The 58,542-nt window shown below is 44.2% G+C and overlaps 5 protein-coding genes across 5 annotated transcripts in view; 4 read left to right on the forward strand and 1 right to left on the reverse strand.

Annotated features, from left to right (window-relative positions):
- LOC124675410 (cysteine protease ATG4B-like) overlaps nucleotides 1-3,112 on the forward strand; it is a 3,527-nt gene extending 415 nt beyond the window's left edge. The window contains exons 1-8 of the mRNA XM_047211486.1: nucleotides 1-85; nucleotides 184-275; nucleotides 370-420; nucleotides 554-939; nucleotides 1,328-1,466; nucleotides 2,228-2,283; nucleotides 2,382-2,452; nucleotides 2,534-3,112. The exon at nucleotides 1-85 is cut by the window's left edge and continues 415 nt beyond it. Coding sequence (XP_047067442.1) covers nucleotides 1-85; nucleotides 184-275; nucleotides 370-420; nucleotides 554-939; nucleotides 1,328-1,466; nucleotides 2,228-2,283; nucleotides 2,382-2,452; nucleotides 2,534-2,751 — 1,098 coding nt within the window. The 3' untranslated portion in view covers nucleotides 2,752-3,112. The remainder of the gene's footprint in view (nucleotides 86-183; nucleotides 276-369; nucleotides 421-553; nucleotides 940-1,327; nucleotides 1,467-2,227; nucleotides 2,284-2,381; nucleotides 2,453-2,533) is intronic.
- A 25,993-nt stretch (nucleotides 3,113-29,105) lies between these two features.
- LOC124674645 (acyl-CoA-binding domain-containing protein 4-like) lies at nucleotides 29,106-31,920 on the forward strand. Its single transcript, XM_047210687.1, has 6 exons — nucleotides 29,106-29,632; nucleotides 30,303-30,408; nucleotides 30,511-30,614; nucleotides 30,915-31,006; nucleotides 31,084-31,181; nucleotides 31,591-31,920. The coding sequence occupies exons 1-6, from the start codon at nucleotides 29,199-29,201 to the stop codon at nucleotides 31,756-31,758; spliced, it is 1,002 nt and encodes a 333-aa protein (XP_047066643.1). The 5' UTR covers nucleotides 29,106-29,198; the 3' UTR covers nucleotides 31,759-31,920.
- Nucleotides 31,921-32,698: 778 nt separating this feature from the next.
- On the reverse strand, nucleotides 32,699-36,698 carry LOC124674412 (actin-related protein 6). The gene is made up of 7 exons (XM_047210461.1): nucleotides 35,876-36,698; nucleotides 34,121-34,319; nucleotides 33,987-34,050; nucleotides 33,312-33,396; nucleotides 33,172-33,222; nucleotides 33,027-33,089; nucleotides 32,699-32,933 (listed from the first exon to the last, which is right to left on the reverse strand). The coding sequence occupies exons 1-7, from the start codon at nucleotides 36,580-36,582 to the stop codon at nucleotides 32,804-32,806; spliced, it is 1,299 nt and encodes a 432-aa protein (XP_047066417.1). The 5' UTR covers nucleotides 36,583-36,698; the 3' UTR covers nucleotides 32,699-32,803.
- Nucleotides 36,699-42,278: 5,580 nt separating this feature from the next.
- Nucleotides 42,279-47,126, forward strand: LOC124675890 (choline transporter protein 1-like). Its single transcript, XM_047211961.1, has 10 exons — nucleotides 42,279-42,514; nucleotides 43,888-44,246; nucleotides 44,345-44,490; nucleotides 44,786-44,969; nucleotides 45,044-45,117; nucleotides 45,192-45,305; nucleotides 45,399-45,755; nucleotides 45,845-46,105; nucleotides 46,311-46,538; nucleotides 46,640-47,126. The coding sequence occupies exons 1-10, from the start codon at nucleotides 42,279-42,281 to the stop codon at nucleotides 46,829-46,831; spliced, it is 2,151 nt and encodes a 716-aa protein (XP_047067917.1). The 3' UTR covers nucleotides 46,832-47,126.
- Nucleotides 47,127-55,452: 8,326 nt separating this feature from the next.
- On the forward strand, nucleotides 55,453-57,041 carry LOC124670448 (E3 ubiquitin-protein ligase PUB23-like). The gene has a single exon (XM_047206944.1). It carries the CDS (start codon nucleotides 55,552-55,554, stop codon nucleotides 56,806-56,808), a length of 1,257 nt encoding a protein of 418 aa, XP_047062900.1. The 5' UTR covers nucleotides 55,453-55,551; the 3' UTR covers nucleotides 56,809-57,041.
- The last annotated feature ends 1,501 nt before the right edge of the window (nucleotides 57,042-58,542 follow it).

A 58,542-nucleotide genomic window follows, 5' to 3' on the forward strand; every position in this document is an offset into this window, starting at 1 on the left:
GAGGAGCCGTCGGGTGACTCCGACTCCGAGCACGCCATGTTCCTGGAGGACTTCTCGTCGAGGATATGGATCACCTACCGGAAAGGTCGGTTCATCGTTTGCGGAACAATGTGTACGCTAAAACTGATACTGTGGTGTGGTCTGTGGCGAGCGAGCTGCTGACATGGCAATTTTCTGTCGCAGGTTTTGATGCCATATCCGATCCCAAGTCCAAGCTCACGACCGATGTCAACTGGGGCTGCATGGTCAGAAGCAGCCAGATGCTGGTTGCGCAGGTTCACTCTTAACTGTAGCTATCTGATGAAGCCTGCCTTAATTGACCACTGCTGCTGTTACTAAATCAGGCTTTGGACGATTTGTTTTTGGCAGGCACTGATTTTTCACCATCTTGGGAGGTCCTGGAGAAAGCCTTCACAGAATGTAAGATACAATCACTTTCCTACTCTGACCTTCTAGACCTTGTTCCCTGTGCGAAGAAGAAAAAAGTATCTCTGTCCAGCAGTTATAGTAGGTGATGGAGGTCTTTTAATTCCTGATGTATGTTCATATGCAGCCATGTAACCCAGAATATATAAGGATCCTGCACCTGTTCGGCGACTCTGAGGCTTGTGCTTTCTCCATTCACAATTTACTTGAAGCTGGTAAAAGTTACGGTCTGGCTGCTGGATCGTGGGTGGGCCCATATGCTATGTGCCGGGCATGGCAAACCCTTGTCCGCACAAGCAGAGAGCGGCCTGAAGCTGTAGATAGGAATGAAAATTTCCCTATGGCGCTCTATGTGGTTTCGGGCGATGAAGACGGTGAAAGAGGTGGAGCTCCAGTTGTTTGCATTGATGCTGCGGCTCAGCTTTGCTACGATTTCAACAAAGATCAATCAACGTGGTCACCTATTCTTTTGTTGGTTCCTCTGGTTCTTGGCCTTGACAAGATTAATCCAAGGTAATCAGCAAATTCTACTTTTTTTTGCGATTTTGGGGGGTTCCTGTATCTATGTTTGGCTATCTGATATGGAGTCATTCTTAGGTAGTTTCATTAAACCTCTGTGCAATAAAACTAGTAAATAAGAACGGTGAAGTGCCTTATCTGATAGTATGTTCCATTACTCAATGAAATTTCTGTCATTTTTTAAGTACAACATAACTGTGTTTGGTGGCTAGTTTTCCTGATCTTAATTAGAGAGAGAAAAATCAGTCTTTCAACCCTTGGCACCTATCACTTAGACTAGGTTATCAATATAGGTGCCCCTCAATAGTACATCTTTCATTGATGGCTTGGTACGAAATTATTCTAAGTTTTAACATTTTCCTGCAATGGGACATACTATCAGGTACATCCCGCTACTAAAGGAGACATTCACATTTCCTCAAAGCTTGGGCATCTTAGGTGGAAAACCTGGAGCATCAACTTACATTGCTGGGGTACAGGATGACAGGGCACTCTACCTAGATCCCCATGAAACTCAGCTGGTAAAATACGACTTTCAGTTCTTTAGGACATACATATATCCATCCCATAAATGTTGCAGACTTGTAGTTTTGTACCTTGAGTGAGTTGAGCAAACTAATTTATCTTATATAGTTATATATGGAAGTACTCTCGATCCTGCCATCCAAAGAAATAGAAGTAGTGTTTTTTATGCCTGCTGCCACCACTACTAGCAACCAACTCAGTTTGTGTACTGATTGTTTTTGAGCCTGTTTTGTGCATGCCCTGCTGGTAAAGCCATTTGTCACTTTTATTGGCTTGGCTAATCCACTCTATGTAGTTCGGAATCACTTGTGTTAGATTTCAAATTTACGAAGCGACATCAATAGCTGGTCTATATTCAACTTATCCCTAAAATTCTGGAGCCCTAATCAGCGATTGTTTTCAGTGCATTAAAAGTTTGACTTCATCTCTAACAAAACGGTACGACATGTCTCTGGAAAAAGAAAACAAAAGAGTAAGATAGGCCGTTCAAGGGCCATTTCACTGTGTTGCAAACATGTTGAGTTCTTATTTTTGTATCTTTAGGATCTGGTTTGTGCTCTGTTCCTGAAGCATCCCAGTTTTGTCAGACTTGAATGGTCTATCTATTTCTGGTGGATATCTATTCCTGGCCTACCTTGTTTGCTTAGAATGCCATTTTTTATCAATAGTCCTATCAAGTTGTTATGAGTAGCATCTGATAACTTGGTGGCATATTCTGAGCTATGTCGTTAATACCGGGTTGCTCTGTAAATGTCAGGCAGTTAACATAGCATCTGATAACCTGGAGGCAGACACCTCCTCATACCACTGCAGGTATGTGACCATTGTGATTAGAGTCTGTTCACAATTGCTCCTTTTCCTTTCCATGTTCAGATGGCTAAACCCTTATCCCTGTATCTGCACTTTGACAGTACCATCCGAGATATGGCTCTAGACCTGCTAGATCCATCCCTGGCTATTGGCTTTTACTGCCACGACAAAGGTGAACCTTTGTCACTCAGACTCATGTGAGGTTAAGTCCAGTCCAGCCTTATTTATTACTTTTTCAATTACTGGTATGCAGATGACTTCGACGATTTCTGTTCTCGAGCTTCTGAGCTGGCGGAAAAGGCGAATGGGGCGCCGCTCTTCACCGTCGTGCAGTCAGTTCAACCTTTAAAACAAATGTATGACCAACATGACGGATCAGGCTGTTCAGGGGGAGCCATGGCTGACAACATCGACGTGGAGGACCTCGATGGCTCTGGCGAAACAGGAGAAGACGAGTGGCAGATTCTCTAGATGAAAGGGAAATTTAACCTCATGTTCAGTTAAACCTTCACATCTCGCACCACACATCGGGTTGATTTCCCTTTGTGTGAAGACTTCGAAAACCTCTTGTGAATCTCTAGGGTTTGCAATTCTGTGGAACACGTTGGTGCATGGTGCCCTGCAACTTGTCCCATAGAGCTGGGGAACCAGAAAGGTAGGAGCTGTTACACTGATCAGTACATGTTCATCCTGTGGGAAATCCCTCTGTATCATACAAGCTATTGTTGGTGACTATAAAATGTATATTGATTTATGCTATAGCAAACTGGCAGATTAGCTTGGTACCCATCCTGAAAACACATGCAATTTGGAAATATACCATCTTGTGCTTGTGTGTTGTTTTCCTTACAAATGGGAGGCATGGGACTACATGCAAGTGACACTGTCGTCTGATGGTATTGTTTGTGCAACTCGAGTAATATTTGGATGAAATGTGCGGATTAATTTGTCACAGCTCACGTGATAACATGCTTACTCCATTGTCACATGTAAGATTGGGCATTACTAGTAGTTTCATGAAGATGAGGACACACCTTACCATGCACTGCAATGTAGAACAAAAAGGCAAGAAAAAAAATTCAATCCCATGCACAATATGGCACAGGTTGGCCTGACTTCGGCATGGTTTTGCTGGAGGCCGCGCCGGTCAGACTGCCGGGAACTCCTTTGGCCGTAACTTTGGCCGCGGAGAGGCAGGTGGTGCGGCTGGTTTCGCCGGCGGTCAAGGTTTTCATGATGAAAGTTGGGGTGCTGGCCCTAGCAACTATCAGAGGGGACCTAGGTTCGGCTACGGTGCAAACCAGCGTTGGAGCAACAATTTCAATGGTGGTCGTGGGGGATACCAGAACCGATTCGGCGCTACCTCGCATGGAGGAGTGGCACGAGGAGGTTTTGATGCTGAATTGCTCAAACAGACGGTGCATGAGGTGGTCGCCGCAGTAACAGCGGCGCAGAAGAAGCCAGTGGTTGATGAGGGGGCACAGGTTAACTCTACTGTTTCATCTGAGGCTGTGGCGGCGGTCCGAGATGCGGTGGTGTCGGTTGCGATACCTACTGCAGGGCAGCAGCAAGGTGTGGTTGATCAGCAAATGGGGACTGACCCTAAGATCACAACATCAAAGGGGAAGGAGGATGAGGGGCCGGGCCCTTCAAAAAAGAAGAAAGAAGAGAAGAATGGATGTTTCAGGTGTAAGCAACCAGGTCACCACATTGATGATTGCCCTACACCTTTTTGTGATTTATGTGAGTCGGTTAACCATACATCTTCTGCTTGTCATCTATTACATGCCCCTAAGCCCACTGCGATACTTCATGGTTATGCTAATGAAGGCCTTATGTTTTTTGAGTTGTCTTGTGGGGTTTTTAAAGCCAAAATGGAAAATCCTAGATTAGCTAAGGTTACTGTTGATGGTGATGCCATGACTATTCCAGAGATTATTGAACAGTTGAAGAAAATTGTTCCTCATGAGAAGTTTAATTGGGAGGTTTTTCATTTCAAAGACAATATTTATAGAGTCAAGTTACCTAGCAAGTTGGAAGTTCAGAGGTTGAAGAACTTTGGTACCTACATTTGCACAGACAGAGAATCTTGTCTATCTTTTGATGTTTGGTAAGCTTTAGAGGATCCCCTTTATATGTTGCCAGAGGTCTGGGTTAGAGTTTCAGGGTTGCCTTCTGATGTGATTGCGGATTACTTGACTTTATGGGGGGTTGGTACTTTGTTTGGGAAAACCTTGGATGTGGATATGGCATACACTCGCAAAAACAAATTATTGAGAATCAAAATTGGATGCTTGGATAGTAGGCTTATTCCTGCTGATACTGATATGTTCATTAGGAGGGGTTTTTTCAAGCTCAAATTTGAGGTCGAGGGTGCCCAGGGGTCTCAAGAGGAGACTATGGTAGAAGCTAGCAATGACAATGATGGTAATGATGATGCTAAAGATGGTAATGGAAAGAATGGTGATGATAATGCTATGGACATGGATCCTAAGAAAAATGCGGCGGGTGATTCATCAAGCGCCAAGGGGATTGGTGAGTCAAATGGGACTAATGATGGTGAACGGATGCAGGAACAAATTGAGCATTTTGATGCAATTCAAATTGGCTCAATGAGTGTGCAACTTTCTCCTAAAGTGTTGGTGCCTGGTGGATCTGTTTTGGGATTGACCCCAGACAGGCCTCGGGATCAGCGTGCAGAGGTTGCTCTGAGTGGCGGCAGCTCTGTGCCCGCCAGCCAGACGGTGCAGCGTCGTCAGGGCAGTGTTGGCCAGTCGGTGGGCGACACGTCGGGAGGAGTTGCTGGTCGAACCAGCAGCTGTACTGCGCAGCGGGATCTTTTCCCTGCTGACCAACCAGCTTCGGACGCGTGGGCGAATGATGTTGGGGAGAGAGCATCAAGTGGGCTGCCGCAGATGTCTCCCTGCGTTTTGGTCGGCCACGCCCGACTTGAGGCTGGATCTTCTGTGGCCGGCGGTGTCGTGCAGACTGGCCCCGGGCAGCTGCTCTCACCGCAGAGGATCCGACAGAACTTTTCGGAGGGACCCAGGCGAACTGCGCTGAGCCCAGGTACTCATGATCAAATGATTGCAACAGATTTGCAATCATTGGAGATTCCTGGGGGATTTTCTGTGGATGTTCCTGTTATAGCTGCTGGTATGGGCCGTTCTCCATACTTTTTAAAATCTGGTTATGATGATGTTTTGGAGTATGCTCAATCAAGTTCCGAGTGTTATGTATCTAATGATACAAATACGGAGTGATACGGAGTTTGCCGAAGAATATTAAAGAGGGTATGGTGAATAATTTGATGATGAGCGTATCAATGGATCATGGGGAAGGTCTTACGGGATCGATGGGGATTGCCTCATCTCCGAAGCCTAATGGTGAGTCTCTTTTAATTCCAAATCCCTCATGTTCGCTGACGTTAATAGAAAATGACACTTTGGCTCACTTTCCTTCGACAGAGGAAGTTATTGCTTTTGGGGGATTCCTAAGCCTTCGATCGAACTGAGGTCAAGCTCTAGGTTGGGTGGCCAACCTAATGCGGATATTCCTCTAATGGAAAAGGCTATGAAGAATGCGCAACTACAGAATGATCCTCTCAGGACAAGTAAGTGTACAATCCCCAAATACTCCATTGTTAATATTCCGGATGTTGATATTGCTAAGAGAGTCGATAGGTTAGGGGTGTCATTAGGATCTTCCCAAACAGAGATTAACCGAGTCCATTAGAGGGATTAAAATGGTGGAAGAGGAGAGAATTTTAACTATTTTGAAGAAAAATGAGAGTGAAATTGAGAACGGAGAGGAAGGGTCTGGAGACTCTTGTATTGTCAAAAGTCTCCACCTTGTGTGAGGATTTATGTGAGGATGATGACATTCCATGGGATTTTGATGATCAATTGGAACGTCTCAAACCGATGGTCAAGGCAAAGAAAACTAGACAAAGGAAAGTTTATGATTCAAGTAATATTCGTAAAAGTACTCGAAAAAGAATTAAAAAACAATTCTCATGATGCAGAATATAAAAGGAATTAATTGGAATCCAGGGGGTTTTGGTGATACTGCTAAGCATCTATTTGTGAAAGAAGCAATTAGAGAGCATAAATTAGACTTCATAGCCTTATTGGAGACTGGAAGATCTAATTTCTCTATTCCTTTTTTGAATCAATTAGCGGCGGGGTATAATTTCTCCTGGTTTTGCTTGCCACCACATGGTCGTTAGGGGGATTCTAGTGGGAATAAACTACGATACTCTACATGTTTTAAAAGTAAGCACGGGAGATTTACGTGTTAAGTTGCATATTAAATGTAAGAGAGATGGTTTTGAATGGGTTCGGTGCCGGTTTATGGGGCTGCCCAAGACATGCACAAAGCGAAATTTACGTCGGAATTGGTGCGAACGTGTGAATCTGAAACATTACCTATGTTGGTAGGGGGTGATTTCAATATTATACGCACTAGGGAGGAGAAAAATAATGCTAATTTCAAAGCGCGTTGGCCCTTTGTTTTTAATGCAATTATTGAGCATTTGAATCTAAGGGAAATTGCTCTAACAGGAAGACAATATACGTGGGCAAATAGACGCGAAGAGCCTACTTATGAGAAGCTAGATAGAGTACTAGCATCAATATCGTGGGAACAGAAATTTCCATTGGTAACAGTAAGAGCCTTAACTAGAGCTGATTCTGATCATACTCCAATACTTATTGATTCAGGGGTGAAAGCACACCTGGGGAATCAAGCAAAATTCTCCTTTGAGCTACATTGGTTGCGACAGGATGGTTTTTTTGATATGATAGTAAAGGAGTGGAATTCGGTTATAGGCCGGAGCTAGCCCGATGGAGATTTGGTTAAATAAATTAAGACACTTAAGAAGATTCCTCAAGGGGTGGGCAAAAAATCAGAGTGGCAAATATAAGAAAGAAAAAGAGAGACTTTTAAATATCATTGAGAGGCTTGACTTGAAAGCAGAAACAACTATGTTGAATACCAATGAAAGGGAGGAATTCAAAAAGGCTAATGATTTTTTGAATAAATTAAGAAGAGAAGAGGAGTCTAAATGGGCCCAAAGGGCGAAAGTTAAGCATATTCAAGAAGGGGGGAATAATACAAGATATTTCCATCTAATAGCAAATGGCAAACACCGAAAAAAGAAAATCTTTCAGTTAGAACAACAGGAGGGAACTATTGTGGGGGAAGATAATTTGAAGGTGTATATTACTGAATTCTACAAGAAATTGTTTGGTGCACCGGCATCAACCAATATTTCTCTTGTTGAAAATGATTTTCAGGATATTACACAGATCTCACCATTGGAGAATGAGATCTTGACAGCTCCTTTTACTGAAAAAGAGGTGTTCGAGGCGGTTTCTCAAATGGAGTTGAATAAAGCTCCTGGACCAGATGGTTTTCCAGCTGAGTTTTACCAAAAAATTTGGGATGTAATTAAAAAGGATTTGATGGCTTTGTTTTCCCAGTTTAGTAATGGGGATTTGCCCCTATACAAACTGAATTTTGGTGTTATTACTTTATTACCAAAAAAGGAGAATGTTGTCCAAATTCAACAATACAGGCCTATATGTTTACTCAATGTTTGTTTCAAAATTTTTACTAAAGTTGGCACTAATCGTATCTCGGGGATTGCCCCAAGAGTCATTAAACCAACCCAATCGGCTTTTATGCCGGGGAGAAACATTTTGGAAGGGGTAGTGATACTCCATGAAACGATTCATGAGTTACATACTAAAAAACTGGATGGAGTATTATTTAAAATTGATTTTGAAAAGGCCTATGATAAGGTTAAATGGCCTTTTTTGCAACAAACTCTGAGGATGAAGGGTTTTGATCCAGAATGGGGAAGGGCAGTGCAACAGTTTGTCCAGGGGGGTAGTGTTGGTGTCAACGTAAATGATGATATTGGTCATTATTTTCAGACAAAGAAAGGTCTAAGGCAAGGGGACCCTTTATCCCCAATGCTTTTTAATATTGTAGTGGATATGCTTGCCATCCTAATTGAAAGAGCAAAAGGAGATGGTCAAGTGGGGGGTTAATTCCACATTTAGTTGAGGGAGGACTCTCTATATTACAATACGCTGATGACACTATCCTTTTCCTGGAACATGATCTTGACAAAGCGGTTAATATGAAATTAATTTTATGTATTTTCGAAGAATTATCGGGACTTAAGATTAATTTTCACAAGAGTGAGATTTTTTGTTTTGGAAAGGCAAAGGAGGAAGAGGATCAGTATAGGCATATCTTTGGATGTGATGCTGGACAACTCCCCTTTAGATACTTAGGTATTCCAATCCATTACAAAAAACTCAAGAACTCGGATTGGTATCCGGTTGAAACACGGTTTGAGAGTAAATTAGGATGCTGGAAAGGGAAGTTACTATCCTATGGTGATAGGTTAGTTCTTATTAATTCAGTATTAACTAGCTTACCGATGTTTATGTTGTCTTTCCTACGAATACCTGTTGGGGTGAGGAAACGTTTGGACTTCTATAGATCCAGATTCTTTTGGCAGTCCGACGAAAACAAAAAAAAGTACCGCCTTACAAAATGGAATATTGTGTGCCGACCAAAAGACCAGGGGGCTTTAGGTATTGAGGTACTCGAAATCAAGAACAGATGCTTATTGAGCAAGTGGCTCTTTAAACTTCTTAACGAAGATGGAGTGTGGCAAGAATTGCTTCATAATAAATACCTAGCACATAAGACGTTATCTCAGGTAGAAGCCAAGCCTACTGATTCTCCTTTTTGGAAAGGATTGATGGAGGTAAAACATGAGTTTTTTTCAAGGGGATCTTTCAAAGTGGGTAATGGTATGGCCATCCGCTTTTGGGAAGATACCTGGTTGGGAACTACTCCTTTGGCTCAACAATATCCTACGTTATACAACATTGTTCATCATAAAAATGTTAATGTTGCACATGTGCTTGCCCAATCACCTTTGAATATTACATTTCGAAGAGTATTGAATGGTAGTAAATGGAATTCATGGTTACAATTATGTCGGAAACTCATGATGGTTACATTGAATGACGAGGATGATCGTTTTACTTGGAATTTGACTTCTAACAAAGTGTTTTCTGTCAAGTCCATGTACAAGGATCTCATGTGTGACCATACATCTTTTCTGAGAAAATATTTATGGAAAGTTAAAATACCACTTAAGATTAAGATTTTCATGTGGTTCATGAGTAATAAAGTTTTGTTAACTAAAGATAATTTAGCTAAACGTCATTGGAATGGGTGTACAAAATGTGTTTTCTACGTGGGGAACAGGAGACCATTCAACATCTTTTTATTGAATGTCCTTTGGCTAAACTCTTATGGCGCACAGTTAATTTCACTTATGATCTTCCACCTCCCACCAATATTACCAATATGTTTGGTAATTGGTTAAATGGAGTAGATAGACAATCTAAGTCTTTTATCCGGATTGGGGTTTCTGCTTTATGTTGGTCTATTTGGAGGGTTAGAAATGATATAATCTTTAACAAAAAAGCCTCTTTTCACTTTTTGCAGGTTATTCACATGGTCTCTCATTGGGTCCAGCTTTGGGCTCTACTGTCCCCGGAAGGATTGCGGGATACCATGGCTACTGGATGCACACGGCTCCTGATGGTCGCTCAGGATATCTTGTGCCAGGCTGGTTGGCGGCATACTAGAAGACTATGTTGAGTTGTAGTCGTAGTATGTCATTTTTTCGATGGTTGATTCTTGTATCAATTGTCGGTCATGCGTGAGTTGTAAACAATACTTTTTAGAACCTTTGATTAATAAATGGCCGTGTGCATCGTCATGATGCAGAAGCCGGGGTATACCCCCATTTCGAAAAAAAAAGTATTTAATTTAAATTTTTTTAGAACCCAAAAAATATAACTTTTAAAAATCAGAAACACTGATAATCATGTTCCAAATGCACTTTTCGCTTCTCAGGTCTCTTCTGATTATCTCAATGTTGTCAAAGAAATAAAGAACGGGTTCAGACGCGGCCCTCGTTGCATGGTTGTCCAGGAGGTGCTGGCAAGATGTGATTCCAGAGCGTGGAGTTCAGCCACGAGACAAGAGAAGGCAACGGCCAAGCGCATCGATTAGATCAGCAACTACTTCAGAAACTTTTTTAAAAAAACAGAATCTAATAATTAAGAAAAGTTTGTCTAGGTTTTAAGAGAAAGTCGAGCAAAAATCTAGGCCAAGCTCACACAAATAACACACCCACCCACAACCAAGAAACTCCAACATTCCAACACCACGACACTAACAAACACTGGGACACGACACTCCAACACCTAGCCGTAAGGACAAGCTACGATATTGGGGGTCAGTCAACTGCGGATCTAGGGTAGGCAATAGCCAAGGTGGCGAGAAAATCGTAAACTTCCCTAGCGACGATAGCTTTGGGCACCGTTAACAATATTCCAGACTTAGGAACCCCATCATCAATAGAAACCACCTGTCGCGGGAGAGAGAGAGAGAGATTGCAGTGTCAACAACCACTTCTCAAAGCCAATACACCGTGGAGAAGCCACATCCGAGGAGTCGTGTGAGCTGGGCCTCACTTTCTTGATGGAAGGAGGCGTAATCACACCACCACACAACTTCAGGAGCTCAGCCATGATCTACATGACCGAAGCCGTGATCACCGAGCTCGTCCTAGCACGAGGAGAGAAACAACCATATAGGCCGCTCCAGTCGCACCCATTTGCCAACAACGGGAAAAGGATCGGTAGGCGTCCGGGAGAGCCCACCCAAACTTGTAGACATATGTGGATTGTAAACCATCCTCCTTGAAAACTCTCTTTTGAATAATTAATAAAGATGCGTCCGTTCCACTCAAAAATAGACTTAACTCATGCACCACACGCACCCATTCTTTCAAACATTTCCTTGTTTCAATGGTGTCCCCTAGTTTACGTCTTTGCCTGTTGCTCAATTAAGTCGTTCTAAGAGCTTTCTTGTTCCTAAGTAATAGATGTTGGAAATTTTTTTTACAACTATATTTCTAGATGTGCCTTCTCACAACTGATGTTCGATAAGTCACTACCTAACCAAATCCATTCCAGGTTGGAGTCGAATATATGGTATAATGAGTAGACAAAATCACATACCAGAGTTGCCGCATTATCGTCGAGGTGACGAGGCTCTACAATGAGGGTCTCAGGACTCCCCACTTATTGATCTCCTTCAAGAGTGGTTCCTGTGTCGATGTTAACTTTCTCCCATTGCTTGTCTCCATCAAAGGTCACCATGGACGGATCTAGACTTCTACTATATCATCCTTCTTTCTTTGTTGCTCCTTCAATTCCCCCTCTCTTTCTCTCTTCTTGGCTCTCTCTTCTTCTCCCTTCTCTTTCTCGCTCTTTCAGCCACTCTATATTTCTTTCTCTCTCGGTTGTCATATTTTATCTTGTTGTTGATGTTTTGCAAATGAATGGAGTTGTTGATCAGAATATTAACTGGATAATCTGTGCCATTTATAGAACACATAAAATAATTAAGTGGATAGTGTGTCTATTGATTATGACATAATTATTTATAGGTAAATCAAATTCTAATGTGGTTATTATAGTTAAACACCAAGGAAAACAACCTCTCATATCATTACCAGAGTATCAACCATATACCCGCGCAACCACAATTTCAACCAGTTATTGGCCAAATACTTTCTTACAGCTACCTCACATCACATAACTCACAACTACATTTTTAGACGTGCCTTCTGTAATGTCCCAGGTTTAGAGACGATCGAGGGGTAGATTTTAGAAAGGGATGTGCATTGCATAGTAAAATCTGGGGAAATTTCGCGCTTTTAAACTAAAACTGCAATGAAGGGGGACAAGTTTCTCTCTCGACACCTTACGAGGTTAGGGTTTCGAGAGTGCGACAAACTTGCAACTCACCTAACTAAATTAGGGTTTTGAGAAGAGAGGAGAGTATTGCATTACAACTTAAGTTGCATGATTGAATTCTAAATTAAGTTGTATGATTGAATTCAAACTAAATTTGAATTTGAATTTCAAATTCAAACATCAAGTTAATATCTCATAATTCAAACTTGAGATAATTTAATAAACAATTTTAAACAATCAAAATATAAAGAGAACAATTAATATATAAAGCTCAATAGAGAAAAATTGGAGCTTTATTGATATTCACACAAAATACAATGTCAATTACAATATCCAGAAATTGAGATATAACTTTACAACACATTACAAGAATTGGAGAAATAGAATATTAAAAGAAAAAGAAAAGAAAATTACAAAGCAAATGATCTATCCTAAATTCTATGAGATAAGTTAAATCTTCATCTTGATCATTCCAAAGTCCACTGCACACAAACACAACAAAAAGAAGTTATGCCAAGTGGTAAAACCACTTGGCAGGTTAGAAGAAGAATGAAATGGAGTAGATATGGATCAGCTCTGCCGAGCTGATCATCTCACAACCAAGACACAAGCCGAGTACCAAGAATGTGCACACACACACGGCTAGGCTGCTCACACGAGCAGTGTGCATGCAGCACACCACACACACACAGCTGGTGAGTCACCAACAGTGCTGCCGGGCCTTGTTGTCGACCGAGAGGTGGAGAGGGAGATCATATAAAAACCTCTCCAACGGTGAAACCTAGTTCATTCATCGACCAAGCAGCGGGGTAAGTCACCGGGCCTCAAGAACAGCCAAGAACACCAAGAACGGATGAACGAGCTAGAGCTGTTGCATCTATTTCCACTCACCGAGAAAATAAATCAAGAGATCAAGCTTGCAAGGAGGAGCCAGGGCAAGCCAAGAACTCAACCATCAGCTGAATCCTCTACACCAACAAACAATCTAGGAGCTGGAGTGAGGTATAAATCAAATCAACCTGAGCAAAACCAAGTTTTGCTCATAAATAAGCATACAATGCATCACAGGAGCCCAGAAGGGTAGAAAACCCTGTTTGTGTCATCATCCGGCTACAAAGCCAATTGGTGCAAGCAAATATGGGTAAAGACTCTAGGAAATCAGCCTATGGGAACATCGGTCATGCAAAACGGTGCATAGCGAAGAAATCCAGACAAAAGATGAAGTCATAGTCTAGCCTAGCCCACACACTTAGCACCTACGGCTAATTAACCATCGGACTTAGACAGATTACTGTCTGTTTGATTTCAACATCAAGAGTCACTGGCAATCCAATAAATGGATCAACCAGAAAACATTTGGTAAGCAACAGCAAGCCAACAGATAGGGGAGCCACCCTAGGGCAGCACTTGTCTACTGCCAGGGTCACCTCAAACCCTAGATTAACCATACCAACAAGCCAAATACATATATCATCACCCTTAGTGGGTTCAAAGAGGGGCTAGGGTTCCCAACCACTGTGGGCATCCATCTAGCCCTGTCACATTTAATTGGATGATCACAACTGCAGAGCAGTTCACATCACTTATCCACTTCAGTAAGATTCAGTCAAATACAGATAAGTGAACTAAGCAAATAAATCAAGCAACAGCAGTGGCTTCAGCCAGCAATAGTACACACCAGGCTAAGCCTGTATGAAGCACAAACAGCACTGGTAAGCACCAGTGAAACACAGAGAGAAACACACACTTGCTCACAAGCAAACAATGATCAATGGATCATCAAAGCATCACTTGCTCTTGCTAAAGATCACTATAGCCAAGCATAGTATCATCACAAGGTCCAGACAGTTAAGCTAACCGGATAATTGAACAATTGCATCACGGATAAATGAATAGAGCATTTTAATTGTATCCGAAGCACTCCATCAAGGGATGGAGCTGCCAAATCGATAACAATGCTCAATTGAGCCTAGTCATGTAAGTATAGCACACTGAAGAGCACACAGAAATACTGGCACTTGTAAATCCACAAGAATTGCACATTGCAAACAAGCCAGAACCCCATAAATGAATACACTTGAGTAATTGGTGAGGATAACATCCAGAACAGAGACACTGGTACTTGCATACTACAAGGATCATGCATAATGATCAAGCCGGGGACAAGATTATGCACACCCGGGGTATTCTAGTGGCGAGTAAGCATCACGAGGAACCAACCAGGTAGTTCATGAGCAATCACAGAAGGGCCACGGTATGAGTATAGCATACAACAAAAGTGCACGAAGCGAGTAGAAGAGCAGCGGTAGCTAGCAATTCATAGCAACGACAAAGGGCACAGCAGCATGCGCACAGCAACAGCAAGCATAGCAACAGCAAGCATCGCAACAGCAAGCACAGCTAGCTAGGCGCAGCAGCAGCGCAGCAGCACGACAGGCATCTCCACGAGGTGGAGTACCGTGGCCAGAGCTAGAGGATGGAGAAGAAGGACGGTAGAGAGAGAGAGAGAGAGAGGGAGGCGCACATACCCGGGGTCGAGCAGATAGGCACGGCCATGGCGGCCACGGCGGCACACGTCAGAGCGCGGCGGTGCCAAGCCAAGCCAGGTCATGGCGGCACCACGGCACCACCCGCACCACGGCGGCGAAGCCAGGGCGGAGTCCAAGCACCAGGAGCGCCAGGAACGGCGGGATCGAGCGGATCCCGTAACCCTAGCACCGAGACGGGGACGAGATCGAGAGCGGCGGGTCGTCCGCGTCGGATCGACGCGGATAGGATTGACCGCCGTCGTGTGGCGCGTTGATTGCGCGCCATGGCGGGGGCCAAGTCCGGCGAATCTCGCCGGAATCGAGCGGCGACGGCGGAGGCGGCGCGGGTCGCCGAGCGGGGATAGGGTTAGGGTTCGATCGCGCGTGAGGAGAAGAGAGGAGTGGGGCTGGTCGAGCCGGACCGGGCCGGTCGGTTCGACCTAACCCTCCGGGTTGCACCGACGAGTGGGCCCGGGGGTGTTTTTGTCTTTTCACAAACAAATAAAAATGCTAAAACTTTGAATAATCATAGAAAATTATTAATAGCTCTAAAAAAATAATTAAAAATATGAAAATAGATCAGCATAAAATTCTCTATCTAAATAAAATAACAAAGAGAATTTTTGAAGACAATTAAGAATGAGTCTTAATTTGAGGATTTAAATAACCATTTAAATCACACATATAATTTTCAATAATAAAAATAAGTCCATTAATGCATTTGGACTTCAAAACACCTTGACAATATTTCAAGGTTGCATTTACCTTAAATCCAGTATCCCTAAGATGTTCTTAGTATTTAACCTCTCATAAAATAATAACGACATCGGAAGGGGGGAATAAACCCTAAAACTGGAATCATGCATTATTGTTTCTTTAACCATTGCCCTTACCGGACAATGATGCTATTTTTCAGAACCAGAGGACAAGGGTCAGTCCATACCATCCAACTGCAGAACTTTGCAGTGTTCAGGCAAGTTCATCGCTTGCTCATGTCATTTGAGTATTTCTATCAAATTACTTGCAAAGTATTATGGTTATCACTACTGCACAAAAATCAAAACCACTACTTTCATAACTATGAATATGACTATGTGGTGGGCAATGGAACCATGGATTGTGTTGATATGGTGGAGGTTCCATTGCAAGGGTTAATATCCATCTAGGATTAAACAACAAATGTCGCCGGTGATTCTTGTGCCGTAATACCCGTGTTAACCATAAGATCCGGAGTGGGACGGAGTAGTCAAAAGTGTTTCCACCTCTCGTACATCAACGGATGCGCTTACCGTAGACACTTGACCCGGGTTGGGCAAGCGGTGGGGTGGGGATCCCATTCTAATTCCCCACGGTAAGTGGTCTATGATGGGTTGCGGCTACCGGCGAAGGAGTTTGGTTAACGAGTCCCAAGCTGTTGTCGTGGTCGGGGTCCATCCTTAATTGGTGTAAGAGGACCGACGAGGACCCGGGGTCGGGGTATGCAACAAAGGGTGGGTGTGCGAGGCAGCGGAGGAACATGATTGGCTAGACCTTATACCGGGCCTCACACCGAAGGAAGTGTGGACGGGAAAGCTGCCGGTTGGCACCAAGGTTAAGATCTCTTATGGGTAAAGCAACACACCTCTGCAGAGTGTAAAGAACTGTGACCTGTCACTCCCTGTTCCGGGATTGAGGAACTGCGAACACGGCCGGAAAGGAGCTCCATGAAGTTCTAGTAAACCGGTGAAGGCTGACGGACATAGCTCTTTGAAATAAAAGCAATCTCTTGAAGAAATGTTTATCAAAACTTGCATTGATATTAGACTTTCTGGTCTAATATCATAGCTAGTGCATTAAACACCTCTTATCTATAATGAACTTGTTGAGTACGCTCGTACTCATGCCATCTTAAATCCCATGCTTAGATTGTCTGAATCGTCTGGAGGAGGACTACGACAACAATGAAGGGGCCGAGATCATCGGCTATGAAGAACCTGACCTCTCAGGAGGTGTTGAAGGCGTAGACTATATCATAGTCTACGGAAACGGGGAGGCTTCCGGAGGAGATCAAGCCTAGAGACATCCCGTAGTAGTAGTAACCGAGCAGCCCGAACTCTTAGTATTTAGCTGCTCGATGCAATAAATGTATAGTTTACTGAGACTCCTATATTGTAAGTTAAGTTGGGTTCACCTCGAACCCAGGAGTATTCCTCTTAGGACCCAAGAGGAGCTCCAAGACAATATATGTTTGATGCTTGTAATAATAAGTGAATGAGTTATGGACCACTGCTATGTTACGTTGTACTACTCGAGGGATGTAATATTTGCGGAATGGTACTTCGTAAATGTTATATCAACGACCGGCATACTACAACATGCGGTGGTATGCGAGGTCACCACGGTTGGTATCGAGCAAAAGCTTTGACCTTAGGTTGGAACCTAGTAAATGGGACTAAAATGTTAGGAGTCAAATAGGATTAGTAAAGAGTTCTCTAAAAATATGGTGTATATTCAATTGAGAATACAACAACCATATCTTTTAGTGCGATAATTCTTTATTATCTCTATTATGATGCATTATTACTAATCTCATAATCTTTCTATTTCTACAGCCAACATGGCAAGTTCACGACCAGGAAGAAACGTGAAAGTTATGGATTCCACACCGAATGAGTACCAAGGAGGGCAGCGGATATCCTACGAGCCATGTTACTAGAATTTGGGTGCGATTCCCGGATTCCGAGTAAAGAAGTACATGTTCTATGATGGACCGGTGTTGGCCAAGTGCGAGTAGGATTGCGACTTCCCGAATCTTTGGGAATGAGCGTAGTCATGCCAGTCTGGGGAAGCGAGGACAACCAATACAGCCTACCATATAGCTGTTATGAGAGCCATAACCGACATTCGGGAGCATAAGACGAAAGCGCTTATGGGTTCCGAATTCACACACATTCCTCATATGGAGGAGGACAATGATCCCATGCTGAACCATTTCAAATATGCCAAAAGTAAACCAGCCGAAGCAGCCAAATATATGGACAATAGTCGTAACTTCATATCATTACTCTTTCAGTTGAATCATCATCTGATAGGAGCAATTGATACGATGCTTGAGGAATTCATCGAACCCAAGGAGGAGAATAGGGGGAAAGAACCTATGGAGAATGTGGTACACACACCGGTTTATTCAGTGGTGACTACATCGATTTTGATCCACTTGCACGTGAACCTACACTGTTACACCGGGAACTATCCGGGTAGTTCCTATGGGGGATACGAAGGCGGAGAGGAATCCGGAAACAATCGGCGTTCCGAGACTCCTATCGAGAATTCTAGGGGTTGGCGTTGGGGATCGGATATCGGAACTCATAGTACCACAGGCGTATTATGATGGGGAGATGAATGAAGATGTCACGTCCCGAGCACCGAGTTATCCGTGGAATGAGGAGGAAGTTGGAGGGTATCCGACACAGGTTGAGTCGGATCCGAATGTAGGAAATACCTATGGTATAGGTACGGGGAGTATACCCGTTGGGTGGATTACGATGCACTTGAATGATCGGTTTGTGAACAACGATTTCGCCCTAGGATCATCATCGGATTCCGATTATCGGCCAACGGGGAGACCTTATGTTCCGGATTTTGTCGGGAGAACGACACGTTCGGCTGGATGGAAGCTTGGAATGTATCGGGAGTGAAGATCGACTAGAAGTCTACCAAGAGAAGCCAAGCTACAATACACAAGTACCACGTGTATTGTAGAGTGTAATATTTTGTAGAATTTGTATATATACTTTAATAAGTGAGTTTTCATACTCACATCGACTTGAGTTATGTAATAAGACCACTTATGTATGTAAATATATGGTATATGTTTTGTATGATTTGGATTTGCTTCTTGATTTCCATTGCGTGACTAGTTCTGTGCACAATGTTGAGCTCAGAAAACTTGCGCATGGAGTAATTATGAGTATCATCTTGTGTTGCAGAACTAGGGGGTTATGTCGGGGATGTTAGGAGAGGAGACCGAAGCACAGCGCATGGAGCGCGAAGCCAAGCAAAAGGAGGAGGCTGAGGGTGCAGCCAGAGATCAGTTTCCACCACCACCACCACCCATGACGCAACGAGAATTTCATTCGGTACATGCGAGATGGTGGAAGAGAGACAACGTGTTACGTTGGAGCAGCGAGAACAAATTCTTCCAGGATTTGTTGCGGCAAAACGGGATGGAGAGACACGAGAACCGGGGAGTCACACTATCGGACTTCCGAACACCAAGCCCATATCCTTTGCATACGCGCCCGAGCCAATGGACGCGGAAGAGCGGCTCATGGACAGCGAGCGAAAGCTCAACACCGTTGGATGCAATGACCGGGAGAAGGTCCGCTATGCTACACACTTGTTGTGCGGACCCGCCGCATCATGGTGGGACAATATTGTAGCCGTTTACCCGGCTGGAAAAGTATTTACACGGGAGGAATTCACGAGGAAGTTTAGGGAATCCCATGTCCACGAAAGTATTGTGGAGCTAAAGCGTCGAGAATTTGAAAGTCTCGAAGCGAAAGACAAGGCAATCTGACCTATGTCGGGGAGTTCTCTAAATTGTCCCGGTATCTTTGTTGAAGAAGTCAACACCGAGGACAAGAAGAAGAAGAGATTTACGAGGGGTTAAGTCCCCGAGTTCAAGGTACGGCTCCGTATGATGAGAGCAACGGAGTTTCAAGAGTTGGTGGATGCAGCCATCACTCTAGAAGATGATTTCAAACAGTTACAAGAGGAGAAGAGGAAGAAGGCCAAGTTTGAGCCTAAGAGGTTTGTTAGTAACAAGCCCAATACCAGCTTGAGTTTCAAGCCACGGTACAACAACAACAACAACAACAACAACAACGACCAGAGGAGGAACCAAGGGTATCAGTCTGCAAATCAGATTGTATGCCATTCCTGTGGATTCAAAGGACATGTCGCGAAGGATTGTAAGAAGCCAAAGATAATATGCTTTGGTTGTCGCCGGGAAGGGCACATCTTTGAAGGACTGCCCCAAGAGAAACACGGGAGGAGGTCAATCTGGAGGAGGAGGAAGTCGAGGAAACACCGGAGGAGAGCTGGAAGAATAAGAAGCCCTTCGGCAAGCTGAATTGTACCGGTCTGGAGGAGGTGGTCAACTCGACCGGGCGGTGATAGGTACGCTCCGGATACTCACTCATCCTGGCAAAGTACTTTTTGATCTCGGTGCAACTACATCATTCATTTCTCAACAATTCATCATCAAACATGGGATTAGTTGCACTAAGTTAGATACACCCATAACCATACTTTCTGCGGGGGAACGATAATAGTAACCCATGCCAAACAAAAACAAGTCATTATGATCAATAAGTGCGCGTTTGACGCGGACCTGTTCATTTTACCAATGAAGGACATTGATGTCATTCTTGGTATGAAGCCGGTTGGAAGCTAATGGAGCATTGATCGGCTGTGTGAACAAGACGGTATCGTTGAAAAGCCCCGATGGAAGTAGAATGATCTACCAAGGCGACAAACATACACAGATTGAAGTTGAGCTACAAGCTGAATAGCATGAAGGAAGTGAAGTTAGAGGATATACACTGTAGTAAATGAATTCCGGGATGTGTTTCCTGCGAATTACACAGTATGCCACCGAGATAGGGAGATAGAATTCACTATCGACCTGATTCCAGGAAACAGCACCGATTGCCAAAGCACCATATAAGATGGGGCCTAAAGAGTTGAAAGAACTTAAGGAGCAATTGGACGACTTGGAACAAAAGGGATTCATTCAAGAGAGTGTTTCACCATGGGGATCACCTGTGATCTTCGTAGATAAAAGAGATGGAGGAAGAAGGATGTGCGGAGACTACAGGAATCTGAACAAAGTCACCATCAAGAACAAGTATCCACTTCCAAGAATACAAGATCTATTTGATCAAGTTAGAGGCGCGGGAGTCTTTTCCAAGATTGATCTAAGATCCGGTTATCACCAGATAAAGATCAAGAAGGAAGACGTTACGAAAACAGCCTTTGTCTCGAGGTACGGACATCATGAATATCTTGTAGTACCATTTGGATTAACCAATGCCCCAGACAATATTCATGAATCTCATGAATAAGATCTTCATGCCATATCTAGACAAGTTTGTCATCGTATTTATCGATGATATTCTGATATATTCCAAGAACAAAGCCGAACATGCTGAACATTTGAGGTTAGTGTTGCAAACACTAAGGGAACATCAACTTTATGCCAAACTTAGTAAGTGTGAATTTTGGCTGGATCAAGTGGAATTTCTTGGTCATGTTATTAGCAAAGATGGAATCGCTGTCAACCCGAGTAAGGTAGCAGCAGTTCTAGAATGGGAAGCACCCAAGACTGTCAAGGAAATCCGAGGATTCCTCGGAATGGTAGGATATTATCGGAGATTCATTGAAGGATTCTCCAAGATAGCAGGACCAATGACAAAGCTGTTAAGAAAGAACACACCATTTGTGTGGTCAGAGGAGTGTGAGAAGAGTTTTCAAACTCTGAAAGAGAAACTCACCACAGCACCGGTGTTAGCAGTTCCGGAAGTTGGCAAGGATTACACCGTGTACTGTGACGCATCCAAACATGGATTGGGTTGTGTACTCATGCAAGATCGGAAAGTGATATCTTATGGATCGAGGCAACTCAGACCTCATGAAGTAAACTATCCAACACATGACTTGGAATTAGCGACGAGTCGTATTTGCACTCAAAACTTGGAGACATTTTCTCTATGGAGCTAAGTGTGAGCTCTATACAGATCATAAAAGTCTCAAATATTTCTTCACTCAGAAGGAACTCAATATGAGACAGAAAAGATGGCTAGAATTGATCAAAGATTATGATCTGACAATCAATTACACCCCAGGGAAGGCTAATGTTGTAGCAGATGCCCTGAGTAGGAAGAGTACCGGAGGAATCGAACAAGAAATATCACCGGAGTTGAGGAAGGAAATAAGCCAAGCCCAAATACAACTTTGGGAGAAGGAAGCCCATGAAGGATTATCGGCGTTGCAAGTAGCCGATGAGCTGAATGTCAACCTGAAGAATGAGATAATGATGGGTCAGTCTGGACGATCCATTCATAGTGGAGGAGATGAGAAGAATAGATGAGGGAAGACCATCAGAATTTCATCGTGGAGAATCTGGATCATTATGGTTCCAGAAAAGGATTTGCGTTCCGGATATTGCTGAAATTAAGGAAGTAATACTCCGGGAAGCTCATCAAACACCCTATTCCATACATCCGGGAAGTACAAAGATGTACATGGATTTAAAGGAACTATTTTGGTGGAATAACATGAAGAGGGAGATAGCACAATATGTGGCAGAATGCCATACCTGCCAGAGGGTGAAAGCAGAACACCAGAGTCCGGCAGGGAAGTTACAACCTTTACCTATTCCAGAGTGGAAATGGGAAGAAATAGGGATGGATTTTATCACCGGACTACCCATGACCAATAAAAAGAAGGACATGATATGGGTAATCGTGGACCGGTTGACGAAGAGCGCCCACTTCTTAGCGGTAAACCAGCAGGATAAAGGAGAGAAACTTATCGATCTTTACATCAAAGAGATCGTGAGTAAGCATGGAGTGCCTAAGAAGATAGTATCGGATCGAGGATCCGTGTTCACATCAGCATTCTGGAAGCAACTTCACGAAGCTTTAGGATCCAAGTTGGACTATAGTACCGCTTACCATCCCCAGACAGGTGGACAAACTGAGAGAACCAACCAAATCTTAGAGGATATGCTTAGGGCTTGTGCCTTAGACTTCGGAGGATCATGGGAGGAGCACTTGCCACTAGCAGAGTTTTCATACAATAATAGCTATCAAAGCAGCATCAAGATGGCACCATTTGAAGCTCTCTATGGAAGGAAGTGTAGATCACCGATATGTTGGTATGAAGCCGGAGCAAGCAAAGAGTTCAACCACTGATTATGTCAAGGAAAAACAACAAATCATTGACATTATCAGAGACAGGCTCAAGATAGCCCAAAGTCGACAAAAGAGTTATGCCGATCAAAAGAGGAGAACTTGGGAGCCACAAGTTGGAGACATGGTATATCTTAAGGTAAGCCCGATGAAAGGACTTCAGAGATTCGGAGTAAAAGGAAAGTTAAGCCCTAGATACATAGGACCTTTCAAGATACTGAGTCGGAATCGAGGTTTAGCCTTTGAATTGGATCTACCCGGAAGGTTAGCACAAGTTCATAATGTATTCCATGTGTCACAACTCGGAAAGTGTCTGAAGACCCCGGATGAACCAATATCACATGATGAGCTCGAATTACAACCGAGACTTGACATACATCGAGAAGCCGACCAAGATTCTCGAGGAAAGCTGGAAACAACTCGGAAATAAGGCGATCAAGTATTGCAAGATACAATGGAAGCATCACCCCGAGAGGGAAGCCACTGGGAAAAGGAAGAAGACTCGAGGAAAACATACCCCGAACTGTTCAGGTATTACAACCACAACTTCGGGACGAAGTTTTCTTTAAGGGGGAAAGGCTGTAATGTCCCAGGTTTAGAGACGATCGAGGGGTAGATTTTAGAAAGGGATGTGCATTGCATAGTAAAATCTGGGGAAATTTCGCGCTTTTAAACTAAAACTGCAATGAAGGGGGACAAGTTTCTCTCTCGACACCTTACAGGGTTAGGGTTTCGAGAGTGCGACAAACTTGCAACTCACCTAACTAAATTAGGGTTTTGAGAAGAGAGGAGAGTATTGCATTACAACTTAAGTTGCATGATTGAATTCTAAATTAAGTTGTATGATTGAATTCAAACTAAATTTGAATTTGAATTTCAAATTCAAACATCAAGTTAATATCTCATAATTCAAACTTGAGATAATTTAATAAACAATTTTAAACAATCAAAATATAAAGAGAACAATTAATATATAAAGCTCAATAGAGAAAAATTGGAGCTTTATTGATATTCACACAAAATACAATGTCAATTACAATATCCAGAATTGAGATATAACTTTACAACACATTACAAGATATGGAGAAATAGAATATTAAAAGAAAAATAAAAGAAAATTACAAAGCAAATGATCTATCCTAAATTCTATGAGATAAGTTAAATCTTCATCTTGATCATTCCAAAGTCCCTGCACACAAACACAACAAAAAGAAGTTATGCCAAGTGGTAAAACCACTTGGCAGGTTAGAAGAAGAATGAAATGGAGTAGATATGGATCAGCTCTGCCGAGCTGATCATCTCACAGCCAAGACACAAGCCAGGTACCAAGAATGTGCACACACACACAGCTAGGCTGCTCACACAGCAGTGTGCATGCAGCACACCACACACACACAGCTGGTGAGTCACCAACAGGCTGCCAGGCCTTGTTGTCGACCAGAGGTGGAGAGGGAGATCATATAAAAACCTCTCCAACAGTGAAACCTAGTTCATTCATCGACCAAGCAGCAGGGTAAGTCACCAGGCCTCAAGAACAGCCAAGAACACCAAGAACAGATGAACAGCTAGAGCTGTTGCATCTATTTCCACTCACCAGAAAATAAATCAAGAGATCAAGCTTGCAAGGAGGAGCAGGGCAAGCCAAGAACTCAACCATCAGCTGAATCCTCTACACCAACAAACAATCTAGGAGCTGGAGTGAGGTATAAATCAAATCAACCTGAGCAAAACCAAGTTTTGCTCATAAATAAGCATACAATGCATCACGAGAGCCCGAAGGGTAGAAAACCCTGTTTGTGTCATCATCTGGCTACAAAGCCAATTGGTGCAAGCAAATATGGGTAAAGACTCTAGGAAATCAGCCTATGGGAACATCAGTCATGCAAAACAGTGCATAACTGAAGAAATCCAGCAAAAGATGAAGTCATAGTCTAGCCTAGCCCACACACTTAGCACCTACAGCTAATTAACCATCAGACTTAGACGGATTATCGTCCGTTTGATTTCAACATCAAGAGTCACCGCAATCCAATAAATGGATCAACCGAGAAAACATTTGGTAAGCAACGGCAAGCCAACAGATAGGGGAGCCACCCTAGGGCAGCACTTGTCTACTGCCAGGGTCACCTCAAACCCTAGATTAACCATACCAACAAGCCAAATACATATATCATCACCCTTAGTGGGTACAAAGAGGGGCTAGGGTTCCCAACCACTGTGGGCATCCATCTAGCCCTGTCACATTTAATTGGATGATCACAACTGCAGGAGCAGTTCACATCACTTATCCACTTCAGTAAGATTCAGTCAAATACAGATAAGTGAACTAAGCAAATAAATCAAAACACTAGAGCTTTGCAGTGAACCATTGGATCACTGCAAGCAACAGCAGTGGCTTCAGCCAGCAATAGTACACACCAGGCTAAGCCTGTATGAAGCACAAACAGCACTGGTAAGCACCAGTGAAACACAGAGAGAAACACACACTTGCTCACAAGCAAACAATGATCAATGGATCATCAAAGCATCACTTGCTCTTGCTAAAGATCACTATAGCCAAGCATAGTATCATCACAAGGTCCAGACAGTTAAGCTAACCAGATAATTGAACAATTGCATCACAGATAAATGAATAGAGCATTTTAATTGTATCCAGAAGCACTCCATCAAGGGATGGAGCTGCCAAATCAGTAACAATGCTCAATTGAGCCTAGTCATGTAAGTATAGCACACTCGAAGAGCACACGAAATACTGGCACTTGTAAATCCACAAGAATTGCACATTGCAAACAAGCCAGAACCCCATAAATGAATACACTTGAGTAATTGGTGAGGATAACATCCAGAACAGAGACACTGGTACTTGCATACTACAAGGATCATGCATAATGATCAAGCCAGGGACAAGATTATGCACACCCAGGGTATTCTAGTGGCAGTAAGCATCACAGGAACCAGCCAGTAGTTCATGAGCAATCACAGAAGGGCCACAGTATGAGTATAGCATACAACAAAAGTGCACAGAGCAGAGTAGAAGAGCAGCAGTAGCTAGCAATTCATAGCAACAGCAAAGGGCACAGCAGCATGCGCACAACGAACGGCAAGCATAGCAACAGCAAGCATCGCAACAGCAAGCACGGCTAGCTAGGCGCAGCGGCAGCGCGCAAGCAGCACGACGAGCATCTCCACGAGGTGGAGTAGCCGTGGCCAGAGCTAGAGGATGGGGAAGAAGGACGGTAGAGAGAGAGAGAGAGAGAGAGAGAGAGGGAGGCGCACATACCCGGGGTCGAGCAGATAGGCACGGCCATGGCGGCCACGGCGGCACACGTCAGAGCGCGGCGGTGCCAAGCCAAGCCAGGTCATGGCGGCACCACGGCACCACCCGCACCACGGCGGCGAAGCCAGGGCGGAGTCCAAGCACCAGGAGCGCCGAGAACGGCGGGATCGAGCGGATCCCGTAACCCTAGCACCCGGACGGGGACGAGATCGAGAGCAGCAGGTCGTCCGCGTCAGATCGACGCGGATAGGATTGACCGCCGTCGTGTGGCGCGTTGATTGCGCGCCATGGCGGGGGCCAAGTCCGGCGAATCTCGCCGGAATCGAGCGGCGACGGCGGAGGCGACGCGGGTCGCCAGAGCAGGATAGGGTTAGGGTTCGATCGCGCGTGAGGAGAAGAGAGGAGTGGGGCTGGTCGAGCCGGACCGGGCCGGTCGGTTCGACCTAACCCTCTGGGTTGCACCGACAGGTGGGCCCAGGGGTGTTTTTGTCTTTTCACAAACAAATAAAAATGCTGAAACTTTGAATAATCATAGAAAATTATTAATAGCTCTAAAAAAATAATTAAAAATATGAAAATAGATCAGCATAAAATTCTCTATCTAAATAAAATAACAAAGAGAATTTTTGAAGACAATTAAGAATGAGTCTTAATTTGAGGATTTAAATAACCATTTAAATCACACATATAATTTTCAATAATAAAAATAAGTCCATTAATGCATTTGGACTTCAAAACACCTTGACAATATTTAAAGGTTGCATTTACCTTAAATCCAGTATCCCTAAGATGTTCTTAGTATTTAACCTCTCATAAAATAACAACGACATCGGAAGGGGGGAATAAACCCTAAAACTGGAATCATGCATTATTGTTTCTTTAACCATTGCCCTTATCGGACAATGATGCTATTTTTCAGAACCAGAGGACAAGGGTCAGTCCATACCATCCAACTGCAGAACTTTGCAGTGTTCAGGCAAGTTCATCGCTTGCTCATGTCATTTGAGTATTTCTATCAAATTACTTGCAAAGTATTATGGTTATCACTACTGCACAAAAATCAAAACCACTACTTTCATAACTATGAATATGACTATATGGTGGGCAATGGAACCATGGATTGTGTTGATATGGTGGAGGTTCCATTGCAATGGTTAATATCCATCTAGGATTAAACAACAAATGTCGCCAGTGATTCTTGTGCCGTAATACCCGTGTTAACCATAAGATCCGGAGTGGGACGGAGTAGTCAAAAGTGTTTCCACCTCTCGTACATCAACGGATGCGCTTACCGTAGACACTTGACCCAGGTTGGGCAAGCGGTGTGGTGGGGATCCCATTCTAATTCCCCACGGTAAGTGGTCTATGATGGGTTGCGGCTACCGGCGAAGGAGTTTGGTTAACGAGTCCCAAGCCGTTGTCGTGGTCGGGGTCCATCCTTAATTGGTGTAAGAGGACCGACGAGGACCCAGGGTCGGGGTATGCAACAAAGGGTGGGTGTGCGAGGCAGCGGAGGAACATGATTGGCTAGACCTTATACCGGACCTCACACCGAAGGAAGTGTGGACGGGAAAGCTGCCCGGTTGGCACCAAGGTTAAGATCTCTTATGGGTAAAGCAACACACCTCTGCAGAGTGTAAAGAACTGTGACCTGTCACTCCCTGTTCCGGGATTGAGGAACTGCGAACACGGCCGGAAAGGAGCTCCATGAAGTTCTAGTAAACCGGTGAAGGCTGACGGACATAGCTCTTTGAAATAAAAGCAATCTCTTGAAAAAATGTTTATCAAAACTTGCATTGATATTAGACTTTCTGGTCTAATATCGTAGCTAGTGCATTAAACACCTCTTATCTATAATAAACTTGTTGAGTACGCTCGTACTCATGCCACTCTTAAATCCCATGCTTAGATTGTCTGAATCGTCTGGAGGAGGACTACGACAACAATGAAGGGGCCGAGATCATCGGCTATGAAGAACCTGACCTCTCAGGAGGTGTTGAAGGCGTAGACTATATCATAGTCTACGGATCCGGGGAGGCTTCCGGAGGAGATCAAGCCTAGAGACATCCAGTAGTAGTAGTAACCGAGCAGCCCGAACTCTTAGTATTTAGCTGCTCGATGCAATAAATGTATAGTTTATTGAGACTCCTATATTGTAAGTTAAGTTGGGTTCACCTCGAACCCAGGAGTATTCCTCTTAGGACCCAAGAGGAGCTCCAAGACAATATATGTTTGATGCTTGTAATAATAAGTGAATGAGTTATGGACCCTGCTATGTTCTGTTGTACTACTCTGAGGGATGTAATATTTGCGGAATGGTACTTCGTGAATGTTATATCAACGACTGGCATACTACAACATGCAGTGGTATGCAGGGTCACCACACCTTCGCACAACTACAGTCGGATAAGTCACTACCTAACCAAACACATCCCAGGTTGGAATCGAATACATGGTACAATGAGTAGGAAAAAACCACATACCAAAGTTGTCGCATTATCGTCGCGGTGACGAGGCTCTACAATCAGGGTTTCAGGAACCCAATCCCGCTTACTGATCTCCTCTAGGAGTGGTTCTACTATGTCAACTTCTCCTATTGCTCGTCTCCATCGAAGGTCACCATGGACAAATCTAGACTTCTACTATATCCTCCTTCTCTCTCTATCGGTTGCTCCTTCACTTCTCCCCCCTCTTTCTATCTTCTTGGCTCTCTCGTTCAGATATGTGAGTGTCCGTGTTGTGATGTATTAATTTTTTTTTGAAGTGCTAATATATCTTTATTTTTTTGCCACCAATGCTAATATATCTTTAAAACTACATACGAAATGTCAAACTTTGTTGGATTAAAAAGACGAAGATTTGGTGCACGTGAGCACCAATGCTCCCGGTTTTTGAAATATTTAAAAATTATGTTGTATTTTTTTGCTACGGAAGGGATAATTTTTGTTAGAAAGTTTTTGTTTTTTATATAGTTCATAATACAACATATTTTCTTCCGAAATTTTTACAGTACATTCAGAAGTTTTCTATATGTGTGCAGATTTAAGCTTAAATTTTTTGGAATCTCACAAATATGTTTTTCTAAAAACGGGGAGCACTGGTGCTCATATGCCAAAGTCACTTTTCCCCATTAAAATTGCTTCTAAAATCAATTTAACTGGCTTGCTTGCGTAGCGCCGTAAACCCGATTGACTCGGAAGAACCGCGAGAGTTGAGCTGTTGCATCAAACCCTCGTCGCCTTCTCTCCCCGGCTAGCTGTTGCATCTGAGATCGCCGGCGGCGTCGGCAGCCATGGGCGGCGACTGGCAGGAGCTGGCCCAGTCCGCGGTCATCGGCCTCATCTTCGCCTTCCTCGTCGCCAAGCTCATCTCCGTCGTCCTCGCCTTCAAGGAGGACAACCTCCGCATCACCCGCTCCGCCCCGGCTCCCCCGGCCGCGCCCTCCCCCTCCGCCCCGCCGGACGACGCTCCTGGACCTTACCACGCGGCGGACCCACTGCTCGACGGCAGCGGCTCGAGCGACAGCGACTGGGAGGGCGTGGAGAGCACGGAGCTGGACGAGGACTTCAGCGCCGCGTCCGCCTTCGTCGCGGCCTCCGCCGCCTCCGGCACCAGCGTCCCCGACGAGGCGCAGCTCAGGCTCTACGGCCTCTACAAGATCGCCACCGAGGGGCCCTGCACCGCGCCGCAGCCCTCCGCCCTCAAGCTCAAGGCCCGCGCCAAGTGGTAGATTCCCTCCCTTGCCTTGCTCAATTCCCAGAGGGAATCTGGATCAGGCTTCTGCTTCCGTTTTGGTTTATCCTTACTTTTGTGGGGATCAGGGCTTAGGGAGGGGGTTGGATTTGATCCATGGCTAAATTTGGACTAGGTAATTGCTGATCAGGTGTAAACTCATGTGTTATCTGTGATTTGCACTGACCGCGAGAGGCTGCTCCTAACTATATCCCCTACTCACTGGTGCTAACTTGCTAGCGAAAATTCTTGTCAGAAACTTGGAATTGGTCATGTTGCCACTAGGTCTGTGGTTTTGCTGCACTGGTAGGTAGCAGCAGGCCCCAAATGATTAGTTCTAGGTTTTTGCATGGTTTTTCTGTTTTACTTCTGCCATAAACATCCAAGTAATTATATGTGATGCCCATGATCTATACCCTAGGAGATTCACTTGCCATGGTGCTGCATGCTTGTGCAGGGCCTAGAATTTCCAAACATAGCTCCGAATTAAAAAAATACTAAGCTCTGCAACTCAAACATCCACGACTTACGTTGAACATATATTAGCAGCAGTAGACCTTTAGGAAGTTGATCCAGTTTACTTGCTTTGCTTCTCTGTTCTTCTCAATTTGGAAAGTCGATCCAGTTTCCAAGTATCCTTATTGGTTGAACACGTATTTGCAAGGAATGCTTGGAATAAATTGGGTGCTATGCCTACAGAAGAAGCTATGGAGGAGTACATTACAATTGTTGATGAGCTATTCCCTAACTGGGCTGATGGTTCCAGTGCAGTAAGTTTTATAAGTCATCATTAGCCACATTCGCTAACAGTTGTATAGGAATACATACCAGTGTGTTGGCTCTATTTGATGATATGTTTAACATTATTTCAGAAAAAGAGAGACGGGGATAGCACAATGTCTGCCTCGGGATCGAAGGGACCAATGGGGCCTGTATTCAGCAGTTTAATGTACGAGGAAGATCAGGGAACTGAAACGTAAGTTTGTTTAACCAATGACATCTAGCACCTTCCTCCCTGTGCATTAATGTTGACTTGATGATCTGTAGCCAAGTTCACCTAATCTTGTACTTTCCTTCCTATGCATTATTGTGTTCTTTTTTGTACACTATATCTTTTATGAACTCATAAACTGTAGCAAATAAAATCGAGATGATTGATTGTTCAGTATGGAGCTAGGTATCTCCATGATGGTGCTAATAAGCTTTGTTTATTCATCAATTTAGTACTTTACCTGAACTGTTTCTGTAGTTACAATGAACTCATTTGTCCCTGTAGAGAACTTGGTGACATCCATGTTTCAGCGAGGGAAGGAGCAATTGATGATGTAAAGAAGCATCTGTCTGCTGGTGTACAAGTCAACATAAGAGGTTTGTTTTTGTAAAGCATCCATGCTTATGTTCTTTATTATGTAACAAAGGCTCATGTAGACCTAGTTTGGTTTCAGATAGTGAAGAGAGAACTCCATTACACTGGGCTGTGGACCGTGGCCATCTAAATGCTGTCGAGGTTCTTGTCAATTCAAATGCTGACGTCAATGCTCAGGTATCTGATTTTATTTGCACGCTTCACTCATTTCATTCTGAAATTCCTGGTCCTACACCCTCGAAAAAAAATTCCTGGTCCTAGAAGTTGGCTGGGTGTGTAGTTGACCAAAAGAAGCTATTTCTATGGTATCTCTGACCAAGTATGTTAGTTGGTTTGCGTAACAAACTGCACCAAATGGGCAAAACGTTGGCTATATTTATTCAGACCCTAGAAAACTGTCGGCAGGTTGTCATCTTGCCAGGTTTGGTGTTTTGACATACCAGCTAATCAAGTAGTCGGTTAATATATGTTAGATCCATTTTGTATCATACCATAGAGCTGCAGAGCGCAGATGCAATCCTTCTTAGACGTTAAGCATTATCTGTTGAGCTCCATGGACTGAATCTTGTTTCTCTCCCATGTCCAGGACAATGAAGGGCAAACGGCACTTCACTACGCCGTCCTCTGCGAGAGAGAAGACATTGCCGAACTGCTCGTCAAGCATCAGGCCGATCTCCAGATCAAGGATGGCGACGGGAACACGCCACGGGACCTATGCTCCTCGGCCTGGCCTTTCATGAAGCCGGCTAACTGACTGGCACGATGCACTTGGTGACACGTCATTGGCACATTGCTGCTACCAACAAAGTTGAAACACACTGTATGCTTGATTAGCTGAATCAGATGAGCTGTTTTACTAACCTCATCGAATACATATAGGCTGTTGCCAAAACTCTAAAGATGCTGCAGTACGTGCTAGTGAGTCATCTTGTAGTATTGTTTCATACGGTTTGCACTGTGCTGTAGTGTGAATTTGTGCTGCAAGCCGACTGTTCGCTGGAAATGATAATCAGGTTTCTTTGGCCTCGCATTGTCAATATAGTACTACACTACATGTCTTATAATGCTGTCAGTTTTCATTCTCGTATGAAAATTTTATGATCGAACTCTTCAGGACATCACTTTGGATGTTGATTTCATCCTGTTCTTACGGTAAATTAGAACTTGTTACTGGACATCACTTGGGATTAGGCTAGCTCGTGTGTCGAGGTACGTAGCACGAAGAAGTGGAGCTAATTATTATGGCGGGAGGAGATACCTACAGCGACGCCGTGCGTAGTAGAAGCTGACCTGGGCCGTGCGATTGCTGGCCGTCAAGGCCTAGAATTCGGCAAAATCAAGTTTCAGAACTCTTTCCTCGAAGATACATAGCCTGCATCATCTCCTGAATCGTCTCGACATTATTCCAAAGAGCCAACTTTATGTCGATCCACGTATTCTGGAATCATCACAACACAATTCTATTTTCTCACACTTGTTGAATGTTTCTCTCAATGCCCTACCGGACACAGAACTGGATTGGTTCCTTCATGCAAGTCCGAGAAATGCTCAGATTCCCAGCACCTAAATCCTCCCATAACTGGATCCCACTCCACAAAAGTTGAATAACAAAAGTTGTTTTCCTCTAAATGCAACCTCGCTCGCATGGGCTGCAATTGCAAGTGTTAAACAGTTAAACCAGAAGAAACCTCTACTAATATGCACGGCGGTTATTAATTAAACATGTCATCCAAAACATGCTGCATAGTATTTACAAACTACATTGGCCTCTACTGAGCCGCTCGCTACACACAAACTCTTCAGTGGAAAAACCTTCGACGGCACCGTGCCGACCCCATCTCCTCGTACTCTGATTTCGTAACGCACATCGACGCGAAATCAGGGCTGGACGCCAAGATAGATCCTCCTCTCCAGACGCCAAGAATTGGGCTGGACAAAATAGCAGAACATTAACGCTGATCCTTGCACATGAGCAAGAGTGAGCAAGGGAGAGGGGGAACAGACAGAGTGAGAGGTACATACTTCTCTTGGGGGGTTATCTTCACCTGATAGTCCTCAGGCACAATAGGTCGCAGTTCTCTTTGCCTGTTGATATATACGAGATGATGTAAGTGGGCTCGGTGCATTGGAAAGTAACACAGCACCTTGTCCTAAAGGAACAACTTACAGTCTTTCGGCGAAACGAGGGAACAACGTGCTTCCACCTGTCAAGATGATGCTGCAAACAACCCAATACATGAGGGCATGAGTCACACGATCGAATCAAAGATCAAGATAGGATCAGGCATATCTCCATTCAACAAATACCTCTCGTAAAGCACAGGTTGAATATAGGGATGGCAGGCTTGTACAGCACGAACTATACACTCAGCAAGACCAGCTTGATTCATACCTACAAAACAAGTAGCAGCATTCTTTATTTCTCACCCTTGCAGAAGGTTAAGATGTTAAAAATGACATTCACCAAGTACAAGAGAAACTAATGGAGCAGTAGGCCACCGGAATAGCTGCTGCTAACATAGTGCCAAGCCTCATAGTCACAGAGCTTATATTTGTTACAGTTGTTGCATTTTTTTATGGATATAGGTTAAATCTATTCATATGATCCAAAATAAGTTGAAGCATAATTCAAGTGGACAAACTGGAAACGAAAGAACATATAACTATATCATATTTGGTACCGACTGTAGGAAATTCAAAGCCAGTGGTTTTTACTTGTATAAGGTCCCAATGCAGTGAAAGTGGTCATCATTATATAAAAAATGACCCTACTTTCCTACTTGTTAATGATCACCACACATTTTGTCAGCTATTCTGGAATGCCAAAAAATCATATATCCCCAATAGCATCAGAAAGATTTTATATCTGATATGTCTGGTCAAGGAGGCTAGGACAACAAGGGGCAAGTTCTCACAAATAAGGTTATGAAGTGTAGTGGACAGATAAAGAAAATATACAAGACATCTAGATGTGACACTAACCTAGATCAATTGGATGAAAAAGCATCTCTGGGACAAGGAACCTTTCGTTGGTCAAGGCGAATTCCTGCAGAATGAACATTCCTTTAGATTATACCAAGTAATATTGTACATGTAACAAAAGCAAAGGGTCTTACATTTTGACTTAATTCAGGCTTCTTTTTGTCCTCAAACTTGTTTGTGTCACTGTCACCATCTTTTTTATCCAATTCTCCGTCAGCAGGCAGAGAACAGTATCGACGTGCTTCATCCATGTCTTTGACTATCCCTTTCTTGGACGTTATGCCATCAGGGAGAATGTAAGAACATCTAAACGGATTGTCCTTATGTGATAACCTGCAATAATTGTGTATAATGCTGTTCAGAGATTTGAGTAATTAATAGACAACCGGTAGTGTTAGAGTAATAGATTAGTGGAAACTGGTTGAAAAACACAATGATATTATGCTATGCACATTTTCCTACACTATATAGGATTTAAAGAGGCAGAGCCCATGCTACGCGAGACAATGTGATCGAAATTATTTGGAATGTCAAGCATAGATGATCAGACATCCTCAGATGTGTTCAACCAATTAACCAACTAGGCAATCAATGACATAACAATAATAAGAGTATCTCTCCAGCTCCAGTGGTCAATTAAAAAATTCAAACTCTTGATTTGACTTCGCTAGAATAACAGACCCCAGCATTCATTCTTACTTGTAGCTCAACAGCAAGACCACAACCAACTAGTTCAGACCACAAAGGATCAGTCTTTCCTTGTCATATTTTGTCAACTGAACATAACAAAATATCTGAACATTCAACTATGCCCTAGACATGTTCAAACTCCTAAGTGTGCATTGTGATCTTAAATTAGCTCAACCTTTGGTGTTTTGCCATAGTGAAATATAAAGTTTGCTCTCTGGCAGCTGAACTTAACTCACGGTCATAAATTTGTTTAGGTCGAGGACAACATTTTGTAACTACACTTTCCCAACATAGTTTAAGATTTCTGTATGAGTATGTGCAGAATTTTTTTAGACATATTAGTTTGAATCTTTTCAAAACCACGACCATTCTACTACAGGTCTACAACCTATCTAACCAAGTATTTAGGCATTTGAAGCTAATGAGCAGGTTTTGCTTCAAATAAAGTGAAGTACGACACAGGGGCCACCGTTCAGCAAGAAAAAAACACAGCACAAATTTATTTTGAAAAGCATCGAGGTCAGTATAAAGTGCTTGCTGAAACAACTCATCAACAGTCAAAATAAGAAAAATCCTAGCTGATATAAAGGTCACTATTTTAACTTTAAAGTTAACCTATTTGCTCAATTTTTGGTTTTTTGCCACAGTAAAATAGGAAGTGAAGCTGAACTTAACTAGTGGTCAAAATTTGTTTAGGACGAGGACAACATTTGTAACTATACTTTCCAAACATAGTTTAAGCTTGTGTATGAGTGTGCATAAAGTGTACAATCAGATAAAAATGTTAGAAATCTTTGTTTGAAGCTTTTCATAACCACTACCATTCTACTACAGGTCTACAACCTCTCTAACCAAGTATCCAACCATCTAAAGCTAACGAGCAGATATTGTTTCAAATAAAGTAAAGTATGACACCCGGGTTACCGTTCAGCAAGGAAGAAAAAAGTAGTATAACTTATTTTGATAAGCATCTGGTTCCATATAGATACCAGTCGATCAGCACATCTGGTTAAATTGTTTACCGAAATAACACATCAAACGTTCCAAATAAAAAATATCCTAGCTGAAATTTCCATATGAAGGCAGCCATTTTAACTTTAAAATTCATCTGAAATCTGGTCGCACTCCAACTTTAAACAAACAAAAGAAAAAGCTAAAATTTAATATATCTATATCATGTGAGTCAGAAGGCAGCAGACCTGGCAAGGCGAAGATCACGAGGGACATCAAGGGATATGAAGCATAGCTTTTCCTTTGCATCATCAATGAGGAGGGTCTCATCCATGACATTAAGGGAACGATATGAAATGAGCTCCTTGAGGTAGTTTGTGAGGGCCTTGCCACCAAGGTCCATGCGCCGCACAGCATAATTCAGTGTAAAGTTCTGAAGGACAGGGGAAGCATGGGTGAAGGAGAAGCCACAGTCAACAACTAGGCTGCACTGGGCACGGAAGAGCGACGGCTGTTGGGTGGCCTCGTAAAGGTGGACAAGGGAAGGAGCATCTGCGACACAAAGAGAGCTGAAGCCAAACTCCTCAAACACGAGTTCATCGGTAGCATGCTGCAGCCCTGGAGGGTTGAACTGTGGCTCCACCAGCAACAAGGACGAGTTGGTCGGATCCACCTGGAGCAGGCCGCGAAGGACCCGTTCCCACACCTCCCGCTGCACCTCCGTGTTGATAAGGTAGCCGCGATCGATAGGACGCCTCAGCGTCATGCCAGTCACATCGACGTCCTGCGCCTGCAGCTGGTCGGCCGCTAGCCATTTCTTTGAGCTTGCAGTGGAACCAGGGGACTTGGCTATACAGTTGGGGACGACAACAATCGGGTCCTTGTCCCCACCAAAACCAGCCTTCAGAAGACCACCCCCATTGTCTATCACCACCACACCTGATCCACCCGTCATTTAAGATCCCTCTACTTCTCCCTTATCCACGCCTGTCCCTGCACAGCTGAGATCCAAACCGATATACTTGAATATGAGAGGGGTCCTGCACAAAGAACAAACAAAGACATCAATATGTCAAATTGCTCAAAACCGTGCACAATTTTTCCCCATGTAAATAGCAGACGTATTGGCAACATACATGATAAATCTGACATCATACTTAGCCAGACGTGGCTCAAGTGCAACATAGCAAACAAAAAAACAGTCTAGACTAGCAATATAGCGAGCCAGACCTGGCGAGAAACTATAAAAGGGGCCAACCAAAAACATAGCAGCTAAAAAGGCAAACCATGAAGGTCTACTCATGCAAGCACGACAGTAACATCTATATATTTTATCAGCAATTACAGGTCAAGCAAAGAAGAATCCTTCGTCGCCAGTAACCAATACTGCCTTCGCAGTCTGAATCCTATAACCCAGTCTTCTTTTAGAGCCAGGGTCTACATTTCAATTCAGCATCTGATTCCAAATAAGAGCGACAGATACTCAGTTTTGATCCAAGACCGTTCACAAAATCAGCAACATCCTATATGGGCAAAAAGTTCTGGGCACATGAAATTGCCCCGAGAATCGAGTCCTTGCACGCAGCACGGTGCCGCAATGTACCAACCTAAACATCACGGACATAGTCAGAGGCGGCTAAAGGAGTGGCTACCTGAGCAGCGGCGAGCAGACAGGGCGGACATAGATGTCGCGCCGGGACTGTGAAGTGCAGGCCAGTGGGATTTAACGAATCGAATCGGCTGAGGAACACAAGCTGAAGCAAGCTCGTACCTCGAAGGAGACCCCGCGACCAGGGATTCAGTGGGCGGGGTGGAGACAAGAGGGACGCAGAGAGGGAGAAGGGCGTTGGTGGCGGCGGCGGCGGCGGTGGGGGTTTGAGAGGCGCCGGCGCGCGGCGGTACAGGACGGCAGAGACGGAGGCGCCGCCCGTTCACAGTTCTGCTGGGGTGGTTCGTGAACGAAGCAGCAGGAGTCTGGAGTCTGGAGTGCGCCTGGGCCTCTCTGGCCCGGCCCATCTCGAGCCTAAGTTTTACCATGGATTTGTGACTGATAATATGCGAGCCATATGCTGCAACTTTTGTACTATGATTATGGCGTCGTATCTTATGAATCTGACCCTTACGTGTATCCCTGCATCCCTGCGATCTCAGCCGAAAGATCAAAATCTCGTGCCTCACGTCGAGTAGAAAGAAATTTTACAATTGCACGCCCGCCTCCAGCTTTAAGCCTTTAACCAACGTCTAATTATGCAAACAAACCCCTAACCCCGTAGTAAGCTCTGAAACCCCACATGTCCTTCCGTGATCTAGGGCTCATAGTTTTCCCCCGCTGCCGACCATGGCGGGGAAGACCACGGCCGCCATCCTCCTCGATTTCTTCCGCGTGCGCGACTTCTAGGCCGGCCCCTCCTTCATGCTCCGCAAGACCCTCCGTTGGCGCCTCCTTCGACATGGTCTTTAAGAGCTCGGCTTCACCACCAGCGACGGCGAACTGCTGCCAGAGGATCCGCTGAAGGGTGCCACCGACATGGAAGCCAGCAAGGTGAGGTTTATCCGGTGGAGGGTGCTCGCCATGGAGCGGAATGTCGCTGACCTCGACTTCAGACCCGGCGACATCCGGGCGGTGCTGCAGGTCAGCAGGTGACGACTTGAGACTACATACAAAATTGCCTCTGCATATGAGACTGCATACCAAATTGCCGTCAGCCCGTCAACAAATACATGTCCTCATGCGACTGACATCTGATGATAACCTCTTTGGAGCTAGAGAGCAGCAGGTAGCAGTGAAGTGGAGCCAATTGTTATTGGTTAGTGAATTAGTGAAGCGTCGATGGCTTGAAATTTTTCTTCAGTTTGTGGTATGGACAGAGGTTCAGTTAGGTACTTTACAAGTAGTAGTAGTAGTACCAGCCAATAGATCAGCTCGATCGCCCGTACCAGGCCAAAGCAATGCTTGGTCAGTAGAGTTAATTAATTAAGCTGGTGCCACTGTACTAATACCATTTCAATTGAGGATATATGTATGGCTATGCATTGTGTATCGATCTAGCAAAAAGTAATTCTGAATGAAGTAGCCCAATCAACACGAAAATCAAAATAATTGCAAAATCCATGAATGGGTGTTGTAGCAATTTGTCTTGAAAAAGATGTTAATTCTAGTTAGTAGCCAGCCACTTGGCTGATGTGATCTGAATGTAGTACTGTAGTAGTGGTAGTGTTGGTCTGATTCTAGGCAAGTCTGACTTGCAAGAATTGGGCATGTTCAGTATGTACAAGACAAACCATAAGCAACATATAAATAAAGCACACAACAAAAGCTTTTGTCTTGTAAAAAATTGGTCACATTATGAACCAGTGACAAAAGTGTCTTTTTATGTCCGCAGTTAACACCGTTACTTCTTAAAATGCTTTGGAGTGCCATACTGACACATCTTCCGCGGGTGTGGACAGGGCCAAAACCAGCGACGGATGTGTAGTTGTCGAAGTACTGAGGAATTGAAAGGCCCAAGAACAGTGAGAACCCAAGGATGAACTTGGTTCTGAAGCTATTGAGGTTGCATAACTGAAGAAAACCAAACCCAGCAGAACCTATTAAAAGATTATGCTAGTTGAGTTCTGGAAGATTGTTTGACGCCGAGGAAGCGGAAGCAATGGATTGCTGGATGGTTTACAACAGATTGTTGGATGGTTTACAACTTGGTCTGGCTTGGTAAAGCCTGATTGCTTCCGTGGTGTCATCAATCCAGAAAAGGGCCTCGGTGTCTCTATATAACATACCATTTACATAGAAGTTAGCTTATGTGATGTACTTCCTGCAGTTCGAGTCATCCAATTATATTAGAAAAATGGGCATGTGTAGGTATGCTGCTGTAGCTTATTGTAAACACATTCGTTCTATTCATAAATAAAGTTCACCTTTTGAATTATGAGAAGGTCTATACACAACAGTGTTTTGTTTTCAGTTCAGTATCTTAGTCTGCTCGTGCTATCTATAAGCTAGTATGATGAAAGCTTCTGATAATTGAATAACACCAACAAGGAACAATCTGAATAAAGAATCTTGCACAAGCCACCTGCAACACCGATGGGACAACGCTGGGCCTGAAGTGGAGCTCGGTGCTCTGTCGCTCCATGGTGCTGGTGCACACACTCCACTTGCCGCCTTCCCTGTCGGTGGCTCCCCTCAGCGTGTCTTCCGGCAGCAGCTCGCCGGCGGTGGCGGCGTCGCCGAGGGCTCGACTCGCTGCGCCACCGAAGGGTTCTTGCGGAGCATGTCAAAGGCGGCGCCGGCTTTTTCATCTCGTGCGCCGGGATCTAGTGGAGAACGAGATCCTCTTGCCCTCGAAGTTCCGGCCGCGCGACAACTTCTCCGTCTCTAGCTGCTGGTCGCCGCCATGGTGATGGAGGCTGCAACTACACAATGGATCGTGTAGAACGTGGGGTTCGGACGTCTGGTGTGGTGGACAGGGGTGCTTGTGCAAACTTGCAGGGCCAATTAGAGGCAGCGGGTGTTTCCCAGAAAATTACAACCTGACCATCCTTAAACGCTACGATTTTGATCAGCCGGTCATTACCCATTTGGATGCAGGGATACACTTAAGGGCCGGATTCATAAGATATGGCGCCTATGATTATAAACTTATTATTGTTCCAAATACGATTCCAAGGTTATAATAATGTATGCAAAGTACGAGTCCTATTTTGCTACTCAAGTTCATCTCAAAATTAGAATCAAACACCTTGTGGCTGATTTAAAAAAAATCCTATTTGTTCGCTTAAAATTTGAGCCAGATTTGCAAACAGAGTTTGGCTCTAGTGGTTAGGTCCCTTGTGGTGGAACCAGCCCACCCAGGTTCAAGTCCTAGACTTGGCATGGGTGTTTGCATTTACCTGGATTTATTCCAGGATTTAACCGGCGCTATGCTTTCAGTGGTAGGTGACGTGCCCGTCAACAGCGAGGCGCCAGTGGTGACTTTGTCAACCTCAAGATATGCCGGCTCAGTCCCTCGGAGGTGCTCATAGGGGTAGGGTGTGCGTGCGTGCGTTCATATGGGTGTTTGTACGTGCGTGTTTGTGAGCGTCTGCGTTGTACTGTGTTCTCAAAAAAAAAAATTGAGCCTGATTTGGTCACGGAGTTTCCGATTAATATATGATCTAAAATATATGCCGTGGGAAGATTTTTCTAAATATATTTGCTATTGAAACCTTGTGTGATACATGATTTAACCTATGCTACTTAATTTATTGTCAAAATTCGAGGGAGCCTACTTCACCACTTCTCTATTTAAAACATCAAGAAAGTTTATGTGGAATCGACCCTTTTCCTTCTTGTCGACCTTGTGCTCTCGTCCTTCCCTCACCCTTCATGAGGATTTTCTAGTGCCTTCTTCGGCAATTCCTCCTTTTGATCCCACTTGACCTCCACTCCGCTCCTCCTTCACTGCACTGCATCGTGGACCAGATTTACGGTGAATGGATGCGTGTCAACCTGATATTTCTCTGATGAGTCTTCGTCAAGCTAGATTCGTCGTGTGTGAGCGGTATCGAAGAAGGCCGACACCTCGAACTTGGACGGTGAGGTGTTTTAGATATTTTTATTGGGGGTTTCCTATGTTGTTCCGGATCATGTCGCGACAATCTTAGATGACCTTTGGGAGGATCACGGTGCAAACACGCAACCAGAATATTGAATTTCGTGTTTTTTTCGCAATGATCAGACGCTCCCAGAGCGTGATTTAATGATTATACTACATTTGTCTAAAAAAACATCGCAAATTGATTTAAATTTAGGTGCATCTAGATACTCTTTAGTGTATAGATTAATTTAAATTTAGATAAATCTTCAACGTGCTTTGTCAGAAAAGTAACTACTCCCTCCATACCGGATTATTAGGTAATAACTCGTCAATGTTTATAAGTTGTAGGCTTGAGTTTTCATCGAGAGTAGAGAAGCAAGTAGATCTCGAGGGTTCAGACGAATAAAGGCGTGCGGCAAAACAAATTACAGTGGGCTAGGTTACACAATGATTCAATCCCTTTTCTGCCCTCGACTTCCCGTTTATATAGGAGGTGAAGCCGATCACTTTTTCGTGTCGTACAAGTACAAGTTTATCGGGCCGCGTTGGACCTTTCCTATATTGATACAAGTTCTATATAACAACCCTACTTTACTAATCCAGGCTTTCATAACTTGGTGTGTATTCAAATCTTCGAGTTCATGGGCTTTTGTGCTCCAAGAATAGATCAAAGGTATATATGCGACATGCTCATTAGGCATGCATATATTATTGCCCATTAATTCGGTATGAAGGGAGTAGTTGAGATTATTTGTCTTGGAATAACATTTGCGCGAAATTGCCATCGGTCAACGAAGGGTGAGAGGAGCTAACTTTTATTGAAAAAGGAAGCGCTTTTATTACCTGCCGAGCGTTCCTACGAGTGGCGAAAAGAAAAGAAAAGGTTTTCGCTCTGCTCTCTCTCTCTTCCGCCTTTTTCCCACGAGCTGCAGCAGAAAAAGCCAAATCTACACTACACTCCCATCCCATCACTCCCCCGCTCTGCTCTCCCCACAGCACAGATCACTCCGCCGCCCAAATCCAGCCGGAAGCCACACCTCTCTCTCACGCTCGCCGGAGAAGTCGTCCGGCGGAAATGGGCGGGCCGCTAGGCGCCATCATTGGCCGCTACCCCTCGGCCACCACCACCGGCGCGGGCGGAGAGGACGCCGAGCAGCTGGGCGGCCGCGGCGGGGACAGCAGCAGCAACCTGGGCATCATACGGCACGACCGCCGGTGCCGCGACCTGGCCTTCCTCGTCCTCTTCGCCGCCTTCTGGGTCGCCATGATCGTCAACTCCAGCTTCGGCTTCAACCAGGGCAACCCCCTCAGGTCCGCCACCCTCCTCCTCAGATTCGCCATCCTCCCTCCCCTGTTGCGTGTCGCTTAGTTAAACCTCGGTTTATTCTACTGTACGAGATCTTTGCCCTGCATTTCCAACCAGCTGCTCTCGAACCACTCTGTGTTTTCTAGACCATCAGTTGACATTTGGGGAAAATGCTTGCTCATGCTCGTACCGTGGAAAAATTGCTACAGTCACTGTCTCGAGAATTCTTTTATTTATTTAGTGCTACTGGACGAGTGTTGCTTGCTAGTAGGGTGAAACGGAACCAGCAGCCCCGGGGTGTCTTGTTTCTAGTGCGGCGCGAATCTGGTTCCTGCTGCTTAGGCACCCGGCCGATTAGGCTAAGGCTGCTCATAGTGGGGAGTAACTTAGACTAGTAACATGACATATGTTACTAGTCTAAGTTACTACCTCCATAGTGGGTAGAAACTTATATGTGGTGTCATGCATTGTGTTATTTATGATGTTGTAGACTCATCTTGTCTTGGGGTGTGTGATGTTATGGTAACATAGCTAGTTACCACCCCACTCTCTTTCTTCATTCATTGTCATGCCATGTCACCAAAATGCATTGGGTTGTGTGATGTTACTAGCTATGTTACTCCCACTATGAGCAGTCTAAGCAAAGGAGGGAGGCCTCTTTTGCTTTCTGGGGAGACCGAGGGAGGGAGAGACGGGCCTTTTGGTGGTTTCGATGGAGCTGTGGTGGCCCTAGGAATTGCATCCCCTCCCTGAAACCCTCGCACCACCACAGCTAAAAAGGGCCGTGGTCTAATCTATCGGGTTCTCAAAGCTGTGACACACTTTCTGACTTTGCGCCTACATATGCTCTTGCAAACCAACCAGCGCAATGCACTACTGAGTGCTGACATTAAAAAAAGGATATGTTATGCAATGCAGCACTGACATTGAAAATGGAAAGGTTTTATTTAGGGGTGAAATTCAGTCTTGCAAGTCGTGGATCTTCTTGGACATGCCTTATATATTGCTGTAACCCTTACATAGATACCATCTTCCTATCACTCTGCAATTATGTCAAGCTCATAGATGGAATTCTGTGGACTTTCGCTTTCTCTGGAAAATTATGTAAAGTCCATCTGCCATTGAGTTAGGTTTTTTAAGTGATCCATCATTACCTTTCGCTTTCTCTGGGAAACCTACCATTGCTTGATAGTGATATCCCTTAGGTTGCTCCTGACTACCATCTAGTAGATCAATTAGGAAGACTTGGCCAGAAGCACAGTAGTAGTAGAAAATGCTAAACAGTGTTTGGTCAGCCTGGAATGTTCTTAATGCTAGCAAATCCTGCATGCAGATCAAATGATCAGGAAATGACACCTTCTGGTCCTTAACCGTGCAGGCTGACATACGAGCTGGACTACAAAGGCAACGTCTGCGGCGACAGGCACGGCGACCCGGACGTGCACGAGCTCGAGGTCAGGTACTGGATGGACCCCAACCAGGTGTACCAGAGCGGGGTCAAGAGCAGCAAGGTTAACCTGGCTGACGCTAAAGCCATCTGCCTCATGGAGTGCCCCACACCGTCCTCGGATACACTCAACTTCGTTTGCGATTATCCGGAAGGGGATATAAAGCTCTCCGTTGACGACTGGATCAACAGGGACTATGATTACTTTGAGTTTCTCACGCCAGACATGAGGAACAGCTCCCTTCAGCTTCAGGGTCCGTGCTACCCCGTCATATTCCCAAGCGTGAATGGTAAGCCTATTCTAAGCCATTTCGTGGCAGCTTTCTGTGTGCATGGAGTAACAGCAAGTACGTGAGATGACTAATTTCAAAATGTTCTTTCCCTTCAGTTTACTGGAGCTGCCAATATATTGCCCGGGCATCCAATGCTTCTTTGAACAAATGGCTGGCGATGGGTGGTGCAAAAATTGAAGAAAATATGCTTATTGATAAAACAATCCACAAGGCCATCGATGCAAGATCTGCAGTCCTCAAGGTTTATAAATCTCCTAGCACCGGACTATCCTTTTATTGTCTGTTATCTTACATACTGAAATTAAGTGAAAAATGGTCCTGATAAACTCCAACGGTTGATCCTGAATGTGCACCTGCCATACTCCTTCAATTTTTTTCTAAACAGTGATTGTTCTGAGACGAGTTGATACTTGATAGTGCCTATTTAGAGCCAGTCTCCACAACATCATCACTAATCCCTGATGCAGCCAATATGTATAGCACCTGAGTCCTAATATGTATTTTAAGATATTAATTGCATTTTGTTCTGTTTGCAGAGGTATGTTGCAGACATTGGGAAGTCCTGGCCTGTCTTAATCGTGTGTGGTGGACTTCTTCCTCTTTTCTTGTCAGTGATCTGGTTGCTGATGATTCGCTACTTTGTTGCTGCCATGACGTGGATAACAGTGGTGCTCTTCAATGCCCTTGTAATATCTGTTACTATGTTCTGTTACATCAAAGGTACCTATTACCATGCCATTTGACATAAATGATGCATGTGGCATTATTACTAACTGGCTACATTATACATTCAGCTGGTTGGATTGGAAATGACCCCTTAACAGTTGTTATTGGAGAAAGTGATCCATATGTCCACATAAGCGGGCGGGTAAGCACATTCAACTGAGTTGACTTCTTATATGATCCAGCTGCCTGTTATCTGATAATTCACCTTCATACTAGGAAATAAGCCACCTCCATGCTGCTACAGTGCTGATGACAGTAATAATGATCATTGCTTTCCTGTCCTCAATAGCTATTGTCAGGCGTATACTGTTCGCCACACCTGTCCTAAAGGTAAGCAGTTTGTTTGATGTACAGGCTTGATTAGGTAATATATCGGAGATACGAAGTAATTTCTGACCATTAACCTTGAGTAATCATTTTCAGGTTGCTGCTAAGGTCATTGGTGAAGTCCAGGCATTGATAATTTTTCCGGTTGTGCCCTACTTCATCCTCGCTATCTTCTACATGTTCTGGTTCTCCGCCATGCTCCATCTCTTCAGCTCAGGTCAAGTTCTCCGAAACGACTGCAGCACGGATTGTTGCACGTACGATCTGAAGCTCAGCAAAGTAAACTGTGACAACTGTTGTGGGTACAGCATCCATTACACCCCACACATTGGCATTGCCATTCTCTTCCACTTATTCGGCTGTTACTGGGCGACTCAGTTCTTTATGGCGTGTTCTTCAACTGTGGTTGCTGGATCAGTTGCTTCGTACTACTGGGCCCGTGGCGAAATATCTGTAAGCACTTGAGAATCACAAGTTATCGAGCACTTCAATTTTAGTCCATATTTTTATACTGGAAATTCAAGCTATATATTCTGATGCAGCACGAGATACCATTTTTTAGCGTCGTCTCTTCGCTCAAGCGGCTGCTGCGGTACAACCTTGGGTCTGCTGCGATAGGTTCGCTTGTTGTATCTGCTGTTGAGTGGGTGCGGTTTATACTAGAATGCCTCCGCCGCAAGTTGAAGCTAGTTGATTCTGCTCGGGAGAGCTGCTGTGGGAAAGTGACATCGTCCTCATCTCAATGCTGCCTCGGCTGCATAGACTGGACCCTCATGTCTGTAAACCGAAATGCCTATATAATGGTAAGCTTGAAGACTGCTCTGTTCATGATGATCCTTTTCTCCACTCTTGTCAGTTCATTATCTTCGTTGTTCTGACTTCCCACACTTGACCTGATAGTTCTGAATTCAAATCTGATTGATGCAATTTTCTTGTACTACAGTATCATTTGCGAGTTGCAACTTTTAGGCTTTTTTAGCATGTGTAAACCCTGTTCTCATGTTGCAGATTGCCATTACTGGGAAAGGTTTCTTCAAAGCCTCCGTGCTAGCGACAGGTCTAATAATGAACAACATACTGCGCATCGGAAAAGTCAATGTTATCGGAGACGTGATCCTCTTCCTGGGGAAACTGTGCGTGAGCTTATTCTGCGCTCTCTTCGCGTTCCTCATGCTGGACACTCACAAGTACAAGTCTGCGCACAACAAGATATCGTCCCCGCTGGTTCCTGTGATTGTGAGCATCTCATCTCTTCTGAACTTCTTGAGCTCTGAACTCGTCATAGTTGACTCCCATCGCTACGACGTAATGACGGCTGAACTCTGATGATGGTGTAGGTAACGTGGGCCCTCGGTTACACGGTGGCCAAGCTGTTCTTTGCGGTTGTCGAGATGTCCATCGACACAATAATCCTCTCGTTCTGCCAGGACGCCGAGGAGCACCAGGGGACCGCGCAGTACGCGCCGCCTCTTCTCATGGAAACGTTGGACGAGCAGAGCGAGCTGCAAAGACTAACTCAAGGGCCTTGAATTCCTCTCTGTTAAAACTAGAGCTAAAATGGTAGTAGTGCAGTAGAAAATTGATCATTGCATTTCAAAAAAAAAAAAAATCACTGGTCCTCTTTCATGATCTTGGCTTGCCGATCTCATGTAGTCTTTTGGAGTATGAGCCATCTGGGTTAATTTGTTGACCTGATAGGTGAGTATTAGGCTCCTTATCTAGTGTGTGTGTGTGCGCGCCTGGCTAATGCATTGTTTAGTGAAGTCAACTGGAAGCTTGGAATCCATGGCAATTACCTGTGCTGATGAGTTATTCTGTTCCTTATCTTGGGTGGTATGAAATTTCATAAGGTGGTATGAGATGCTGTCGAATTATATGTATCCATGTGCCTCCTCGTGGGATAGTGTCGAATTATTAAGCACTTAGCCATGCGTTTGTGCCCCTGATAAGAAATTCATAACTTTCTTTTTGGAGAACACTGCAACTTTATTCACTCGAAACACAACCATATTATGGCTGCTCTGAAGGGAAACTGGGCTTGCGTATGTACAACATTCCTCTGCAGCCACAAATTAACACACGTGGCAAACAACTATATATAATATATATCAACTCTGCTGGTACCTATTATATAGCTCTATTTATAAACAGACCCTACAGAGTTGATAATGCTCTCTGAAACCTTCGAGCAGTCAAGCACCATCAGCTTCTTCTCCAAGGACGAAATACCAGTACTATAGAAGCCTCTTGACATCATGGATCGCTTCTGCCCAGCGCGGCTCTGTACTCGCTGTTGCGCCATCTGCTGGACGAAATGTCCGCGTGCAATTTCTTGTACTCGTAGCATTTCGTCATACAATAATGCTTTAGTTGTGATTAGTTTAATGAGAAGCTGATGTAGTTTATTTAATTCCCATGTGTAGTGAACCGATCATGATAATTCTGTAATTCTTATTCACGGACTGTGTGTTGCTTTAGATGCTTTCTGATACAGTTTCTCGGTGTCAGTTCAGTGTTCATATGTGGTGCGCTATGCCATTTGGAACTTTCTTTGTTAGATGCTGAAACATTTGCCTACTGCAGTTATGCCAAAACTCTCTCTTTTGTGCTGACTTTGGCCTACGGATGTCCTTGCTTACTCCATGTAGTTAGATAATTTCGTATTCTCTCCATTCCAAAATGTAAGTCGGCCTTAAATTTCGCTGGTTAGCAACTTACAACTTTGACTATGATTTGTACGTATAATATTATATGCTCATAAATTTTATATAAATTTATATGAAATGAAAGAGTTTGCAAGACGAAGTCAACTATACCATCTATACATTCTAAATCCATATAACTTCATACATATTAGTGGTTACAATTGTGCAAAAAAAAAAAAAAAACTATGCAAAAAAACGTGACTTACATTTTAGCACAGAGAGGGTATTATTTCGGTAATTTTGTACAACCATCGAAGGAAGATATCTGCAGGAGCGATTTGCTTTATATGGTTAATAATGTACAAGCATTCAATTTAGGGCATCTTCTCCACTCTTTTCTTCAAGATATGTTATGTTTGTATACATCCAATTTAGTTAATGGAGGATGCGGACTCTGGGCCGGGCTCGGGCCAAACAAAACAGAAAATTAACACTAGATCGGGCCGGGCCGTCGGGCCAGCCCGGAAAAAATCGGGCCTTTTCGGGCCGCGGGCCGGGCTCGGGCCTAAATTTGTTGAAAGTTAGTCGGGCCGGGCCGGGCTCGGGCCAAGGATTTCCCGTCGGGCTTTTTTCGGGCCAGCCCGAAGCCCGGCCCGGCCTGAGAAATGCCCAGGAAGAATGCGGAGAGCAGTTTCTTCACATCATATTAATTATAGTAACACTTTATATTACTGTAATGGAAGGGAGAGACTAGAGTAGAAGAAAAAACCCATGCCAAGTAGAGGAAAAACGAGTTGCACTTGCACCGCTGTAGTACTTGTGCAATCTCCTCCTCCCATGTCTAAACAAAATCATGTTTCTCCTGCCGTGCGGCTTCGTTCTATCATTTTGGACCTTCGTATTTTTTCCAGGCGATCCCACCAGGGATCAATTTTCATTATCCATTGATAACGAAAACAGAGTCAGAGATCTTTGACATATATACAACTCCACGCCATGGAGACTGAAAGCAAAAGCTGTCCAAAAGCAGAAACCTAGCTGGGAAGGGGGCACCGCAAAGCTAATGCTAGTGTCGGCGGAGAGGAGCTAGAAGTTCTATTACAACAACCAACGGGATATGTACAGAAGCTAAAATGACAGTTTTTCACCAGCCAGATCATCCGGATCCGCCACACTTTCATCAAAACGAAGCAGCTATGTCGTAACGAACTTTCACGTGCCCAGGTCATCTGCGTCTTCAGGATCGTCAACAACTTCCATATCTCCATCCGAACGCGCAGTCAGGCGAGGCACCCCACTTGAACCAGCAGCATCATTCCGACCCATGGCAAGGTTGAGCAGCGCATCTGCTCCTTGTTGCAATAGCGAGGCGTCAGCTGCACTGTGCGATCCTGCCCAATATTTCATAAAAGCCACAAATCAACACATGAGTTCAACAGGATTTTTAGGGATTTTTTTCAAAGCAAGCTTTGTTACGCGAGTTGCTGCTGCTGCCACGGTAATGTTTTGTTCATTGCAAATTTCATAGATTTCAGAAGATTTATCCTTGAAGGGAGAGTGACCACACCAAGCATCTCCCCAAAATCCAACAACCATTCTTCTGCCACACAAATAGATGTCCCTAACATGTAACAGGTCAGACCACAAGGGAGAATCTCCACTTCTGTGTTTGGCAAAATATATTCTAGAGTCCCCCAGGTATTTTTCTCATAAAATCCTGCCAAGGTCCTTCATCATTCTACAGATTCCACCACCACTTATACATCAGACTGATAATGAATTTATTCAAATCTTTCACACCAAGGCCTCCTTTACATTTGGGCTTACATATCCATCTCCATTTAACAAAATGATATTTTCTTTTGTCCCCAAAAGAAAGCTCTAATTGATCTTGATATGTGTTCAATATTTGTTTTATGAAGAAGCCTCATAGACATTTGGTACACAACAATATTGGACAAATATGCATCAATTTTAATTAATCGGCCACCAATAGACATAGTGCTACCCATCCAGCCTCCCATACTTTTCTTCACTTTTTGCTCAATGAACTGTAATTCAACAACTGTCAATCTCCTGGCACACACATGAGTGCTCAGATATTTAATAGGCTATTTCCCTTTCTGACAATTGAAGAGATCCACGTACTCTTGCAGTTTGTCAGGATCATCAAGTATCAACATAGTTTCACTTTTTCAAAGTTTATTTTCAGTCCAGACATAATCTCAAATATATACAGGAGTAGTTTTAAGTTTCTGGCCCCTCAACATCATCCTGAATCAAAAGAATTTGTGTCACCTGCATATTGCAGAATAGCAACTCCATTCACCACCAAGTTTTTAGCAAAACCTTTGATCAAGCCACTCCTCTGTGCATTAACAATCATTTTGGACAAACTATTGGCAGCCATGTTGAACAGGAAAGTAGCAAAAGGATCTCCTTGCCTAACACGTTTGAAACTGTCAAAGTATGGACCCACCATATCATTAATTTTCACACTGAGAGTCCCTTTTGTGACTTCTTCTTTGATCCAGACAAAACATCTGTCACTGAAACCTTTTTGCTTGCAACAGTCTATCAGGAAATTCCAATTCACTTTATCATAAGTCTTTTCAAAATCAATTTTCAACACAACCCCTGCTTCTTCTTGCTTTTGGCTTCTCTCAGTATTTCTTGCAGCAGCATCACCCCATCAGTGATATATCTCCCTCTAATAAAAGCATTCTGACAAGGATGAATCAACTTTCCCATCACAGGTTCAACCCTGACAGTCATTGCCTTGGTAATTTTTTTTAACAAGACTTGCAGCATACAAATTGGTATGTACTTCTGAATAATCTCTGCATCATCACTTTTAGGGATAAGAGTAATAATCCCATTGTTGAATATAAATATAGTGCATAGCCTCCTTCCATCAGATCGGTCTTTTGGAAACCTTGGCTAGTGCATCAATTCTATATGGTATCAGAGCCAAGAGGTCTTGAGTTCAAGACCCTCCTCGCGCAGTATAATTTTTTTTTCTGCGGCCTGTGCACGGTGTAGACGTGAGGGGGAATGTTGAATATAAATATAGTGCCTAGCCTCCTTCCATCAGATCGGTCTTTTGGAAACTTGGCTAGTGCATCAATTCTATACTCATAGTTTATTCTTTCCAGATTAATTTTGTGTTTATGAAAATCATTGAACATTCCGAGAATGTCCAGTTTTGATGATATTCCAGCAGTGTTGATAGAACTCGACAGGAATTCCATCAGGGCCAACAACTTTATTTTTCTTCATCTGATCTATTACTTCATGGATTTATTCTTCAGTAAAGGGCCTATCAAGGTTCTCCCTATCAGTATCATCAAATTTTTCATCCTTCTCCCATATATCATCATTTAACCTGACACCAATGTCAACCACTGGACCAAACAATGTTTTATAGAAATTGGTTGCATGCTCCAACAAGGAAGGAGTACCCTGAATTATATCTGATCCATCTTTCAGGGAAAACATTGTTCTTTTTCTTTTTATTCCATTGGCCACTCTATGGAAAAATCTGGTATTATTGCCACCTTTCAACAACCATTGTTCTCTGGATCTTTGTTGGCAGACAGCTTCCTCTTTCTCAAGTAAATGTAACAATTATTCTTGAATTTGAGATTTCCTGCAAGCTTGTGTTCTGGAAATACAACCATTTTCTTCCAGTTCCTCCAGAGTATCTAGCTCCAGGTGTAGTTCTTGTTTTCTCTTCTTATCTCTCCCCCTGATATTTGCCCCCCAGCCTTTCAAACCATTCTTCACACTCTTCAATTTGATTTGGACAGTTTCCAAAGAGTTTCTTGCTCTGACATGTTGTCTCCAAATTCTTTCAACTCTGGACAAGAAATCCTCCTCCTTCAACCAATTTTTCTCAATCTGAAAGCTCTATTCTTCTGCTCCCTGTTTTCCATGGTATCCAAGATAATTGGGTTGTGATCACAAATATCTCTAGACATCTTATGAACAGTTGTTAAGGGGAAAATATTTTCCCAGTCAGCAGACATCATAAATCTATCCAAATTTTCTAGAGTAGGACTTAATTGATTATTTGACCAAGTAAACTGTCCTTCAGACATTTCAATCTCTTTGAGTTCATAAGTATTGATAATGACATTAAACATACTTGACCATTTACTTCTTCTCATCTCTTTATTTTTCTCAGAGGGGAATCTCAAGATGTTAAAGTCACCACCTATCACCATAGGGAGCCTCTGATCACTGCAGACTTCCCTCAGTTCCACCAAAAAAGCTTCCTTGTCCTCTTCCTGAGCAGCTCCATACACAAAAACCAAATTCCATTTCTTATGTATTTTCAGATCCTGCAAAGTCACTTTTATGTAGAATCTGCCCATCAGAGTATCATCAATATCAAACATGGCAATCTTGAATCCACCAAGTATACCACCAGCCCTTCCAATGGAAGGGATCCATCTCCAAGAGAATTGATTCACAGGATCAATTTTCCTGAAGAAGGCCTGAGAATACTCCTTCTTAATAGTTTCTTGCAAGCCTATGAAATCCAGCTGTTGTTCTCTAATTAAATCTGATAAGAAAGTTCTCATACCTTTCTTCCCCACCCCTCTGCAATTCATATTGGCACCTATCATAGATATCTGGGGTTTTTCTTCCTCACTCTCGATCCAGTCACAATGCCACACACAGAGTGATCATTGGAGACTTTCATCTAGGGAGCACCACATCCAGATTGTGCTCCCAAATTTTTTTTGCATTATTTCTGTTCCTCTCCAAGGATGTCTGAATTTTGCTAGCAGATTTCATTTTCTTCTTGGTTTTCCTGCACAAAACCGGAGTAAACTCCTCATCATCTTCTTCCTCTTCCCCAAACCCCAGGAACATGACCTGATTGCTTTCCACAAGTTGTTCTTCCGCACCAACATTTTTTTGTAGTTGTGATTTACAATTCAGGTTGTGTCTAGCTACCTCTAGATCTTTAATATGATTAATCTTTTATGTATTAAAGGTGTCAGGGTTAACACCCATTTCCAGAGATCTAGCATAGATATCTTCATCATCTAATATAGCAAACGAATTAAAGGAATTAAGATTAGTACTTGGAACATTTCCTGCTTGATTTTGAGCCCCGGTGCCATCTTCGACCCTAGACATGGTATGAGGTTGACCAACAATTCTTGTACTCATTCTTGTTGGTTGCAGAGGCTCCTCAGCTCTTGTCTCCATTCTTCCAGCATTTTCTCCATCATTTCCCTGCATCTCTTCCTGTGTCAGTCCTTCCTGCATTCTCCTGCATGTTCTCTACTTCTGGCTGAGAGCCATCCACAGGAATAACCAAAACCATGCGCTCAGGTTACAAGGAGGGAGCAGCAAGGGCAAGAATTGCACCCTGTATTTTGGACCCTCGTATGGTGTGCACATCTAAATCTAGAACCGCGTTGCAATGGAATAGTGGTTGACCATTTTCTAGGTGGCCGGCCTTTTATCGAAGAAATGAAAGTAAAAGTAAAAGTAAAAGTTGCTGGGACTCACACAAAAAACAGTGGCAACCTAGAAATCAGGTCACCCCAGCATGCTATCGCGTTCGGCTCTCATATTTTCCGATCACTTTTGGCAAATGAGACCAACGCGAAGCTAGAAAGAAGAATTGTTGGTGTCATTTAGCTAAATTTACCGGTGTCAATTTGTATTTCTGAGAACACGTATTCATTTACAAAGGGGAATGGTAAAAATCCGTTGGTGTCATTTAACACCAGTCAATACATTGCTAGCTCCGTCACTGTCACGAGACGACAATTTGGGCCCCCTGTTTTGTCCCAATCTGCATCGGTCCTAAGTCAAAATAAGATTAGCTGCTAATTAGAATATGTAATCCAAACCGAGACCTAACGCTTACCAATGTTTTGGCCCTTCCTCGTGTCACATACTACGTGCAAGCAGTTTAATTTGACTTGAAAAATAGCTACACGTATCAAGCTCACTAAACAATTGTTGTGGTCAAAGATGCCTCCTCGTCGGCCATAGGGGACGTACGTTCCATTACCTATACAGATCATTACTTACTAAAATCCTCTGCCGTCTGTGTCTAGTAATTCACCAAGAGAAAAACAAACATCCCAGCTAGAGGTGGGAGAACCGGACAAGACTAGGCATCGGAAATTTCGCGCAAAAATTATGCAATGCTACAACGCGCGCGACACCACGTCGGCCTCAGCCTCCCAGACGTCGGAGACTTCGTGTTTTTGGTCCATTTTTTCTGTTCTCGAGTTTGTTTTTACCTGCCCGATTCGTCAACTCTCTCCGTCGTTCTCGCTCGGCCTCTCTGCCTCACATGCACGGTCAGTCGCGAATCAAACAAACTTGATTATACTAGTATCTAATCAAGTGCTAGTTAATTGGCATAGCTCTTAGACAATATCATATATTAGAGCATTCATTTTTTTTGAGTAACTAAAATATTCTACAACCTCCATTTTTATTTCGTTTTTATTTAGTTCTACATTTAGTCAAAGTTAAACTTTGTTAAGTTTGAGCATAATATAAAAAATACACATTATGACGATTCTAATAGTACTGATTTACATTATAGATGTTTATATTTTCTTCTAAATATTTCGTTAGATTTTACAAAGTTTAACTTTAAGTACACCTAGAACGCAAAGTAATTGTGAACGAAGGGAGTATTAGTGCGAGTTGTGCAATTATATAACAACAACTTTATGGACTAGTATATTTTGGGGTGTGTATTATATATAACAATGTGACTAGTAGAATTTAATTTCTAGTTAGGTGATGTTATCAAATCTCAGTTGCAAGTTATGACTAGGATTTACTGGCCCAATAACATTTTTATTAGTTGCAATTCGTGTGCAAATAGTAAAATCCGAAAACCTATATGCAAATGAGAAAATTTCAATTGTACCTCATGTTGTAAGGTATCATATGTAGTATCATCCTTCCATGCATGCAAAAAGTGATGTGTCACTACATTAATGATGAGAGAGAGCATAGTGGTGTCATAGGTAGACATATACCATATGTCCATATCCTAACACATAAAACTAAAAAAATAAATATAAGATAGATCTTGTACACACTTTTGCACTGAGATTCTACAAATTAATGAATATAAGATAAATATGATACTACTATATGATACTATGCATTGTAGAGATAGTATCATAAAATAGTATCATATGCATGATATTATGGATTGTGACTTGTCTAAGTTATGGCTAACGAAAAATCAGAAAAATCAGGACCAATACAACGGTTAGCAGTTTCAAAATGTTATGATACCAGACAATCCATAAATAAGCGAGTCTAGCTCCTTCCTAGAAAGCGCATCGCCGTGTGGACTCGCACACGTCTTTGAATTTGATTTGAATCCTCCCCTCGCTCTCAAGTCTCGACATCCATCTCCCGTATATAGAGCTCCATTTTGTGTCACACTCGTATGTAGAACTCCATTTCGTCAAATATATCTTCCCACTCTCCTTCCTGCAACCAACCCCTCGCAACACTTGCTGTGATCCGCCATTGTTCTCTCATCCTCACCTTTAGCTCGCTTGAAGCTCAAGAAGGCCTGCTCGATTGCTTCAGTTCTAATGGAGGAGCAGGCAGTGAAGGTAGAGGTGGAGGTTCCGTCTTACTTCCTTTGCCCGATTACGCTGGACGTCATGCGCGACCCGGTCACGCTCCCCACCGGCATCACCTACGACCGCCACGCCATCCACCGCTGGCTCCGTCTCGCCGACGGCGCCACGTCGGCGACGTGCCCGCTCACCAAGCTGCCCGTCGCGCCCGACTGTGAGCCCACGCCCAATCACACCCTGCGCCGCCTCATCCACTCCTGGTGCGCGCGCAACCCCGGCGCCGCCGTCGACAGTATCGAGCGCATCTCGACACCTCCTGCATCTGCGAACATCGGGCCGCTGGTGTCCCGGCTTGCCGATCCCAAGAAACCCGAGCGGGAGACCCTCGCCGCGCTGCGCGAGATCAGGGACGTAGCGGCCGAGAGCGAGCCGGGCAGGGAGCTCGTCGCCGCGTTCCCCGGGGCGGCAGACGCGCTGTTCGCCGTCCTCGTCAGCACATCAGCCCCGTCGGAGGCCGACATGGCGCTCGACGCCATCTCCTCGCTCCGGCTCGCCGAGCCGTGCCTCGTGCGCGCCGTCGATAGGGACGGCATGGCGCTCGTCGACGCGCTCGTGTCCATGCTGCAGCGCGACGCCGACGCGGTGTCGCGGGCGCGCGCAGCGATGCTTCTCGCGGACGTCACGGCGTGCATGGCGACGAGCAGGGCGTCGTCCCTGCCTGAGCAGGTGTTTGTGGAGGCGGTGCGGCTGCTCCGCGACAACGACGGTGGCGCCTCGACCGCGGCGATCAAGGCGGCGCTGCGCGTACTTGCCGGTGCCACATCGTACGGCCGGAACCGGATCAAGGCCGCGGAAGCCGGCGCGGTGGCGGCCCTCGTGGAAGTGCTGCTTGTCGATGGCGGGCGGCGGCGCGCGTGGTGCGAGCTGGCGCTCTCCGCGCTCGACCGGTTGTGCGGGTGCGCGGACGGGCGGGCGGCGTTGGTGGCGCACGGCGCCGGGGTGGCTGCGGTGGGGGAGATGGTGGTCGGAACGTCGGCGGCGGCGAGCGGGAAGGCCGTGCGGGTGCTGCGGTCGGTGGCGCGGCACGCGGCAACCGCGGAGGTGGTGCGCGAGATGGTGGCGACTGGCGCGGTGACGAAGCTGTGCGCCGTGGCGGTCTCCCCGGAGACGCAGGAGAGGACAAGGGAGAGGGCGCAGGAGACGCTTCGGATGCACGCCGAGGCATGGCGGAGCTCGCCGTGCATCCATCCCAACCGCTACCCTTACTAGCCAGTTCATGGTTCCACATGCTCATCGAAAAAAATATGCTCACCGCAAAAAAAGTTCTAACTGTTCCTTCTGAAATCTGAAACAAAAATATGTTCTAGTACAAAGCTTCAGACAAAAACTATTACGTGCCGGTTAATTATTTTCCATCCTCGTTTCACTGGATTCATGAGTGATGTTTCGTTCAAAATATAATTTGTAAGATATCAAAAGAGGACAAGATTAAGATTGATTTACTTCGACTCTCACCTTCAGTGCCAGTTTGCCTATTGCGCTTAGAGCTCGCTCAGTTGGTCGCTAACCGCGTTGAGGAGGTGTCTCGCCCTCTTCATGAAGAAGTGGTAAGTCTCAAGCTGTTGTTGACACAAGTTGATGTTTCTTTGGAGCCGACGGAGGCGTGCTCTTCTGGTGGGCAGGAGCTCGCCACCGTGGAGGCTCCGTTTCCGCTTAGCTTCGCGGAGCAGAAGTCATTGGTGGTTGAAATAGCTACATAATTTGTGTGGGGATTCATCTGTGGAGCATGAGCTCTTGAAGTTCGGTGGTGGTAAGGTTATGCCTCCTTCTGTCGATGAAGTGAGCCATGTGATTTCTATTGGTATTGGGTTGTTAAGTCAGGTTTGCTGATAATGGTGCCCGGAGGTGTTGTTGCTAGAGAGGTTTGCGAGTTTATCGCTACCTTAGCTGCTACCTACCCTGGATCCATTGTGGATAGATGGGTGCCCACAATGTCATGGCATGTCTTTGTCGGCGCGGTTGGAGTTCGTTCGTGTCTGCTTGTGGTTCTTTGTGTTGGCTAGTGTGTGTGCGCCCTGTAGTTTCGGGTCTTTGTTACGCTTGGCTTTAAGTGTGGGCGCGGTTTGCCTGGGTTTGACTATTTGTTGTAGGTTTCGCCCGGTTTTCTCCTAAAAACTGGGCACTCTCTTCTCAATTAATCTATTTCAATATTTCTTTTAATTTACTCATCATGACCAACTCGAAGGATGTTACTAGCCGAGAGGTAACCTATAACTTGCTAAACTAGATAGATATGTCACTAAATAAGTGCATGAAACCTAACGAAAACCTTCTAAAGATTTAATTGCATATGTGTATCTAAATTTTAAATCAAGTTCTAATAGAGCTCTAGGAATTCCTTCATGGGGTCTTCCAATTTCTTCATGACAATCTCCCATCTGCTTAGGGTGGTTGATTGTGATTTCCTCTCTGAAAAGGTGGGTCATAGGGTTAACCCTTGGCATTGACTCTTTCTCACCTCTTTAGAAAGACTAGAGCTTGCAAATTTTTGCCTATCCATCCTTCTGATGTTTGTCATTGGGTTTTACTTGCTACCGACGAGGGAATGTACAACCAGATAGGCTCAATGAAGCGAGTCGCTGCACGGCAACACGAGAATAGGGGGTGAGATGTTCATATCCCCCTTCCCCCATATGAAAGCCCATATCCTAGGGAGAGCAAGCCAGCGATCCAACATCAACGTGGAGAGCAAGTCATCGATCCAACATCAACGTGGTCGACTAGGATCGTCGACCGACTCGACCATATTCTGTAAACAATAGGCCCACCCACCTTGATGTCATTAGATGAACAATTGAAAAAGTAATCATTTATCCCTAGTGAGGCAATTAATGGGAAGGTAAAAACCCATATTAGCACATTAATTTGTCTCACTTCCATATGCATGATACCAAGTCACATCACGTAGCACACATATCCCGCTCACAAGTTCTTGCATACTAG

The sequence above is a fragment of the Lolium rigidum genome, chromosome 7 (genome assembly GCF_022539505.1).
Source record: "Lolium rigidum isolate FL_2022 chromosome 7, APGP_CSIRO_Lrig_0.1, whole genome shotgun sequence".
NCBI lineage: Eukaryota > Viridiplantae > Streptophyta > Magnoliopsida > Poales > Poaceae > Lolium > Lolium rigidum.

Coding starts and splice junctions, on each gene's coding strand:
- LOC124674645 (XM_047210687.1), top strand. CDS start 29,199: ATGGGCGGCGACTGGCAGGAGCTGGCCCAGTCCGCGGTCATCGGCCTC. Junction 30,409..30,510: donor GGGCTGATGGTTCCAGTGCA/GTAAGTTTTATA, acceptor ACATTATTTCAG/AAAAAGAGAGACGGGGATAG. Junction 31,182..31,590: donor ATGCTGACGTCAATGCTCAG/GTATCTGATTTT, acceptor TCCCATGTCCAG/GACAATGAAGGGCAAACGGC.
- LOC124674412 (XM_047210461.1), bottom strand. CDS start 36,582: ATGACGGGTGGATCAGGTGTGGTGGTGATAGACAATGGGGGTGGTCTT. Junction 34,051..34,120: donor AGCCTGAATTAAGTCAAAAT/GTAAGACCCTTT, acceptor TTCATTCTGCAG/GAATTCGCCTTGACCAACGA. Junction 33,223..33,311: donor CAACCTGTGCTTTACGAGAG/GTATTTGTTGAA, acceptor GGTTGTTTGCAG/CATCATCTTGACAGGTGGAA.
- LOC124675890 (XM_047211961.1), top strand. CDS start 42,279: ATGGGCGGGCCGCTAGGCGCCATCATTGGCCGCTACCCCTCGGCCACC. Junction 45,306..45,398: donor TCGCCACACCTGTCCTAAAG/GTAAGCAGTTTG, acceptor AATCATTTTCAG/GTTGCTGCTAAGGTCATTGG. Junction 45,756..45,844: donor GGGCCCGTGGCGAAATATCT/GTAAGCACTTGA, acceptor ATTCTGATGCAG/CACGAGATACCATTTTTTAG.
- LOC124670448 (XM_047206944.1), top strand. CDS start 55,552: ATGGAGGAGCAGGCAGTGAAGGTAGAGGTGGAGGTTCCGTCTTACTTC.